Source organism: Peromyscus eremicus, chromosome 9 (assembly GCF_949786415.1).
Source record: "Peromyscus eremicus chromosome 9, PerEre_H2_v1, whole genome shotgun sequence".
NCBI lineage: Eukaryota > Metazoa > Chordata > Mammalia > Rodentia > Cricetidae > Peromyscus > Peromyscus eremicus.
This window is the reverse complement of record NC_081425.1, coordinates 3,323,770-3,395,858: the sequence shown is the minus strand read 5'-3', so window position 1 is coordinate 3,395,858 and position 72,089 is coordinate 3,323,770. Positions and strand designations below refer to the sequence as shown.

Sequence of the window (72,089 nt, the reverse complement as noted above, 5' to 3'; positions counted from 1 at the left end):
GAACCACCATAATGTAATGTTTCCGAGGCCTTCATTCTAAACATTGGCCTGAAGCACAGTGAAGAGAAAGATCAAGGAATTGGTCAACATCCCAGGAATCATTGAGGAAAAGGGATTCTGGATGTAAAAATACATTGTCATGGTCCATTTTCGGTGTGAGGTGTACTTAGAATTCATCGAAGAGTCACAGACAAGCAGGAGATGTCAGGGCCCTCTCCCCCGCTTAGCTGGGGGCTGGTACCCACTTGTCTAAGAGTTAGAGAATTACAGGCTGTGATGCTGCCCCAGGATGTTTATCTGATAAGGCTTGGCATCCTGATCTCATGGGACAGGGAATTGGGAAGGGGCTATGCTGGAAGAGTGTGAGGATTGTAACTCTCTGGAGTACCAGCCTATGGGGAAAGAAGAGCAGGGGTTTCCCGAGATCAGGATGTTAAAAGCCAGTCTGGAGCCAAGGTGTGGCACCAGCCCTCCACCTTTCCTCCCTGCTGGAGTCCTAGTGTGCAGAATCTTAGATTAAGAACTATTGGCCTTTGCTAGTCTCATGAATCTGATATTACAGAGTGAGGGTCTTGTTTCTCATATAAAATGGGAAAAATAACATCTGAGCCATATAGTGCGTAGCAGTAATCCGGGCATTTGTGAAATGGAGGTATATGAAACACAGGACTAAGAGTTCAAGGTCATACTTGGCTACTTAAGTGAGTTTGGGGCCAGACCCGGCTGTAATGATATCCTGTCTCCAAACAAAAACAAAGTATCTATTACTGGAGAGTGAAAAACTGGAACTTGTTAGCTGGCCGTGGCCTGGCATGAGTGTTTCTCACAGCAGCTGACTTCTTTGCTCTGATCTTGTACTAACTCTGCAATCCTGACCCCAGCCTGTTCCTTCGAGGAAGTGCTCTCCTGTTGACATGTTAAGATGAAGCTTTTACTATAAATGAGTAAAGGAACTTTTTGGCTGTTGTTGAGACCCGACCATGAGAAAGGTCTATTCACCCTTGAATCTGAGTTATTGGAACCTTAGCATGAAGTGTTCTGAAAGCACAGCCAGAGGCCTCTGGCAAGCTCCGTGACAACAAGAGAGGAGTCTCTCAGAGACAAGCTCTTACCAGGTTTTCAGTGTGAAGGGGTCTGTCTGTGGATGCAGATGTGCACAGCAGTCATGCTCCCTAAAGCCTCGTCCAATCCGCAGCCGATGGCTGCATCGACGCAAAGGTGATAAAGACCTTCTGGCTGACGAACCATCTTTTCTCTCTCCTCAGCGGAAGGATTTTTGTCTCGTCAGTCCAACCAAGGACTTCTGGCTGTTCATTAAGGAAGACAGTAAAGTAATAAGGAACCTTGTAAGAGACAAGAGGGCCTTTGAAACGATTATTATGTGTGTATAGGATGTGTGTAGGGTGCATGCAAGCTGTGTGGATGTGAATGGGGAGGCCAGAGGATTACTTTGTGGGACTAGCTCCCTCCTCAGTCTTTTCATGGGATGGCCTCACGCTGTCAGGCACACACAGCAAACACTTTCCTGCTGAGTCATCTTGCCAGGCTGGAAGGACCTTTTGAACCATGGATGTGGGCCAGGACACATGAATTTGAACAAATCAATAAACACAAGACTGTTTTCCTGCCAGGTGTGATGATGTGCACCATTAATCCCAGCACCTGGCAGGTACAGGCGGGTGGATCTCTATATTCAATACCAGCCTTGACCCTGTCTTTAAAAAAAAAAAAAAGATTGAAGGAGTCTCTCAAAAGCAGAGTATCTTGAGCAATAGTCAAGGTCAAAATTGCTCCCTGGTCACAGGATGTAAGGAGGCGTGTTTGCTCTCCCAGAGTCCCACAGAGCAGCGTCTTTAACCCCTGTGCTCTAAGCGTGCCCTCACCCCAGCCCCTCCTGCAGTGGTTTGGACCTTCTTCCAAATGCTTGAAATCAGCTTCTGCAGCTGCTGCAGACTTGACTCCAGTGTGCCAGATTTTGCCTTTGTTTGGAACACAGTGGCTGCTCAGATCTTGGTCCAATTCTTCACTCTGGATCCTTGCCTTGGTTTAACCACATCCAGACTTGCCTGGATTAAACAGCTTAAATGGATTTGAAGTTTCCACCAGTGGAATTGGCTGGCACCCCTTCGATGAGTGTTCATCCACTAGATCCTGTCCCCTTCACCATCAGCACAGCCAGAGGAGAAGCCAGAGCTGGTGTGTGAAGAACATGCCATGATGGTGGGTGGTGAGATGCATCATGGGAGCACTGTGGAGGACATTCCATGATGGTGGGTAGTGACATGCATCATGGGAACACCATGGAGGACATTCCATGATGGTGGGTGGTGAGATGCATCATGGGGGCCCCATTTTAGTTTTTGGATCTCATATAGCAACCAGAAAAGTTGCTTACTCAAAATGTGCCCTCACATAGGGTCAGAATGTTCACAATACTGAGATTACAGCCCTGCATCTGAACATTGCTCAGAGGATGCTGCTGTTGAAGCAGCTAGGTTGCCAGGAACTAATGCTGCCCAAAGGGCCAGCCTACAGGCAGCACCAGGGTATGCAAAAAAAAAAAAAAAAAAAAAAAAAAAATCCACGAATACTGCAAGGTGCAAGGACTTTTCTATCTGAGGGTAAATAAGGAAACACTTTCTGATGATAACTTTCTCTTTCCTACTGGGCGGTGGTGATGCACGCCTTTAATCGGGAGGCAGAGCCAGGTGGATCTCTGTGAGTTTGAGGCCAGCCTGGGCTACAGAGTAAGATCCAGGACAGGCTCCAAAGTTACACACAGAAACCTTGTCTCGAAAAAACAAAAAAAAAACAAAAAAAAAAAAAACAAAAAAAAACCTCTTTCCGAAAATCTCTGTCTCCACACAGCTACATATCTCTCTTTACATACACACACCTCTCTCCGGCATAGACACATATCTCTGTACACAGTTACATCTCTTTTTTTATATAGCTTCACATCTCTCTCTACATACATCTTTCTTCTACATATCTCTTCTTACACACCTTTACACAGCTACTGCTCCATCTTTCTACATAGCTCTCTGCACACATCTCCTTCAACAGCTGCATCTCTTCTCTCCACATATCTTTCTTTACCCACATCTCTCCTACACACACACCTCTACCCTACGCACACACACCTCTACCCTACGCACACACACACCTCTCCCTTACATACACACATCTCTTTCCTACATACACATCTTTCTTCTATATCTCTGTTCTATATAGCTACACGAGCTCTCTCCTCTACATAGCTACTCATCTCTCTCCACAGCTCTCTCTGCATGCACGCACACACACACACACACACACACACACACACACCCCTTCTACACATAGCTCTATACAGCTCTTTACATAGCTCTCTACATAGCTCTTTCTATACACATCTCCTTCAACAGCCAAACTCTGGACAATGATGAGTTACATACACAGGGTCCAATCCATTCTAATAACACATGATAAGTCACAGTTTCTCTCAGGCTAGGGAGGTCAGCTTACCAGGCATGGCAAATAAAGCAGGCATGTAGCTCTGATTGGTTAGCATTCCCAGACAGAGAATGACATTGACATTCAGGACTTAAACAATAGTTGGCTGAAACTTGAGGTTAGGAGTATGTGCAGAAAGTCAACTGCTGCAGGGAGCTTATGTCTTAATGCTGTCCGCCTGACTGGTTCAACAGACAGACAGCTGGGAGCTCACCCTTGTATAATTCATCTCCAAGGGCAACTACTCTATTTTTGGATTTGCTCTAAAGTCTAAAATTAGTTGAATGTGTAAAAATCTATCTTTCTAACTGAGAATACTGTTACTTTCCTATGTCAGTCTAAGTAATAAAAAAAATCCTAGTATATTTCTGCTCATCAAAATGATACAGCTTAAGCAGAAATCATCCTCCTGACCATCCACAGCTATATATGTGTCCAGTAGATGGAATATATTCACCAGATAAACACATAAGCAGTGGGGAAAATACCCATATCTGTTTTTAGGGAAGAAATGTAGTAGCACAAGAGAAAATTACAGACAGAAGCAACTGGTTGTCAGAGTCTGTGGTCCCATAAGCCTTGTTTAACAAGATTCCTCTATCAGAGAGTTATTCACTGGTGGGTCGACACCTGAACTGTCAATTGCCACCTGCTCTATATGCTTAATGGCCATCAGCAAGGAACCTGAGCTTTCTGAGTTCTCTAGGTGGTTCCTCTAGACTTGAAGGATGAGACAGATCATAAAAAAGGACTGTACGGGCAGTGGTGGTGCATGTCTTTAATCCCAGCATTCAGGAGGCAGAGACAGGAGGATCTCTGTGAGTTCCAGGCTATCCTGGTCTACAGAGTGAGTTCCAGCACAGCCAGGGCTACACAGAGAAACCCTGCCTCAAGAAACAAAAAACAAAAAACAAACAAAAAAAGAACTATGTGGAGCTGTGTGCTCATGGTGTCAAAGCACAGCAAAGACTTGTGCCAGATATAGTGGGATTGTTGAAGGATTTGACTATTGAAGGATTTTCCTTAAATTACTGTTTTCACTATTGCTACTTTAGAAAAGAACGCGTGTGTCCAAGTGTATAGTCAGACATGCACATTTTGTTTTATATGTGCCTGTGTGTGGGCACTGCAAGCCACAGGAAAACGTAATGGAATCCAGCTACTTGGAAAAGTCAGGAACTTTTCTGAAGGTCAAGCCATGGCTTAAGAAGTCTTGGTGATATTTTAGCTTTTGTATACATATTAGCCGATTCCTGCAATGATTTTCTTGTAATGCTATGTGTGCCTCCAAGAACTCATAAGAGTGTATTTTATCTGAAATACCTATCAAGCATCCAAGGCCAAACGATCTCCTGAATTAAGGTAAATTAAGCTCAGACCCTCCTTTATTATACAGCCTTAGTGGTATTTATACTAACATTATAGACTCCTCCCATTTTACCTAACCATTCCCTATGAATGTAGTCTGAGCACATAAATTCCCTTTTTCTGATATATTAACCGATTTTAGCTCTTAGTTGACCTCCTCTTTAACCACTCCTCTTTTAGGTTGTAAAAGAAAGTCTGACGGTCACTGCCTGAGGAAAACTCTTGTCTGCCTTTATGATCCTGTAAGAATTCAAGCCTGGTGACCTTGCTTTAGCTAGAGCACTGCTATTGCATAGGTATATAACTGTAAACCTCAGAGACTGAGGAAGGATTTTGACTGGAGAACTAGATGGAGAGCTAGAATGAGATGAAAGATGAGGAAGAGCCAGATGGGGAAGAACGAGATGAGAAAGACCAAGATGGGACAGAACTAAGACAAGAGAAATAAGACAGAACTTAGAGGGGACAGCAGATAAATGTAGAGAGAAATCAGGCAAGAAAGGAGCTAGACATGAGAGCAGAATAGAAGCTGTGTAGATAGAATTTTATTTATCCCAGAGGAATAAAGTAGACGGACGAAAGAGCTCAGTGTACTTAGATTCATTTCCCAAAAATAATTTGCGCTGTTCATAGCTCCTCTTCTGGGCCCCGGGAAGAAGATTATTAAGGCTGGTCCATTATAATTTTTGAGATGTGAGTGCACATGAACATATGTTATGTATGCCAGTATATATCTGGATACATGTGTGTGCATGTCAGGTGGTGCATGTGCACATGTGTGCATGTATGTGCATTGTATATGCATGTGTGTATACTTGCATGTGTGCAGATGTGTGTAGGTAGGTGTGTGTGTGTAACCAGAGGACAACCTAAAGTGTCATCCTTAGGAACACCATCCACGTCTTTGAAACAGCATTTTTCATTGGTCTCAAGCTCACCTTACTAGGCTGACCTGGCTGACCAGTAAGCCCCAAGGATCCTCCTACTCCTGACTCCCCCACACTGGAATTACAGGCATGCGCTACCACACCCAGATGTTCACGGGTGCCGGGGATTGAACTCTGGACCTCATGCTTGCGGGACAAGCACTTGACTGAGTTATCTCTCCAGCTCCACTATTACTGCGTTTACCTTGACTAATAAAAAGTTGTAGTTTTGTAATTGAAAACAGAGTAAGTGAAGAATCAAAACAAAATATAAAATCAATAATAAAAAACCACACAAATAGGGCTGGAGGGGGATGCTCATCAGTTAAGAGCACTCTTGCAGAGGACCCAGGTTCATTCCGTTCCCAGCATCCACATGGCAGCTTCAGCCATAAGTAAATCTAGGTTCTTGGGATCTGGCACCCTCTTCTGGCTTCTATGGGCACTAGGCAGGCATGCAATGTACACACATGCACACACATGCAGGCAAAACACAGATGCACACACGCGTGCGTGCACACGGGACATACACACATGCACGCACACATGGAAGGAAGAAGAATTGAGTGGAGAGCATGGAAATAGGACACAGGTGGGCGCCTCTGTGGCCCAGATGAGACATGAAGACAGGACGTCTGCAGTGGAGACATCACACAAGGGACCGTCCTACACAGATGAGGAAACTTGGATTCTGTGCTAGCTCTGGATCAGTAACTGGTAACTTGTGGTAAATGTTCAGCCTCAGAGTGGTGTGAAATCTGTGCTGATGTTACTGGGCACTTAACACATGACTACCGTGTTCTTAGTGTTTCACAAACCTTCAGAGACAGCCCCTTTCATCATCCCACTTGTCCAGATGAGGAAATTGAGAAACTGGGGGGTTAAGCAATTTGTCCAAGGACATTGGGCTAGGAAGTGGCAGAGCCTCTAAGTATGAAGGGGTGTGGCATCGCACAGTCCCCAGGCCAGGAAGCAAAACTTTCCTCTCTTTCCTTTTCCTTCCCTCCTTCCCTCCCTCCCTCCCTCCCTCCCTCCCTCCCTCCCTCCCTCCCTCCCTTCTTTAGAAACCTGAGAACAATTATATTAGCACCTGAGAAGAAAACACAGGCCAGGCTGGCTGAAAATGCAGGAGGCTGCCAGGAGCAGGGAGATGGAGAAGAGAGAGACAGTCGGCCTTTGAAGTTAGGGAGGTATTAGGAGAAACCTTGAGAAAGCCCAGTGTGTCAGAGAAAGCATGCTTAGGCTTTCCTTCTGCTGATACTAGGAAAAGAGATAGAAAGAAAGAGAAAGGGCCAGCAGGAAGTAATGATTCAGCAGGTAATGAATGGTTCTTGCCATCCTGCCTGATGTGGGGCTTTGAACAAGAATGTCCCCCATAGGCTCCCATATTTGAACACTTGGTCCTCAGCTTGTTTGTGGAGGTTAAGGAGGCGTGGTCCTGTTGGAGGAAGTAGGCCCTGGAGGCGGACTTTGTGAGTCTGAAGACTAGACCAGTTTCCACTTGCTCTTCCTGCTTCATGCTGTGACTCGGATGTGATCCCTCAGCCTGCCACTCCAGCTGCTGTCCCCTCCCATGAGAGACTTTTATCCTCCAGGAACTGTAAGCCCAAATATACTTTCTTCTATAAATTGCCTTGGTCATGGTGTTTGATCACAGTAACAGAAAAGTAACTAAGACACCCGAGGACCTGAGTTTGGTTCCCAGAGCCCACGTGGTAGGAGGAGAGAAACTGACCCAAGCTGTCCCCTGCTGTCCACATGTGCAGCGTGGCATGGGTACACCCACATACACATGTACACGGTAAATAAATGTAAGAACATAAAAGAAAAGTTATGCTTTTTGAATCAGAACTCAGAAAAAGTGGGCTAGCTTAGCAGCAAAGATCTATAAGCAATGGGCTGGTATGTGAGCGCGCTCTATTTTTGGGACAGGGTCTCGTATAGCTAGGCTGACCTCAACCTATGTAGCTAAGGATGACCTTAAACTTCTGATCTTCCTGCTTCCACCTCTGAGTGCCGGGATGTGCGCTCCACTGTGCTGGAGATCGAACCCTGGGCATTGTGCATGTGGGACAAGCCACACTCTGCCGACGAAGCTACAACCCCAGCCCTGTGCTTTTCTTTTTAAAGTGTCACATGATCCCTTTGGTAGAAAGGATCCCAAAGGGTCCCTCTCTGAGATCAGCATAGCAGTGAGGTGGATTCTGAAGTGGCTCATTTGGGAGAATACTGTTCTTACTGGGACAAGTGTTTTCACAGGGAAGGAAGGCTAGTAGGGACCAGCGTGCTCTCATGATATGTCTGCCATGTGACTCAGGTGCCATCTGACCGTTGAACTCCATGCTACCTTCAGAAACAGAACTAGGGTTTGGTTATCAAGGAATCTGGTTCGGATCCCGTCTCTGCTACCTGCTGGCTGAAGGATGCTGGCAACTCATTGAACTACTGGGTCTCGGCTGCTATGAAGAGTTCCAGGGTCTTTTTAAAGCCTTCTAGGTGGTTCTGATGTGTAACCGGTGTGGAGAAATGTCTGTGATGGGTTTCTCCATGCTTTTTGCTCTAGCCCATAAAATGGGGTGATTATTCTTGATCAAAATTTATTTTCCAGGTATTTACTTGGCATTTTTCTCATTTCACTATCAGAAAAATCCCATGAATCCAGCACTACCTAAACCCTAGGGTCAGTGGAAGAACCGAGATGCAAAGTCTCCTGTTAGGCCTCAGGTTATTGCATCAACAGATATTTCTGACGTGGTATTTCTGAGGATCAACCAGGCAATGCCTGGCACATGAGCCAAATAGATAAAAGCAACTAGAGGAAAAATTTATTCTGACAACTTTCCAGGTAATCTGAAGTTCTGTATGTAGACATACATACATATTCATACATATTACAGGATGCATGAAATTCAATAGCAAAGCCTTACCTCCAGCTCTGCATTCCCTGGATCAACTTTGCACAGGCCCCGGCAGTGAGGTCTGTGGCTTTCCTGCTCGGGTGTGTGCTCAGCTATGGCAGGATACCTTGGAGTTTGAGTCTGATTGCCTCTGCCTTCTTAGGGAAGGTGTGTAAGAGCAGCATATGCCAGAAAAGCCTCCTTGAAGTCCTGACCTCTTCCCTTGTCAGTACTGAAATCACCTGGGGACTTGTTGAGGCACAGATTGGGAAGGCCTCACAGGTGGGTCTCTCAGAGGCTGTAGCCCAGGGACCATGCTTTCTAAGCACCAGACAAGCAAATGTCGTTGTCCCCTGAGCCTTGTGAAGCTGACTCTTGGGTGTCCTGTGAGGAATGCCATCACTTTGGTCACCTTGAGGGACTGAGACCCATGGGGAATGGTAGGAAGAAGTATGCTTCCATAGATGAGGGCTAAGAATTGAGGAACGCCAACCAGTGGGGCCAGGTAGTACCACAGGCTGGACAGAACTGATCTAGGAATGGCAGTTTAGGAGTGAATCCAAGTCCAGTGAGAAAGGCAAGGCTCCAATCATGAGGATCCCAGGGCTGGGGACATAGCTCAGGGCCAGGGAGCCTGTCTACTATGCCGGAAGCTCTGTGTCCAATCCCCACAGAAAGAAAGAGCCACTGACAGCTGGTCTTAGAGAACAAGGCTTATGAGAAGGGATGCCGCCAGCACCAGAGTGCACTTAGGCCAAACTTAACAGACCGATGCTCTTCATTTCATATCCCAAGCTCTAGGAGAGTCCCTAAAGCCAAACAGAGGGAAACCAAGTCCTAGGATGTCCTGTGAAGATCTCAGTGAGCCATGGAAAACTAAAACTCACCGTGGATGATGCTTGCTGATGTATGAGGTCATTCTTGAGAAACTGTTGGGGTGGGAAACAGTCCCGTTCGAAAGCTTTGCACTGTGAACAGCACCCAAGTTTCTGGCTGGTGTCAGGCAACTATGGCACTGTATCTGCTGCTCCTATTTCTACTCTGGAAGTGGTAGAAGAGGCACTCACACTCTTGAGTGTGTGCACGTGTGCGTGTGTGAACGTGCACACCTGTGGGTATCATTTCTCAGGTGGTTTCTTTCTTTCTTTTTTTCTGAGTCTCACAGGCCTGGGGTCACAGATCAGGTTCAGCTGGCCATGAGAGACAGCACCAGGGATCCATCTGTCTGCTCAGTTGTGGTGATTACAAACAGGCTACTTATTCATAGCTTTAAAAGAATATTCCTGGGTATTAAACACATGTGCACTTTACCAGCTCAGCTGTCTCTCCAGCATGGGTTTGTGGTTTTGTTTGTTTGTTTGGGTTTTTTAAGAGTCTCACAATGTGGCTCAGGCTGGCCTCAAACTTGCACAGGCTTCCTGCCTCAGCACCCACCCCACCCCCACCTCCGAGTTCTGGGATTAGAGGTGTGAGCCAATTGGAAATGGCACCATGTTCTTTTGCACTGTGCTGAAGAGCCATCAGGAAGACAGAGCTGGGGTCAGGCACAGTTAGCCATTTTCCCTGCAGGACACTGTGACAGCCGGGCTCAGCTCCAAGCCTCCCCATACTTTCCCATTAATCATTCAGATTCTCTTGAACCGTTTGGAGGCACAGTTTTAAATAAGAAGGAAATATGACCTAGCCTGGGAAGCCTTATTATTTACTTTTTTATTTAAATAAAAAAACTACCCTGACTCTTTGTAATAAAAGATCATTTCAGTGAACTGCTCTTCAGCTGGTAAATGGTCCTTCCTGGAGTGTCTTTGTTTCATTAGGCCACTGAGTGTGCTGGGAGATTTCCTGGCATGCGGGTCAAGGGGGGTGATTTTTCCTTTCTCGGAGCCTCTAATGAAGAGAATGCCATGCTCTATATGTCTCACAGCCTCCATTAGTGAGCACACCGCGGCTCTGTCTTGCATGAGTTTTCTCCCTGATGGAGTTTTAATTGCACCGAAGCTCCCATATGTTAGACTAGGGTTCAGGATTCGATGGGAAGGAGAGAGGTGAGTAAGCACAAAGTAGAACAGGAAGTGAAGAGTCTTGGATGTGACAGCTGACAGATGAACATGAGTAAGGCTGGGGAAACCTTCAACATTATAAGTCAACGAAGAGGGGCCGGGAGATAATGGAAACAATAAGGGACTTAGATAACGCACAGCACACCTCATCGGAGGCTTTCTAAAGCATTCTTGCTGTCTTCAAAAGGTCCTAAAATGAAATCCAGTTGCTCGGGTTGAATGTCATCTGGGTAAAAAGCCCACAGGAGTGCGTTCACCAGCCAACGGGACAGCTTCACATCCACTGTTGGCATATTTCTCTCCTTGGTTCAAAGTTGGGAGAGAAAAGAACCTGAGGAGTTGTTGGTTATCCATCTAGTTCTGGCCGTTAGAGGGGGAATCTCTCAGCTTTCTGGGCTGGTTGCTGAATTCCCACAAGTAACAGCCGACTACCTCAGGAGCTCTGGTCTCATAGATGCTCTACCAGCTTTCAGACTCCTGGCTCTGATCTTACTACTTCAAGTGTCTGTAAGAAATGACCAGACTGGAGACGACCAATACCCAGCTGAAGAACAAGTGTGAAAGAGGCTTCTTGTCCCATTACCAAATTAAAAGGGAACAAGGACAGACAGGCAGAGTCTGGCCTGAGTTCACTCGCTTTGGGTGGACTCTGTCCCTGTATGTTGGTGACCTTGCTGCAGAATGCACGACCCATGAGTATTCCAGAAGACCTCTCTCCAGGTCCCCACTACTTACCTGTTCTTCCTTGGGGTGGCTTCTTCCTTCTCCACCTTTCTTCAGTCAGTTTCTGTTTCTAGAGACCTGAGCTCAGACATGAAGCCTTGGTGAGGGATGCACGAAGCAAGTGATGGAGGTGGGACTGAGCTCACAGCACCTTTTCTGTGACTCGGTCTCTAAAGAGGAAGCCTGCAGAAGGTGATGGAGTTTCCATTCAGGAGCATTCTGGGCTTGTGACTCAGGGAACATCCTGGGCAGGATAGAAGGAAATCTCACAGGAATATTTGGTGTTCTGTGAAGTGTGGTGTGGTGTCTCAAGGCTTTCCAGGTGACAGGACAATAGACCTCACGGGTCTGATGCCACCCAGAATGGCACAGTTCTCAGGAATTTTTCCATCTGCCTGGCTTTATAGGTTGGAGATGAAAGCAAGCATGTGGGCCAGCTACAGTCGTCCTTGGTCGCTTAGAAAGCTCTCTGTTCTTGTGGACTTCAACGTGTTTTCATGCTCATAGGTCATGTTTTGTCCTCAGTAGAAAGTCCCCAGTGGAGATATCTGTGGCTGGGGACCTGGAAGCTACAGGGTGATGGATCTATGTGCTCAGCATCTTCCACCTCAGCCTCGACATGAATTCATGCACACACTGCCTTTCAGCTATCATGGGAAATAAGATCAAAGACGGGGAGGTGGAGTCTGGTGGATCCCTGGGTCTCACTAGCTAGCCAGCCTGGTTGAATCAGTTCTAGGCCAGCAAGAGATGCTGTCTAAAAGGATTATGTCTGAGGAACAATACCGTACAGTGTCGTTCTTTGACTGACACAGGCACCTGTTCATACATGAGCAAGCTCGTTTTAGGGTAACCATTGCTGTGATGAAGCACCATGTCTGAAAGCAATATGGGGAGGAAAGGGTACCCTATCACAGTTTATCATCAAAAGAGGTCAGGGCAGGAACTCTGACAAGGTAGGACCCTGGAGGCAGGAACTGATGCAGCCATGAGAGGTGCTGCTTACTGGCTTGCTCGTCATAGCTCTCTCAGCCTGCTTCCTTAAATCACCAGGACCACCAGTCCAGGGGTAGCATTGCCCACAGTGTCCTGGGACCTCCCATATCAATCGCTAATTAAGAAAATGTCCTACAGCCTTGCCTACAGCCAGATCATATGGAGGCATTTTCTCAGATGACTCCAACTTGTGATGAGTTGACATATGATCTAGCCATCACAAACCTCATGCATGGAAGTGTGTGTGCGTGTATGTGAGAGAAAGGACAGACTACTCCCAAGTCAGAAAAACCTTTCTATGCTCAGGATAGAGAGACACACATTGTGATTGGTGAGCGGATAAGCTCCTCTAAACTAGAACGTGCTGAGCACAGGAACAACTGGTCTGAGGAGGAGCCTGTCACAACCAGGCAGGCTTCCCTGTGTGGACGCAGGCTCCTCTCTTCCCAGAAACTGCAGACCAGGTTGGCAGGGCTTGTGGATGATTCCACTGTAAAGAGGTGGCTCCGGAGTCTAAGAAGAAACACTTTTGAGTTGTAACGTTGGTGAGTGTCTTATTTAACCACCAGAAGAATGCATGTGTGTTTGGGAAGAGAAAGACCTCTGTCTTTCTCTTGCCCTCTGACCTGAAGTGATCCGTCTGAGTGCTGAGATTGGGAATCCTCCCTTCCTTTCAATCAGAGGAATTATACTTATTATTGTTGTTGTTACTTTATTAGTGTGTGTGTGTGTGTGTGTGTGTGTGTGTGTACACCATGGTGCACATGTGGACGTCAGAGGACAACACTTGGTCGGGAGTCAGCTCTCTTCCCCCGTGTGGATCCTGGGGATTGAACTCAGGTCCTCAGGCTTGCTGGCCGGTGCCTTTACCTCCTGAGCCATCGTGTCAGCTCCTTCGCTTCTTGGTTTTGTTGTTGTTTCCCTCTCATTTGCCCTGACTGGAGCCTCCGGAGGCCTCTGGTGTTCAGATGAAAATCTGTCAGAGCGGCAAGCCTGGTGTGGCTGTTACTGGGGAAAGAGAGTGAGTGAGCTTCCCCTTCAAATGACCTTGTTCCATGTCTATAGCCCAGGATTCTCATCCTACCACAGTAGCTTTCCGGCTAAGATGGGGATGGTCTGCAGACTTTTGTCTGCCTCTGCCCACAGAACCTTAGTGCACTCCTCCACGGCTGGTCCTGACTCACCAGAGTAGGTTGCTAAAATGGAAAACAAGAGCAACCCCAAATGTCAGGTGGTGTGACTCAGAGCAGCAGAGTGCTGGGCAGTCTGGGAGCAGCCCTGCTCTCCAGGGTGACATTCAGCAGAGAACAGGAGGCTGCAGGAGGGGCGAAGTGCTGAGTGTAGATGTTCTCGCCTGGAAGCCCAGCCCAGCCCTCTGCTAAGGTATTCCTAGAAGCCTGTGCCATTCCAAAACCATTTAAAAGGATCTTTTGTTTTGTTTTGTTTTGTTTTGTTTTGTTTTGTTTTGTTTTTCAAGACAGGGTTTCTCTGTGTAGCTGTGCGCCTTTCTTGGAACTCACTCTGTAGCCCAGGCTGGCCTCGAACTCACAGAGATCCGCCTGGCTCTGCCTCCCAAGTGCTGGGATTAAAGGCGTGCGCCGCCACTGCTGCCGCCGCCGCCGCCGCCGCCGCCACCACCGCCGCCGCCGCCGCCGCCGCCGCCGCCGCCGCCGCCGCCGCCACCGCCACCACCACCACCACCACCACCACCACCACCACCACCACCCTGTTTAAAAGGATCTTAAAATGGCCATGTTGGTGCACACCTTTAATTCCAGAACTCCACTGGCAGAGGCAGGTGGGTCTCTGTGAATCTGAAGCCATCCTGGTCCACACAGAAAGCTTTAGCCCTGCCAGGGTTACATAGTGAGACTCAGTCTCAGAAGAGAGAGAGAGAGAGAGAGAGAGAGAGAGAGAGAGAGAGAGAGAGAGAGAGGCAAACAAAAAGAATCAATTGACTGTAAGTTATACCCCTCTATCTGGGTGTGAAACATGACAACTCATGATTATAATCCCAGCATTTGGGAGGTGGAGGTGGGAAGACAGGCTAGCCTGGGCTACATGAGTCCCTGCCTCATAAAAGGAGTATAGGCTGGGGAGATCTCTCTACATGAGCACTTGAGTTTGATCCCAGCACCCATATAAAATCCTGAGCATGGTGGTATGTACTTGTAATCGCAGGGTCAGGAAGACAGACACAGGATGATCCCAGGGCTTTGCTGGCTAGTCGGTGCAGCCTGATCAGTGAGTCCCGTGTCCCAGTGAAAGATCTGTATCTGAAAAAAAAAAAAAAAAGCTGACGGCCCTGATGAACGACACTTGAGGTTGCTTTCCAGTCTCTACTTGCAAGTGGGATACACAGTAGCTGGAGTTTTCTCTCTGGGTCCCACCAAGCCCCGGCAGTCCGATAGCCCACTTATAAAATAAACACACAGACATATTACAAACTGTATGGCCGTGGCAGGCTTCTTGCTAACTGTTCTTATATCTAAAATTAATCTATTTCTATAAATCTATACCTTACCACGTGGCTCGTGGCTTACCGGGATCTTCACATGCTGCTTGTCATGGCGGTGGCTGGCAGTGTCTCCCTCTCTCAGCCTTCTGCTTCCCAGAATTCTCCTCTCTCCTTGTTCCACCTATACTTCCTGCCTGGCCACTAGCCAATCAGTGTTTTATTTATACAGAACGATATCCACAGCAATACACAAGTGCACCCACACACATGCACACACACACACACACACACACACACACACACACACACACACACAGAAAGAGAGAGGGAGAACAAAGAACAGTCAAACCCCTGTCCCTTACTGGTCACTGCAGATGTCTTTGAGGCTTCCCATGACTAAATATCAACAGGACCACAATCTACGGAACATTCATTCAGACACGCATTGCATCATTCCTCTAATGGAAACTTACTAGTGGCCAGCTCTCTATGGGGCTGACGTAGGACAGACTGTACCTCTGTGGCCTTGCAGTGAGGACTGAATGTCAGGTGTGAATCTAGGAGTCCAAAGGATTCAGACCTCCTCCAAAGGATTCAGATGTCACCCGGGGAGGTCTGAATCCTGTTACATGCCCCCATCCCTCCCCCACCCCCACCCCCCCCACCCCCGCCCCACGGTCTTCCTGCAAACATCCAGTAACAGAGAAACCACAGGGCTGCCCGGCATGACCTTGGTGATTGGCCTGTGAGTCAGCCTCGCAGTCAGGCTTGCCTTGGGACACTCAGGCAGTCGACTGCCTTATCCCTGTGGGCATCCTGACTTCATGCACGTACGTTACCATGAACTATGAGTGTAGTGACAGCAGTTATTCAGATAAGGAACACTGTGCAGACTTATCGTATCTAACTGTAGTTCAAACATCAGCAGATAGTCCACAAGGTGTAATGAAAGCACTTGAGAATGTGTTCTGTAGCCAAGACCCGTGTGGTCTTGATTCTTGAAGTTTGTCAATGACCTGGCATCCTCACTGGTTATCATATCTTTTAGTTCAGGAGCTAAAGAATGTGTGTGTGTGTGTGTGTGTGTGTGTGTGTGTGTGTGTGTGTGTGTGTGTTGATCTTGCTAGGTAATCAGGCTGGCCTCCACCCTACTTTATAGTCTTGTGCTGGCCTTGAACTCACTATGTAGCCTAGGCTGGCTTTCAACTCATAATCCTTCTGCCTTAGCTTTTTGAGTGCTAGGATTACAGATGTGCTCTATATCTGGACACATCTGTATTTTTGTCACTTGACACTGGAAAAGAAGAGAATTCTCTCTCTCTCTCTCTCTCTCTCTCTCTCTCTCTCTCTCTCTCTCTCTCTCAGAACAAGGACATTTTTCTTAACTATAGCAGAAGTTAGAGAATTTTATAATAATGATGGTATGCTGTTACCTAACTAATTTTCCATTGATGGCATTTATAATTGTTTTCCCCTTGATTCAGAATCTGCTCTTTATTTAGCTGACATGTCTTTTTATTTTCCCTTAATTAGGACCGGTTTATCAGCCTGGTTTTTCTTTCTCCTTTAATGCTACTGGCATTTTTGCAGAATATAGGCCGTTGCTTTGTCAAGTGTCTCCCCATCTCAGCTCTACCTCTCATGATTGCAGTCTGCTTGCTTCTGGATCAGAACTGGGTTGCTCACTTGGGGCATGATTTCTGCCTAAATGATACCACTCCCTTAGCAGGGCCTGACATCAGGAGGCTAGAGGACTGTCCCACCACTGCTGATTGCTCAGTTAATCTGGTGCCCCCAGGGTCTCCCCACTACAGAGTTCTCTTTTCTCTTCATTCAATTAATACGTTGCCAGGAGGACTTTAAGAATCCATCAGGGGAATGAGAGAGCAAGTGAGGAAATACAAGAGTGAGAGAGGGTGTGGGAACCTGAGTTTGAAGTTAATCTACATTGGGATGTAGCTCAATGTTGGAGGGTTTTCTTAGCATGCAAAAGGCCCTGGGTTCAAGTCCTATCATCACAAAGAGGTGCTAAGTAATAAAAAGAACACAACCAGTAATTCTTGGGTTGTTTGTTTTTTGGGTTTTTTTGTTTGTTTGTTTGTTTGCTTTTTTGGTGTTTCGAGACAAGATTTCTCTGTGTAACAGCCCTGGCTATTCTGGAACTCACTCTGTAGACCAGGTTAGTCTCAGATTCACAGAGATCCACGTGCCTCTGCCTCCCAAGTGCTGGGATTAAAGGTGTGCACCACCACCACCTAGCACTAGCAATTCTTAAGCTAATGTGTTGGTATATGTCTGTAATCTCAGGAGGCTGAGGCAGGAGGATTGCCATGAGACAGAGACAGGTTTTATAGTAAGATCATATCTCAAAAAAAGAAAAAAGCTGAGTATGTGTCTTAGTCATTGTTCTATTGCTATGAAGAGATAGTGTGGTGGTTTGAATGAAAATGCCCCCCCCCCCAGACCTATAAGAAGTGGCACTATTAGGAGGTGTGGCCTTGCTGGAGGAGGTGTGACCTTGTTGAAGTAAGTGTGTCACTGAGGTGGACTCTGAGGTCTCAGATGCTCAAGCCATGCCCAGTGTGGCAGTCTCTTACTGCTACCCATGGATCCAGATGTAGAACTCTCAGATACCTCTCCAGGACCTCTGCCTGCTTGCCACCATGCTTACTGCCATGACAATAATGGAGTATACCTCTGCACTGTAAGCCAGCCCCAATTAAGTGTTTTCCTTTATAAGAGTTACTGTGGCGGGTGTGGAGATGCACCTTGGGAACAGGATGTAATGGAACACAGGTAAAGCCACGAGACACGTGGCGATACACAGATTAATGGAAATGAGTTAATTTAAGATGTAATTTAATCCCAGCACTTGGGAGACAGAGGCAGGTGGATCTCTGTGAGTTCAAGCCAGCCTGTTCTATAAAGTGAATTCTAGGACAGCTAAAAAAACCACAGAGAAAACATGCCTCAAAAAACGAAAACAACAACAACAAAAGAGTTGCCATGGTCATGGTGTCTCTTCACAGCAATAGAAACCCTAAGACAGACACCATAACCAAGGCAACTCATACCAGAAGAAAGCATTTAATTGGGGATTTGTTTACAGTTTCAGAAGTTTAGTCCATTATCAGCATAGTGGGAAGCACGGTGGCATGCAGGCAGTTGCTGCAGCCATAACTGAGAGCTACATCCTGATCCGTAGGTAGAGAAAGAGGGACACTGGGCTTGGCATGGGCCTTTGTGGCCTCAAAGCCCACCCCCAGTGATACACTCCCCCCAGTAAGGCCACTCCTCCTTATCCTTTCCAAATACTGCCACTCCCTGGTGACCAAGCATTTAAATCTATGAGCCTATGGGGTCCATTCTCATTCAAACCACCACAGCATGGTTGCTCACATCAGGAAGATTGCCACAAGTCTGAGGCCAGCCTGGGCTACCATGTAAAAGCTAGTCTCAAACAAGCAAACAAAAAATTAATTTAGTCTGGGAGTAGAATTCTTTTCCTTGGGAGATTCCTGTCCCAAGGCTTCCAACTCTCTGGATGAACACCACCACCACCACCACCACCCTCACACACATACACACCCATCCCATGAAGATATGCTTTAAGCTACACCAATTTAAAGGTTAATCTTGAGGGACATCAAATTAACCATCATATCTGTTAAGCTTTCACCAATGTCTTAGCAACTGTTGATCATTTTAGCCTCTTTCTGTCTGTCCTGATAGCTCGGAATGGGAAGGATTCTGACTCTGTGAATCATCGTTCTGTTAACTTTCTCTGGCATTTCAGGGATGGGAAGATGGCTCGGTGGTTAAAGTGTGTGCCTTTAACCCCCAGGACCTCTGGAAAAGCTGGGTGGAAGGCTTAAATAGTGGTGATTTGAATGAGAAATGTGCCCCAGAGGTTCAGGCATTTGAACACTTTGTCCAGTTGGTGGCGCTGTCTGGGGACATCACGGGGAGGTGCAGCCCTGTTGGGGCCGTATTTGAGAGTTGAAACGCTTGCATCGCTTCCAGCTTGCTTTCTTCATTGTGTTTGCATGTGGAGATGTAAGCACACATAGTCCTCCCGCCAGGCCTGGGGGTGGCTGCTGTGTCCCTCTGCCGTGACGGACTCTTATCCTTCGTGAACCACAAGCCCAAATAAACTTCCACTTCTGTAAGTTGCTTCTGGTCGTGGTGTGTTGTCACAGCAACAGAAGAGTGAGTAACACACAGGGGATTTCAGAGCAAGCTAGCAAGCAAGACTAGCCATATCAGTGAGCTCTGGGTTTGATTGAGAGACCCTGCCTCTGTGAATAAAGTGGACCAGTGATTGAGGAAGATTCCTGACATGCACCTTGGGCCTTCCATGAGCACACACACGCACACACACATTCATGTACACATGTGAACCCACACTCACAGGTGCCCAGAAACATGTGAAACATACATACACATACACATGAACAGCACACATACACATAAAAATGGAAAAAGGAAAAAGAATGAGAACATTTTATATCGAGCTAATGACGACTTTGATGTGTATAATTTCACATTGCTTCATTTTTCAAAATATTTAAATCTTTACTTCATTTGGAACTCATTCTAAGTAACATTTGAATCCAATTTAATTTTTCTGCATAGAATTGCTCTATTTTCCTACCACCATTTGTTGGAAAGTCTATCAGTCCACGTTTTGTCCCATTGATTTGAGATGACAGCTTTATTACACTTTAAATGCCCATATAACTAGGGCCTCCTCCCCCTCCCTCTGGCCCAGGAAGATCTCACTATGTAACCCAGGTTGTCCTTAAACCGAACACCCTCAGCCTCCACAGTGCTGTGATCACAGGCATGCACCGCCATGCCTGGCCTCACATGAGTCTGTTTTGACATCTGCTGTCTTTGGGTCTCACTCACATGTGTGTGCTGTGGGATGTCTTTCTGTACACTGTGAATATGTGTTGCTACTATTGGTTAATAAAGAAGCTGTTTTGGCATATGGCAACACAGGATACAGCCAGGCAGGAAATCCAAGAGAGATACAGGGAGAAGAAAGGTGGAGTGGGGGAGATGCTGAAAGCCATCAGGGGAACAGGATGTAATGGAATACAGTTAAAGCCACGAGACACGTGGCGATACACAGATTAATGGAAATGAGTTAATTTAAGATGTAATAGCAAGCTAGCAATTAGTCTGAGCCATAGACCAAACAGTTTGTAATTAATATTAAGCCTCTGAGTGATTATTTTATAAAAACAGCTGCTGCCCAAGTGGGGCCAGGTGGGACAAAGAAACTTCAGTCTACACATGTACACAGTTGGTGAGCTGAAAGTGTCTGCATTTCAGACTATTTTTGAGGAAGATACTGCAAACAGCCTTGGAGACAGAGGTAGTGTCTCCTGCTGCCATGAGCTGGCATGTACGTGTTCATTAAGGAAGATCTGGGTTCCTGACCTCAGGTCTCTGTCTGTTAATGCAGCCCCCCGCCCTCACCATGGCATCTGAAGTGTCTTCCACCAGCATTGTGAAATTGGGACTGGCTAACCTAGCCCCCAAGTGTAGATGTAACCAACCGTCTTATTAAATAAGAAACACAGAACCAATGCAAAGAAGAAAGCCAAGAGATCAGAGCTAAGAGCCTTACCCGTTTGCTGCAGCTAGCCTCTTCAGCCAAGAGAGACCTACTTCCTGTGTGTTTGTCTTTATATAGACTTTCTGTTCTGCCTTCTCATTGGTTGTAAACCCAACCACATGACCGCCTCGTCACTGCCTGTCTATACAGACCTCCAGGTCTTCTATGGTTGGTATTGAGATTAAAGGTGTGTGTCTCCAATGCTGGCTGTATCCTTGACCACACAGAGATCTACCTAGCTCTGCCTACCAAGTGCTGGGATTAAAGGCGTGCGCCACGAACGCCCAGCTCTGCTATGGCTTACTATTAGCTCTGACCTCCAGGCAACTTTATTTATTAACATACAAATAAAGTCACATTTCAGTACAAATAAAGTATCACCATACCCAAGGGGGATAAAAATCCCAATTCCTCGTGACCCTTGACCTTACAGAATATAGTCTTTCCTTGGTCCTTTTCTTTTTTATTGTAAAAAGATTTATTATTATTTTTTAAAAATAATGTGTAGGAACCAGGCATGGTGGATCATGCCTTTAGTCCCAGCACTCTGGAGGCAGAAGCAGGTGGATCGCTATGAGTTCTAGGCCAGCCTGGTCTACGTTGTGAGCTCCAGGATATATAGGACTATATATAGTCCTCAGTTTACCAGAAATCAGCTATTTGTTTTACTGTAAGGTATTTTTTCTAATTCTCAGTCTCATTTTAATACTAAACATCTTGTGGTTTAGGCCATATGCAATAAAGTGTTTCAATGATCATTATGCTAGCCTTTATTTTTAGTATTTTATATATTTGTGCATGTGTACGTGTGTATGTGTGTGTATGTATTATATGTGGAGGTCAGAGGACAACTTCTGGGAATCACTTCTCTGTGGGAGTTCTAGGGGTCAGGTTCAGGTTGTCAAGTTCAATGGCAAGCACTCCTACCCCCGAGCCATCTCACTGGATCACTTTTATCTATCTATCTATCTATCTATCTATCTATCTATCTATCTATCTATCATCTATCTATCTATCTATCTATCTATCTATCTATCTACCTATCTATCTATCAATCATCTATCTCCCTCCCTTCTTATCTATTGATTGATTGGGACAAGGTCTTGCTGTGTAGTCCAGGCTAGCCTGGGACTCAACAATCCTCCCACTACAGCCCCTGGAATGCTGGGATTGCAGAAGTGTGTCACCATCCACAGGTCTGTTTGTTTTCAAAGCCTACATCCAAGTCACAGAAAGAGATCTGTGATGTTAAGAAGCCACTTGGCAGGGTAACCAGAGACAAGAGCAAAGACCATGCCTGGTCCCCATGGGCCTCACAGAGAAGCCATGGTCTCCTGACCTAAATTGAACTCCTCTCTCAGGTCAAACCATCCAAAGAAAAGTTTCTATTGAGGCAGGCGGACCTCTGTAAATTTGAGACCAGTCTGGTCTACATGGTGAGTTTCAGGATAGCCAGACCTACATAGTGAGACCCTGTCTCAAAACAACAACAACATTGTTCTAAGGGGACATAAGTGTAATACCTTCCTGCATTCTACTTGCTTTATATTCACGCCTCTCACCCCTCATCAAAGAAGTCTCAATTTGCAGTAGACAGACAATTACAGAAAGCCAGAACTGGTCAAAATGTAGAAAATGACTGATCATGTATCCAGCCCCAAAGGTTCCATCTACAATGCAACTCCTATCTACACTCAGGGAACGTGGGGGGAGGGACAGAAACACTTTAGGAGCCAGAGTCTGCTGTGAGATTGTGCCTTCTAGAAATGACGGGGAAGCTTCACTCATGATGTGTCAACAACATGGCTGCCTAAAGCAGATGTGACAAGGACAACACTAATAAGCATGCATGACAGAGGGAGAATTAGTCTTCCCCCGGGGTGAGCCCTCTATGTGGTTATCCAATATCAAGTGGGCGGTTCTGAAATCACCTATGTATAAGCAACAGTAAACGGATGCAGTAGGTTGTATTTACATATTTATGCATATATGTAATAATAATGAAAAAGGTCATAGGTTTTAGAATAAGTAAAGGGGGTCTGACGTGGTTTGAAGAAGGATGTCCCCCATAGCCCCAGTTAAATGCTTTCCTTTATGAGAGTTGCTGTGGCCATGGAGTGTCTTCACAGCAAAAGAACACTGACTAAGACGGAGGTATTGGGGGGGGGGTGATTAAAGGGAATGGGAGAGGACCCTGGAGGGGTTGGAGGGAGGGAAGGGAAGGGGAGAAATGATATAATTGTATTCTAATTAAAATAAAACATTATTATAAGAGAAAAGAAAGATAATTGTTCTAAGCCAGAAACCAAGAGCTAGCTAACAGCTGCTTAGCAGGATAAGAAACCTGGGTTCTCTGGAAGGAAGTGGTCCTAGGACAGTGTGTGATCTGAGGCCCTGGGGAGACAGACAGCACCAGCTGCTGCCCTGTCCATCAAGGCCATATCCATGGTGATGCCATGGCCCTCACTTCTCAGCATTGCCCTCAACACTTTGCTCTCATTATCTCTACACCCTTGTGGCCTTTTGGAGAATCAGAAACTGTGATGCTGAGGTGAACTTTGCTCCAGGAGACAAGTAGCTATATGGCTAGGACCTGTATTCCTCCAGCACTGATTGGCTCTCCAGGCTCCTCCAGCGCTGATTGGCTCTCTCGGGCCCCTTCCAGCGCTGATTGGCTCTCCAGGCCCCTCCAGCGCTGATTGGCTCTCCAGGCCCCTCTAGCGCTCATTGGCTCTCTCAGGCCCCTTCCCTTTCTGCAGCATTCTGAGTCTTCCTGGTTGTTAAGCAGACTGTGGCAATGCCACAGTCCCTGCCGGTGCCTGGCTCTGTACTTCCCATGGCCTTTCTAGGTCCACCTGCCCGGCTCCAGCTGGCTGGCTTCTGTCCCAGGAGACTGGTCTGCCTGGCTGACCAAGGAGCTCCTTGTTCTCTTGGCCTTCTGCTGACTTCAGCCAATGGGATATAGAAGCCCCTCAGAGGTGGGTGCCCATCCATTTGCCTCCACTAAAGACATCACCTACAGTATCAGTTGTTCTCTGTGACCACGCCTAACTCCATATGTATTAGTCAGGGTTCAAGAGAGAAACAACAGAACTAATAGGGATTTATTAGAGTGACTCAAAGGCTGTGGTTCCAGCTAGTCCCATGACGGCTCTCTCCTGACAGAAAGTCCAAGAATCCAATAGTTATTTGGTCCATGAGGCTGGATGTCTCAGCTGGTCTTTAATATATACTGGAATCCCAAAGAAGTAGGCTCTAATGCCAGTCAAGGAATGGACTTGCCAGTGACAGAGAGGGCAAACAGGCAAAGAGCGAGAACATTCTTCTTTCATGTCGTTTATATAGACGTTCACCAGAAACTGTGGCCCAGACTAAAGGTGGATCTTCCCACTTTAAATGATCCAATCAAGAAAAATCCCTCATAGATGTACCCAGCAGTTTGGGCTTTAGTTAATTTCGAATGTAATCAAGTTGACAACCAAGAGCAGCCATCACGCCGTACCTACACTGTGCATGGGAGAGCCTTCCTAAGGCTCGGGTGCTCCCACAATGCCAGCAGCACCTTTCAAGTTCTGCAAGGAAAAGCTCATCCCTGCACATCCCCTAAGGGAGATGTGAGTCAGGACCTAGAGCTGATGACTGGGCTCTTGGCTTTGACTCCTAAACAGCAGGCACACAAAGGCCTCAGACATTTGGTGAAATGTTTGTTTGGAAAATATACTAGGAACAAGCACATCAGAAAAGATATAAAAAGTCAGTTTGGAGAAAACAATCTATACAGGAAGAAAGATGTAAAAAATAGTATCTGTTATAAGATGTGCAATCATGAAAAATTGCCAGGTATTGTAACAAATAGCAATTCAAATTAATTCATTTATTGTGTGTGAGTTTTTTCTCTTCCTTTCCTTTCTTTCTTTCTTTCTTTCTTTCTTTCTTTCTTTCTTTCTTTCTTTTTTTCTTTTTTTGAGACAGAATCCTGATATATCACCCTAGATGGTCTGGAAATCACTTTGTAGCCTAGACTGGCCTTGACCTTGAGATCTTCCTGCCTCTGTCTCCCAAATACCTAAATTATCTATTCCTACCTGTTTGCCTGTCTATTGGTCTATCTATCTATTTCTTTGCCTGTCCATCTCTCTATTTATCTAGGGTTTTATAGGCCAGGCTAGCCTCAAACTAGATATATAGATGAAGATGGCATTGAGGCTCTGACCTCTTGCCACCACCTTGCAAGGCTGGCATTATGGGTGAGCACCACCATACCTGGCTTTCAAGTCAGAATGGAAAAGACCCTTTAAAGACATGATGGCAGAAATAAACATCTGTGAGAAAGCCTGAAACACAGTTGAGGCAATCTCAGCAAAATGAAGCACAGGAACTAGAAGACAAGATGTAGGGTGTCAGAGGCTGGTCAGGGAGAGCTAACGCTGAAATAAGATTTCTATAGCAAGCAGCGGAATGGAAGGGAGGAAATTAAAACTAAAATCCATCACAATTTCTTATACTCGAAGGACATGTGTTCTCCATTTGCACGTCTCCGCGAACGTCCAGCACAATGGATAAAAATGACACATCACCATGAAATTTCAAATTATAGGTTGAGTGTCCCTAATCCAAAACCTCAACTCTAAAATGCTTAAATATCTGAAAATTCTTGGCTGGTGGTACAAGGCTGCAAGTGGAAAATTCCACACCTGACTTCATGTGGCAGGTAGCAGTCAAAATGCAAATGTATAAAATACTATGTATCAACTTTCAGAGACTGGAGATGGCTATCTATGGAGCTGGGCATGATGATGTACACCTTTGATCTCCTCACTCAAGAGGCAGAGACCGGTGGATCTCTGTGAGCTCCAGGCTAGCCTGGTCTATATAGTGAGACCCCAATCTCAAAAATAAATAAATATGTATTTTAAAATTACTTTCAGATTGTGTGCATAAGTTGTATAGGAAACATAAAGGAATTCCCAACCCAAGATACCTCATTTTATATACACAAATTCTCCATATTGATAAAAAGTAGTCCTCAAATCTAAACAGTCTGTTTCTAATTTAAATAAAACAGATTATTATAATCTTAAGCATTGGGACTGGAGAGATGGCTCAGTGGTTGAGAGCACTGGCTGCTCTTCCAGAGGACCTGGGTTCAATTCCCAGCACCCACACAGCAGCTCACAACTGTCTGTAACTCCAGTTCCAGGGGGTCTGACACCCTTACACAGACACATGTGCAGGCAAAACACCAATGTATGTAAAATTAAAAAATTAAAAAAAAGAATCTCCATCATTTTGGATAAAGGATAAACAACCTGTAATAGATCCAAAGGATGCCCTTACATGTTTCTACGGAGAAAATGGCTCCCATATGCAATGATTAATCTTCACTGCTAACATACTTCTGAGTGTGTCCAAGAGAGTGTTTCCAGAAACAGTTAACCGGGGAAGAACCTACCAGGATGTTGGCGCCGTCCCTTGAGCTAGAGTCCTGCACTGAATAAAAAGGAAAAAGCCACCTGAACATCAGAGTTTATCCCTCACGGCTTCCTGACTGTGGACACAATGTGAGCAGCCGCCTAAGATTCCTGCTGCCCTGCCTTCCCATCATGGTGGACGGTTCTTTCAGACTGTGAGCCAAAAGCAAACCTTTCTTCACATGTGTTGCCTTTTGTCAGGTATTTTGTTGAAGCAATGGGTAACATAAAATACTAAATACTGAGACTGGCATGGGCTTTTAATAGCGCTATCAGAAGCTGAAAGACAAGGAAGGATGCTCTCAAAATTCTCAAGAGAGAACCACCTCCAGCTGGAATTCTGTACTCAGTCCCAAGTGTCAATCAAACAGAAGAGGAATCTGAACACATTTTCAGACTTGAAAATGTCCAAAAAGGACAAAAGGTAAAGATAGGATTCAGACCAGAAAAGCAAAGGAAATACCAAGGTCATTTCTAAAGGACTTCTCTGGAACAATGAAATATGTTCCTAGATTGGCATCTTGTAGAAGGTTCTGGAAAAAACTTCAAGATATTGAAACCAACAAAACTTTTTTTGGTAGATAATGTATAATATTTATAATAGTATAATAGTGGTCCTTCACTATTCTCTGACTTCTTGCTTGGCTTACTTTTGTTAGCATTTATCAATAACCACCACTGTTTCTGCGTTTGCTAGTTCACCGGGCCTACATCAATGCCTGGAATACAGCAATATCTGTTGAATGAAAATGAATGGGTAAGACATTAGTGAAATGATGCAGAACCCGACATGTGGGAAATGCTTTACAATTGAGAGTCTCTTTGCTGAGTATCCCCCATTCAGTAAATGCCATTGGTGTCCTGTGTCCCTTGGTGCCATCCTGAGGAAGAGTAATGCTACCCTTGCTGGAATCCCTGGACTAGCCAAGTAGACTTCCACCAATCTCAAGATCAAAACTTCTGGAATATAAATCCTTAGTGTCTAACAAGGCCTTCTGATGTGTAAGCATGAAAAGTTCCTGATAGGTCTGACATTTACCAAAAAAAAAAGGTTGTTACTGTTAACCACAGTGTACTCTCCTGCCATCTTGTGGCCATGATGGGACACTCCCAGACTAACGTTTCACCTCCATCAAAACTTAGGGGCAACTGGAGTTGCTCAGGTCATTGCCCAGTCCCTGGGGCTGCCCAGCCTCTTAAACTCCCATTATACAGAAATTGGAAGCCATCTAGATGACTGTTTTGTTTGATTGCGTCTGTAGAGGACAGATGGAAAAAATGCCTAAGACCACCTAAGGCACCCAGCCATACGGTCCCCACTATTCACTCAACCGTGGTCGAACCCCAAGGAGTTGGTCTGAGTGCTCATCAAATGCCTTAAAATCTATCAAAGCAAGCAAGGTGCATCCACTTTGCACCCCCATGTACTAAACCACATTTAGTATATGGTAAGTATACTAAGTATATAAAATGCTAAGTATTTGTTGGTGAAGAAATAGACCAGTGATGAGCTTGTATGAGTACCTACTATGTGCAAAACCGATGCACTTTCTACACTCAGCTTCATTTCATTCAAGCAATCAGCTCATCTCCAGCCAGGGAACCTCTCAGTCCTGGACGAATGGGGAGGGTTGGTCCTTGTAATTTAAAATTTTGCAACATCTCTCTGAGGGCAACACTTCCAGGTAACCCATATTTCTGACGAGAACCCTGGGTAATCACTCTCCTCGTTGCTACGAGCTGACAAGCCGAGCTTCAGGGGGTTAGGGCTCACGGTGCTGGCGTACAGTCGCCATGGGGGATGTCACAACTCATAAGAAGCAAATGGACCTTAAGTTGAATCCCTGGCTTCTGCAATGTCAGCTGTGGCCACTCTTCTATGCTGTCCCTGGAGCTCAAATGTGGAGTCTCATAGACATGTCTCTTTCTGGCTGAAGGTCTTGTAGGTTCTCTGATCCCATGACTGTGAAGGTACAAAGAGAACCAGAAGTGTCTTCTAGTCCTTTCTGAAGAAACTTGTTAAGCAAATAACTGAATAATTGTGGAGAAAGAAGAAGGAAAGGGAGGGGGAAGGGTAGAGAGGGAGGGGAGAGGGGAGGAGAGGAGAGAGGGAGTGGGGGGAGAAGGAAGACAGAACATCTCTCTGTAGGGCAAACATGCTCCCTCACACAATGCTTAACTGCCACATGCCTCAGCCTTCTCAGGGGCAGCCAGGGGGTGCTGATTACTTCCTTTGACAGCAGCTCTGTGTATGAAAACACTTGAGCCCTTAGAAGGCCAACCTGAAAGTCCTAATGTCCGTCTCTTGACTCCCATACCTAGTCCATCAGAGACTGGATATCCAGTCCATAATCCTTTGGCCTTATTCACCTCCAAAGTGTCCCCAGCAGCCCCTACTCACCACCTCGCTGGTCTGAATCGCCCTTCTGTCTGTCATGAGGGATCCTGATTCAATGCTTGACCTCTGTCTGCTGGTTCTTCAGCTGGAGGGATCCCACCTCAGCACTGGCCAGTGTGTGGGACACTTCCATGAGAAGGTAGTGTCTTCACCATGACATATAAGGCTGTGACTGAATACACGGTCCCTTCTGTCCGCACCCTTAACCACTTCCCTTGCCCTCAACCCTGTGTGATGGCCTCCTGCTACTTCTCAAAGACCCTAAACATGCCCTCTTTACGTATTCTAACAGTTGTGCCCTCTGTCCTGCTTTTCTGCCACACCCCCCATGATGGTGATAGCTTCTGTTGCTAAAACACCTTCCCTTGGGGAGAAGTAAACACCCCCACCTCCTCCTTCTACCGCCCATCGACAACCAAGAGGTGATTGCACCAAGGTTCATTCTGAGGAACCAGAGAGTTGACTAGTTCTCTTACAGAGCGGCGGGTTCAAGGTTACAGACAGGACCCCACAGGAGGTTCGCACCTGGCATGCCTATGACTCTCCAGTGCCTGTGTAGATGGGTCCTCCCCTAGTCCTCCCACCTACATCCTCTAGCCTTTCCCCGAGACCCAGAGGCCATGTGCATTAGGACAGCATTGCACACAACTGGTTGGGATACTCAGGCGCAGGTCTCATGACCCTCACCACGCCCTCCTTCCAGGAGGGACCATTAACAGCTCAGCTGTTGAAGTTTTCTGTCGAGCAGGCCCAGGGGAACTCCTGTAGATGGCAGTGGTTTGGCTCAGGGAATAGTCCTGTACAATGGCTTTCCTCACCCTGAGGGTGGCTTAGACGCTTTCCGACCATCCTTTCCTAAGTTGTCCTTCCACGTGTTCAGGCTGGTCTTAATGACTTGTGTAGCTGATGAGAGCTGAGATAAGCTGAACTCTTGACCCTGTCCTTCCACCTCCAAGTGCTGGGATCACAGGCTCGAGCCATCATGCACCGCTTTAATGTGAAGGGGGATCCAACGTTAGATCACAAACCTCTAACTGCTGTGCCCTCCTTCCCCTGACAAACCATCCACACCCGCTGCAGCCTCTCTTGTTGATAAGCACCTGCTGTGGCCTTGCGGGATCCCTCCCTCTCCCAGCTGCAAGGCCAGCCTCCCCCAGCCCCAGGCCCAAGACAAGCTTGAGTTACAACTTTTTTGTTTGCTTGTTTTTTTTGGTTTTTTGAGACAGGGTTTCTCTGTGTAGTCCTGGTGCCTGTCCTGGATCTCTCTCTGTAGACCAGGCTGGCCTCGAACTCACAGAGATCCGCCTGACTCTGCACAACTTTCTTTTATTTAGTGTCTTTGGGCCTGAAGACTCCTGGTACACAGGCTAAGTCACACGGTATGGAACTTCCACCACCAGCCCTTCTGGAAACAGAAACAGGGAATTCCTTTGCCCTTTGGAACTGCGGCTGTGTCCCTTTAGGACCCCATCATGACGGTTCCAACTATCCCAGCAGAAGTTCCCTTCCTGCCGACCAGCAACATCTTTCTTATTTATATGGAATCTAGTGTAGCAAGAATCTTAAATGGTCTTATTAATAAAAACAAACCTGGAGCCAGGTATTGGGGTGAATGCTGGAAGATCAGAGAAGCAGGACAAGCCACAGCTACCTCACCTCGACAGTTCCTCAGCTGATCCTGTTTCCTCAGACTGGAAGCTTCTGAGTCCTCATCCAAATGGATCTCAGCTGAACTGCTGCTCGAAAGCCTGAATGCTTAACCAGCCTAGTTCCTCGTCCTCATGCCTTAAATACCTTTCTGCTTCCTGCCATCACTTCCTGGGATTAAAGGCATGTGTCACCATGCCTGGCTGTTTCCAGTGTGGCTTTGAACTCAGAGATTCAGGGATCTCTGCCTCTGGAATGCTAGGATTAAAAGAGTGTGTGCCACCATTTTCTGGCCTCTATATCTAGCGGCTGTTCTTTTTTCTGACCCCAGATAAGTTTATTAGGGTGCACAATATTTTGGGGAACACAATATGACCACAACCTAGAGCTCCAAACTTGGCAGGCACACACTGCACAGCTGAGGCCTGCTCCATGTCTTTACATCCTCAGCACCTTCCCCAGTATCAAACCCTTGCCCAAGGTTTCCTTGTTGATTGTCTATGCTGCCACAGTGGCTTGGATCTTTTAATTATTTGATGTACCCAGAGTGTCTAGGCCGGGTTGGTTCAGGGTGGGTGATCAGTAGCCAACCGTTGAACAAACAGAACCAAGAATGAACTCAACTGGCCACCTCCCAGCAGCTCCGAGGGATACACGATGACATTGTCTCTTCATTCTGTGCAAGTGCACAGAGCTAACAAAAGATAAGGCAGATCTACACTTCTTACCCCCTGCCACAGCCTTTGGAGGGTAACTGCCCAGCCTTGGTACTTCTGTGTGTTGTGTGCAAGTGAGCGAGCGAGCGTGCGCGTGCGTGCGTGCGTGCGTGCGTGCGTGTGTGCTTCAAACCCACCGACAAGATATCCTTAAATTGGTTGTACTTTGGTCAGAGTATTCCACGTGGGGAAAGTCTCCTCCATGCTCTACGTGTGTCAGACGGTCCAGCTTTGCTCTGGGGGTGAATGGCCTCCAGGCTGTGCATACTTTCCTTTGGTTACCTAGAGCTTTACATTCTTATTTCATCTTTCTTGTGAGCTCTTTGGGGATAATGGACAATCGGACTCTTCCCTCCTCCCCCCACTCTGTTTACTCTCTGGCTGGCTATCAATCCACTCTCTCCTGGATACCTGCGTGGTTCTTAGTAAATAATTATTGAATACACGTGGGTTGTGGTTTTTAGACACCATGGGACCTATCGTGAATTCTGTCTAGGTTTATAAACTGTACTAAGAACCCAAGTAAAACTTTTAGTGGATTGCTGAAGTTTGGTCCACTGAAGGTCTGTGGTCCTATTAGGGGCTGCTGGACTTGGGAGTCACTTCTCGTCAGGCACAGTGACAGTGGCTCACACTAATCTCAGATGGCAGAGAGGCAGGAGCAGTGAGTTGGAGGCCAGATTGGTCTATCTAGTGAATTCCAGGCCAGCCAAAGCTATATAGTGAGACCCTGTCTCAAAAAAAACAAAAAGCAAAACCAACCCCAAAACAAGCTGGGGCAGTGGCAGTGCACACTTTCAATCCCAGCACTTGGGAGGCAGAGGCAGGAGAATCTACAGGTTCAAAGCCAGCCTGGTCTACAGCGCGATCCAGGACAGCCAAGGATACACAGAGAAACCCTGTCTCAAAAAACCAAAATAAAACAAAACAGCGAAAGAAGTTACTTCTGCTCACAGGCACAATGTGGGAAGGAGACTACTGGCTCCCTCTGCTGGTCATTGCGTAGTCCGTCCGCCCAGGTTCTGAGCCGCCTGGCCTTTCTGTGAACATGGAGACCAGGAGACCCCAAGCATTGGAACAGGGAGGAAGAATGCTCGGCTCAGTGCTAAGGATGGGCTGCCTCCCCAGCATACAGGCCTGTTTTTGGTTCCCACTAAGCAGACAGCTTTTAGGGTTCCCCTTCTTCCTCTCAGGACACTCAGCCCTAGGAAGTGTGGGGCTCTTGGTTCCAGGGTGCCAGGATGGCTGCCCGCCGCACTCAGTTCCTGTTCCGTTTGAGCCTTTAAGCTATGGAGCCAAGAAGTCTCATTAGACGAGCCAGAAATTAAGTCAAATGGAACCTTACGTGGCTCTGAGATGACCAGTACCTGAAGGATGCTTGAAGGCCGGATGAAAGTGCTTGGTCCCTGCTCACGGCAAATGGCGGTGGCAGTGGCCTCAGTGAAAACACCTGGGAGCCCTAGAGGCCCGGGCCTCTCATTAACTGCCTTTTACCAGGGTTGGGACAGAAGCCCTGACACCCAGGACTCTCTAGAAAGCTGCAGAGGTCCATATCACAGGGTACAGGTGAGCGGGAGTAGAAGCCAGTAGAGAACAGTGGCCTTTTTGTGTCTTCACTCTGGTGGCCTGGAAGAGGGGAAGTGGGGGCTAGTGTTCAGTGAACGCAGGGTTTCAGTTCTGCAGGGAAAAGTGTCTCAAAGACTCATGGAGGGGGTGGTTGCACAATAGTGTTGATGTGACTTATGTCATGGTTCTGTAACCTTAAAAATGATTAGTTTTACTTCCTGTGTATTTTACCACAATTTAAAAATTAAATAAATGCAATGTCCTGCTATCCTGCTGTCTGTGATGTCAGGCACGGGACCTGGCCACACTGGTTCTTCAGGACTGCCGCTGACCATTCTCCTCCTGTGGTCTCACTGGTTGAGTGTCCCATCTCCATGTCCCTGTGCCCCGCTCCACCGCCGCCTTCTGGTGAGGTCAGAGCTTACCTCCATGACCTCTCTTAGCAATGGCAGTGTCTCCCATCAGGCTTGTGGGGAGGAAGTACAAGTGTCTGCAGGACAGCTTCACAAGAGTCCCAGCCTCCTTCTGAGATGGTAAAGGTAACTGTTTCCTTGGCTTGTCCTTTGAGCCAGGGTTCCGGTCTCTCATCCCCACACATGGCCATCTAGGTGGCTATGGCTGTCCAGTCCAGGGTGCTGGTGAATACTGGTCTCTAGGGCCCTGTCACCCATACTGCCTTAACCATCATTATTACTGTGTTATATGACATACAATCTGTTATGTGCTATAGTCTCAAGGTCAGGCAGGTTGTGGTAAGTGGCAGATGCTGGACCCTCCTGGGAAAAGACTCAGTTATACGTGGGTTCAAATATTGGCTCACTCACTAGGCATATGGCTGAGACAAGTTATTAAAGTTTGCTCTTCCTCAGTTTAAAACAATGTTTTCCTTTTTTTTCTTTTTTAAGATTTATTTATTTTATTTCACCCGTGTGAGCATTTTGCCTGCATGTGCATATGTGTACCAGCCTTCAGAGGCCAGAAGATGGCATCAGATCACCTGGAACTGGAGTTATGGTTGATTGTGAGCTACCATGTGGGTGCTGGGAATCAAACCTGGGTCCTCTGCAAGAGCAGTAAATGATCTAAATGGCTAGCCTCTCTCCAGCCCTAGTCCTCAGGTTTATCTCCAACATGAAGGCTGTGAAACCTTTCCCATGGTTACTGTAAGGATTAAGATTGATGCACTCCTTATAGCAGATTAAACATGGTGGTGAGAGGTGGTGGATATGGGGCTGGCACTCTAGAGCCAGGCTGTGGGGATGGCCTTGAGTGGGTTACTTGCTTTTCCTTTGTCTTCTGTGAGCAGAATAATAGTAACCACACTACAGGATGGTTGGTGGATTGCACACTTGTAGGTAATCCAGAAGACCGCTGAGCTCACTGTCCGCACATGCGCAGTGTTCAGTGTATGTTCAGCCTTAGTTGGTTGTCACAAACTGTGAGAACATAATTTTTTTTTTGCAGAATGCATAATGGTTAAAATGGCCAACAATAATCAAACTTGTACATTTTGTCAAGTATTTTTAAAGTTTAAAACTGACTTAAAGATAAATACTTAGTACCTAGAGACAAATTTCATTTGCAAAATGAAAACAAACAAAACACACATATAGATCTTGTGGATCTATATCAGCAGCACAAGACCGAAGCAACTGAAAAAGACCCCATGCTGTGAAAATTACTGACAATATTCTGGGTGTTAGGGACAAGGTGTGAAGTTTGTTCTAGCGTTACCCTCCCCTTGTAGAACAGTACTTAAACAGTTGGATAGTGCACTGTTTTGGGGATAGCTGATCAGCATGGAATTTAGAGGAAGGCAGGAGGGATGAAGGCAGAGAGGCAGAGTTAGTGGCCCCTCAAGTCTAGGCTTTTACACTAGAGTTGTTAGGCACAATTGGAGTCCAAGGAAGAAGCCAATAAAGGACTAGGCCTGAGTAGTCAAATGCATTTACTTAGCAGGAGATCAGCACATGGTGGAAATTGGTGAACAAATGCTCCCAGAGCTGAGTAAGAAAGCTGGGAAGCTGAAGTCTGGGAACCCAGGGAGTGACGTGAAGTGAGGGAGGGGGCTGCAGTGCATGGCTGGGTTTTCTCTTTACTCTTTGAGGGCCCACCACCCATCTCCCAAATAAATCACAGTCTTATTCTTTTTTATGAATGCCCAGCCTTAGCTTGGCTTATTTCTAGCCAGCTTTTCTTAAATCATTCCATCTGGGCTTATTACATCTTTCTCTATTCTATATACCTTTATTTACTTCTTACTCTGTGGCTTGCTGTGTAGCTGGGTAGCTGGCTCCTGGAGTTCTCCTCTCCTTCTTTCCTCACTCCTCAATCATTTCTCCCAGATTTCTCCTCTATTTTTTCTCTCTGTCTGCCAGCCCCACCTACCCTTTCTCTTGCCTAGCCAGTGGCCATTCAGCTCTATTAGACCAATCAGGTGTTTTAGACAGGCAAAGTAGCACAGCTTCACAGAGTTACATAAATGCAATATAAAAGAATGTAACACATCTTTGCATCATTAAACAAATGTTCCACAGCATAAACAAATGTAACACATCTTCAACTAATATTCCACAACATTTCCCCCTTTTGTCTAAATAAAAATGAAAGGTTTTAATTTCAACATAGTAAAACTATGTACAACAAAAACAGTTATCAAGTAAGAATTACATTTACAATATTCAGTCATTAGAGAAAATACTCCTTTATCTATCTTATCTTAGTGATTCTAAAGTTTTATACCTAATTTACTTTATTATAACTAAGGAAAACTACAACTCTATTTAGTCTTTAACTCCATCAGAGACCCCAGAAGGGTGTAATATTACCTAACAACAGAGACATCTAGCTGCCTAGACAGTCACCCAAATTTCCTCTGTAACGTTGGGGCATTAATCTTCATCCTACAGGCCTAGCATATCTGGCAGACTCTTCTGTGAAGCAGGAATTTTGAAGGACTGTCCTGCCTTATCTTGGCAAAGTTCAGCAGTTGCTTTCCTGTGTGTCTTGTATGACATCTAAGAACTGTGGCCTCTCTATACAGGAATACCAACTAGGATCATCCTGGGCCTGGCATCAGGGATTATTAAATTATAGCTCCATTCTTTGTCAGTTGATGGAGTACTTGTCTACCACACAGGAAGCCCTGGGTTCTGTCCCCAGAATCAACTAAATTTGGGCATTGTGGCACATACCTGAATCCCAGAATTTGGGCAGTGGAGGCAGGAGGATCAGATGCTCAAGATCTTCAGCTCCACAGCAAGCTCAAGGCCACTTTGGATCCACAAGGCCCTCTCTCAAAACAAGCAACTGGGCTGAAGAGATAGCTCAGCCGGTTAGAGCACAGTCTGCTCATTCAGAGGACCAGCTCAGTTCCTAGCATCCATGTTATTCATTGGGTTATAACTGCCTGTGACTCCAGCTCCAGTGGATCTGACGCCCTCACTTGGCCCCTAAGGTTACTCATACACACATGGCACACACACACACACACACAGCAGATACAAAGACATATGTACACAGGACAGACAGACACACATACATGACAGACAGACAGACAGACAGACACACACACACACACACACACACGGCAGATACAAAGACATATATACACATGACAGACATACACACACACATGACAGACAGACACATGACAGACAGACAGACACACGGCTATTATGAGAAATCCACTTGAGTCTGTTTAAGGGGGTAACAAGGATTTACTAAAGTAATAAAGGGGAAGATATACTCCTGAACTCAGAACCAAATGAACAGCCGTCTGCTCTGCCCGGGAGTGAATGGATCCAACCATCTGAATCTACCTCAAGAAGGGGCACGACCCATCCCCCTCCTTTGAAGTGGTCACATAGGAGGATTAGAAGCCACGCCCTAAGGCTTATACCTCAAAACTAATTGGTGGAACTAATTCCCACTATACACAGCAGACGCACGTGCGTATACACACACACATCAATAAAAAAAAGACATACCCATAAAGAAAAGAGTGGAAGTTAAAAACAAGTAAGATGGGCAATGGTGGAGCACACCTTTAATTCTAGCACTCAGAAGGCAGAGGCAGGTGGATATCTGTGAGTTTGAGGCCAGTTTGGCCTACAGAGCGAGTTCCAGGACAGCCAGGGCTACACAGAGAAACCCTGTCTCAGAAAAAACAAAACAAAATACACACCAAATATCTGTAGGATGAATTAGGTAGTAAGTGTTTATGATATTTTAGAAGGAATCTCTACTTCGAGTAAAGAATATTCATCAATTCAAGAACAACACCATGAGATGTATACATTATGTGCACATAGAAAGATGTTACTAGTAAAAGATAGATTTTTTTTTTTTATTTCCCTGGGGAAAAACAGGACCAGGAAGAAATAAATTTTGGTGTTTCATGTTCCTGGGGTTTCCCCTATGTGAATATTGCTTTTGTTGATGCTTTTATTAGCTTCTGAAGACATCTGAAGGAGCATGTATGTAGTAGTATAACCAGACAGCATTGGGAAGGTTTCCCACCCTACCCAAAGACACACAAACACATGTTCTGAAGAAGAAGAGTTTATCTCACACCAGTCACTTCACAGCTCACGACTGGCCTTCACTGAATGGTCTTTTGAGTTACATATAATTTAAAAAGGTAGGGAGAAGAAAACTAGAAAAACAAATGAACAAACAAAAAACTCAAGGTCAAGTTATCAGCTTACACTAGCTGATACTCACTATATACTATTTAAAAAGTCCTCTGTAAATTCAACATTGTTTTCATAAAAGTGTTAGAAAAAAACAGTACAGTTACTTTTTCAAAATTAAATTAGTCTGAACTAAGTTCAGTTCTGTGGTGGGAATGCAAGATACGGCCCAGTGTTTAAAAAAAAAAAATGAAGTGTGTGCTTTAAATAAAGCTGGGTGTGGTGGGGCATGCCTTAATCCCAGCATTCTGGAGGCAGAGGCAGGTAGATCTCTGTGAGGCCAGCTTGATCTACAAAGTGAGTTCCAGGACAGCCAAGGCTACACAGAGAAACCCTGTCTTGAAACCCCCCAAAAAAACTCCCCCCCCCAAAAAAAAACAATTAAAAGGCTCCCACTAGAGTTTCAGATTCATAGCTGGCAGCTTAGAAAGCAGCTTTGTTGTTATTTTGGTTCACAGTCTGAAGTCTTTTCCATCAAGGGCTACACAGTGGTGTCCTGACCCTTGGGGCAGAGATCAGGGCGCGTGTCGGAATCTGGGGCTCCCCTTGCCTCCTGACCCTCACATATTTGTCTGTGAGACAGGTTCCAGTGCGGGATACAGGTTGTCCTTCCCTGCGCCCTTCTTCTTCTCATCCTCATCAAACTGTGCTTCAATCTCTGCTGGGTTGACATAGGTGTAGAATCCAGCCATGATGGCGAATATCACGCAGACAACCAGAAGCAGTGAGGCAAACAGAACGTACTCAGCCCACTTTGGAGGATCAGAGTTGAAGCAAGAAAACAAACAAACCAGCCACAGGTCACATTAACATAACACTGCACGCACATCTCCTTGCTGCTTCTAGGCAGAAGACACCTTGACGTGAAACTGCCAGGAAATGGGGGGCACCCCACAGAGACCCTAGATTTTCCCAGATGTTCAAGGAGCAGGTGACATTTTCCTATTAACATGGGGTGCAGAAACACAAGATCTTTGGGAAGATGACAGAAATTTTCTGAAAATTTTTTTTCTTTTTCTTTTTCTTTTTTTCTTTCTTTCTTTCTTTCTTTTTTTTTTTTTTTTTTTTTTTTTTTTTTTTTTTTTTTTGTGGTAGGGTTTCTCTTTATAGCCCTGACTGTTCTGGAACTCACTCTGTAGACCAGGCTGGCCTGAAACTTGCAGAGATCCACCTGCCTTTGCCTCCCCAGTGTTGGGATTAAAGGTGTCCACCACCACTGGCCAGGAATTTTCTGAAATTCTTAAGATTTATGGCTGGTGCCAGAAGGATGGGAAATGGCAAAGACCAAGCAGTAGCCTTGCAGGACAAAGAGTGTGCTGAACACGGCCAGAGAGATGGCTTCATAGCTCTGAGTATCTGCCAGAGGTCTCTGGTTGGGTTCCCAGCATACCCACAAACCCCAAAACTCCAGCCTAGGGGACCTAGTGCTCTTCTGGCCTCCATGGGCACCTGCAGGTACATGGTGCACATACATACACACATATGCATAGTTACACATATATGTTTCTTGACAGTACCTGGGCTCAAGGGCATGCAGCCCGATGGCCATTCCTGACACAGGAAACAACGTAACTGCTATGGTGACAGGAAACCATCAGGTAGACCTTGTGTGCAACAAGGCTGTGACTCAAATGGATACATCTTTATAGACAGCTGGGGAGGGTCCTGGTGATAACCAGGAAGGTTAGAAGTTCAAAGTCATCCTCAGCTACACAGCAAGTTTGAAGCCAGTCTGGGCTACATAAGACCCTGTCTCAAAATCTACAGAAAACACTATTAGGCATGTCCAACCTTCTTTCCCCTCGTACCTGTTTTTCGAAGTGGCCGGCCCCCGCCACAATGAGCACGATGATGTTGCCAACTGCCACGGTTAAAAGCCAGCCTGCTTGAAGCACCGACTTCATGTTAGAAGGGGCCTGAGGAAGCAAAGCAGAGTGGATCACAACCTGCTTCCTGTTGTGATCCCTGAAGTGCAGAGGAGAGGTCAGGTTTGCTCAGTGTGATCCCAGCACTTGGGAGGCTGAGGCACAAAGATCATGAGTTTGATCCCTTGGCTACAGAGCATGACCCTGCTCTACATATGAACATATAGATGAGTAAATTAAAAAAAGGTCAGGTTCATGTCAACATAAGGAGGGCACCATTTGTGTGAGGAGACACACAAACCCTCCTGATGCAGACTTGGACACACAGTGTTGTCTTAGTAACAGGGGCAGAGCTACAGGTGGATGGACTCTGCTCACAAGCTTCCAGGCACAGCCATCTGTGGCACGTTCTCCCCTGTGGGAGCCCGTTCTCGGTTCCTCGTGGCTTTGCCCAGCAGGTCCTCATAGAGGATGATTAGACCACGGGCCTGAGTGCAGGTGTCTGGGATGGTCTGCACTTGGCTGTGCTGGGGGAGGAGGTCTTTTGCTCCACCCCTTGGCGTCTCTATAAAAACCCTGGGGCAGAGACAGTCGGGGCTGTTGGAAAAGGTTCCAGGCCCTCTCGAGGCTATCCTTTATTTTCTATATGTTTATCTCCTCAATATTCTCCGCAATAAATCCTTCTATCTAATATTTCCTGCTGCTTGCACTCAAGAAAACTCTGGGGAACTGTGGGGGTGGTTGGGTAAACGCCCCACACTCCCCCAAGAGGAGCTACTGTCTGGGCTGCAAACTTTCCCTTCAGTAGCTTCCCTGCCATGTCCTTCCTCAAGCTCTCACTACTGATATCAGGCCCTGGCGTGTGTCAGACAGCGCGGTCATCACAGAAAGGGGTGACCCGCCCATGCTGACTATCACAAATACTGAAGGACAAGATGCCAGAGTGCAACACCTTTAACTGTGGTTTTGACAAATACTTAGACATTGAGCTCTAATTGGGGTACCAATAAAATTTGTCTAATTAGCTGTGGTAGTTTTGGCCCCCATAAGCTTATAGGGAGCGTCACAATTAGGAGGTGTGGCTTTGTTGGAGTAGGTGTGGCCTTGTTGGAGGAAGTGTGTCATCGTGGGGGTGGGTTTTGAGGTCTCCTATGCTCAAGTGATGCCTAATTTAGTTGACTTCCTGTTGCATTTGGATCAAGATGTAGAACTCTCAGCTCCTTCTCCAGCACCATATCTGCCTGCATGCTGCCATGATCCCCACCATAATGATAACGGACTAAACCTCTGAAACTATAAGTCACCACCTCAGTTAAATATTTTCCTTTATAAGAGTTGCCATGGTCATGGTGTCTCTTCACAGCAATGGAACTCTAAGTCATTAGCCAAATGTACTTAAAAGCAAAAAAAAAAAAAAAAAAAAAAAAAAAGGATTTTTCTGAGGTAGGGTGTTACACATCTCTGCTGACCTCAGACTTACTATGTAGCCAAGGATGATCTTGAACTTCTGATCTTCCTGCCACTCCCTCCCCAGGACAGGGATTACAGGCGTGCACCACCACACCTGGTTTCAGACAGTGCTGTGAATTGAACCCATGGCTTCAAGCACGTGAGACAAGTGATCTATCAACTGAGCTATATCTCCAGCCTTAAGAGTAAAGGGGCTATATTTGTTCTTAGCAGATGTGACTTGATGTGGTCACTGGGAGTGGCAGAGAGACATCAACCAGACCTTAAATGTAACCAGAACGCAGACCTATAGACAAGTACTTCTGTGCATAACTGGTGCCTTTTGGATATTACAAAATGCAGAGTCTGCTACTCGGACCCTGGCAGCGTCCTTAATATGCCGTTCTCCCTTTGGGACTCTAGTGTTAGTGTGATCTGGGAGTATAGTATATGTCTGTGGCCCCTCAAAATGAACAGTATAGTATTCCCACGGATATTAGGCCTTGCTCTGTGCAAGACACCTGTGGTTCTTTGGATGAGAAACATCCCACGTAAGATCAGGCATTTGTACACTTTGTTCCAAGTGGTTGTTGGTGTTTGGGAGAGGTGTGGCCTTGCTGGAGGTGGGCTTTGAGAGTTTAAAACCTTGTTCCACTCTCTGCTCATTCTCTCTGCTTTGTGCCTGTGATTCAAGATGCGAGCGCTCAGCTTCCTGTTCTGGCTACCATGTGCTGCCATGACGGACACTCATCATAACCACAGCCCACATACACCCTTCTTTCTGGAAGTTGCTTTTAGTCCTGGTGTCTCATCACAGCAGGAAAGAGTAACTGATACAGCGTAACACTTCCGCAGAAAGTAACTGATACAGCACCATAATGCTTTCTAGAATCAAAAAAAAATCTATCAACAAGCTATACGTGCTGGTGCATGCCTACCATTCCAGTACTTGAAAGCCTGAGGCAGGAGGATGGTGAATTGCAGGCTAGCCTGGGCTACAGACTAAGACCTGTCTTACACAACCAACAAACAAAAGAGGTTCTAAGCACAGGGATATCCCAGACTCAAACTGAGCGAGTTCCCTCCTCATTTTTCTGAGGGCAGCAGGTAGCAGAAGGGAGGAGGAAACAAGAGACCTGGGAATATGAGAACTCCAGTCCCGTGACAGAGAAGACCACTTCGCCACAGGTGAGAAGGAAGTACTGCGGGATCTGCAGGGCCATGTTCACTGTGTTGGGCGGGATGTCTTCAAATTCCTTCACTTCCAGGCAGCCATCACTCTAGACCGTTAAAGCGACAAGCAGGCAGTTGAGAGGGAGGCAGAGAGAACGTTTAGAATAACAATGTTCATAAAGACAAATTGAGTTGATCTTCTGAGGTTAAATCGGGGAACTTAGGACGTCAGTGCCCATTTTAAATGTAACTGTGCAATGTTGGGAGCCTGTCAGTTAAAACCTTGCCCCCTTTAAACATTAAATCCTCAAGTCAGCAGTCCATAAGGAAGCATCAAATACTGGTCAATAGGAACGTTTAACTACTGTGTGACTAAGTCTGCTGGGTTTTATTCTACAGTCAACTTAAGTCAACAGTAAGTTAGAGAATCTGTGGTGGGCCAGTGAGATGGCTCGGTGGGGAAAGGGGCTTGCCATCAAATTTACAACCTGAGTTTGAACCCTGCGATCCACACAGTGGAAAGAGAGAACAGACTCCTATAGGCTGTACACACACACACACACACACACACACACACACACACTTGCACAATTAAAAAAAAGATTAGTGGTGAGTTGAATTAGTCCTAAACCCATTTACAGATTCCAATTCCTCTAGTTAATCATGAGACTCCTGAGTGTCTGTGAGGGTTCATGCCAGCCGAAGTTGACCTGGCTGTCTTTTGTGGTAGAATGAACTACTAACCGCCCTTCTGATCACATAGGTATATGCACTGCCAAAGTCAAGGTTGGAAGATTTAAAAGCACGTGGACAGTCTGATGCAATCTCTGTGGAGTTTATTGTGAAGTCTTTTCTGTTAAAAGAAAGAACAACAGAGGTTATGGTTCTTGGTATTAAAATCTCCATTTTTTTTTAAAGGAAAAACACTAGACAACCTTGAATTTGGGAGCAAGTTGCCCAGAAGAGGTACTTACACTCCAGAAGGAAAAAACTGATAGTTGCTGGCGTTGTAACTGGTGATATTTTCGTACACTTTCCCACTCATTGTGATGGTGAGCATTTCATTAAGGGTGTTAACAAATCTGGAACAGAAAACCATCTATCTGTAACAAGAACTCGGTCACAGGTCTGGTATCCAGTGTTAGGTTATGTTCCTTTGTAAAGGAATTTAAGATGTAGACAGAGAATTCTTGGGTCCAGAGGCAGAAAGTTAGCTACCTCGAGGTTCTTCCTGTCCACCCACCCATTCATGAGAACATCCTTAAAAGAATTTACCTAACAGTATGTACGCATGCTAGCAACTGCTTAGCTTACCGATATTTAGGGGCATTCATTAACTAGGCATGGAAACAAGGACTGATTCCTTTTCTTTCTAGAAGGCAGCCAGACTTTGTGCTGCCTGCACGGAAAGTTTCAGAGTTCAACAGGTGAAGGACCAAAAAAAAAAAAAAATATATATATATATATATATATATATATATATATATATATATATAAAAGTTGCTGGACAACAGCCCCAGCCAAGGCTTCCTTTGGGAGAGGAGAGTCTGCCATTTCAGTTACCTCCAAGAGCATGGGGCACAGAGAGGACACAAGATCTGAGAGAAAGAAGTTGGCTAACCCAACACGAAGAGACTGTCCTAAGTGACTGCACTCAGGTGGGGAGACCCTGTGGCTCTGGCCAGCATCTGTTGGGACGCAGCGAGGAAGGGACACCTGAAAGCCTCAGCCTAAGTCCCAAGGCTTCTAGCCTTGACACGTCCCCTTGCTTAAACCCCAGGAGGAAGCAGGTGAGCTGCTTGCCTTCCAGCCTCCTTAGGACCGGACGGAATGTCACTTTGAGAACAGATGGTTACAGACGTTTCCTTAGAGGCTCTTTGCTATAGAAGACCCTGAGATTCTTAAACTGCTCTAGGGATGAGCACATTGCTGGCCCAAGGGAGATCAGTTGTTTGTTTTGTCCACCAAATAGGTAGGTGACAGATTATAGCAGATTGTTCAATATATAGAACAAGAAATAATAATGATGGATATATAAGTACTATAAAGAGCAACCTAACCATTGTATCCCTAAAACATATGGCCCAGTCTCATCAGCTTCATGGCATATATTTATCTGATAGATAGATAGTCTATATATACACAAATAATTTTTTTTCGGTTTTGAGACAGAGTTTCTCTGTATAGCCTTGGCTATCTTGGAAATCACTCTATAGACCAGGCTGGCCTTGAACTCAGAGAGATCTGCCTGCCTTTGCCTCCAGAGTGCTGGGACTAAAGGCATGTGTCACTACCATCTGGCCACAAATAATTTTTAAAAGATATCAACATTTAATGTGAGTGTGTGTGTGTGTGTGTGTGTGTGTGTGTGTGTGTGTGTGTTGCATGCAGGTACCCTCAGAGGCCAGAAGAGGACATCAGATGCCTTGGAATTGGAGTTATAGGCAGCTGTGACTTGCTAGCTTGGGGTCTAGTCACCAAAACGGGATTTCTGCAAGAGTGGCAGCTACTCTTAGCTGCTGAGCCATCTCTCCAGCCTCGTGGATGCCATATTCATATATAGCAGATACAGGTTCAAAATATTTTTTACTAAAAGTGATAAAAATTTAAGGACCACTTCCATAGAGAAAGAAATAGGTGAGAATACAGACTATGGTTGTGTTTTAAGAAACTAAGAATAAGCTAAATTTCCTTGAATAGAGATGGGTAGATAGATTATGGTGTATCTATGCAATGGAATCATGCTATCATGTGGTCAAGTGAACAGATAGGAGATACAGATATAAATATGGTCAAATATTAAAGTGATGTATATTATATAATATTGATAGCATTATTGTAGAACAATATATGCCTGTGACAATAACTTTATGTTATTCTATGTTTAAAACACACTAATCAACACATTGTTTATGGAAATGCAATATATAGCAATGTATAGTGTTAAAACGCAGGGGAAAGCAATATTCAATTTTCAACCTATTTCTTAAAAGACTTATTTTTATTTCCTGTTTTTACCTGTGTGTATGTTCTTTTGTGTGTGTGTATGGCACGTGTGTGTGGATGTCAGGAGAGGTCAGAGACGATGTCAGATCCCTGGAGCCGGAGCTACAGGAGGCTGTGAGCCACCTGCTGTGTGTTCCGGACTGAGCTCAGGTCCTGTGCAAGAGCAGGAAGAACGCTTGTGAACACCAGCGAGCCCTTTCTCCAGCCCCTCAACCAATTTTTGACTGAAGTCTTGCCAATTTATTTAAAAGATGACCATTTAAATCTTGCAACTTACTGATCGTGTAACATAAATTTCATTTGCTTGAAAATTTGTATTTCCTTCCTTTAATTTACACATTAGTCAGAAAGTCTGATGTCACGGAGGTTTTGAAGTTGTTCTGTTTATCAATCTTTTCTGGTTCTCTAGAACTTCCTCTTTAGCACTGGCTCCAAGCCACCACGGAAACAATGAAATCCTTTTGCTCTATCAAGGATTTGGTATTACTACTTACTAGAAAAGTGATTCTGATTTATCTACTACCATACGCATGGGTGGGTGGGGTCAACATCTTGCCAATGCTATGAATCTCTCTTCTTCAAGACTCCATCAAAGACTTTTTTAAATTTACAACCTCATCACGTAGATTACACAAACACATTTTAAAAATTAAGCTTTTAGGGGCTGAAGAGGTAGCTCAGTTAGTTAAGTCTCTGCCTCAAAAGCAGGAGGACCCGAGTTCAACTCTCCGTACAGGGGCAGAGAAGAGGCTGGGGGCTCACTGGTCAGCCAGCCTAGCCAGAGCATCCCAGTGCCAGTGAGACTCTGCTCAAAAAACAGTGTGGACACCCTGAGGAGCAACACACGAGGGCTGACTTCCAGTAAGTGCGTGCCCACACATGCACACAAGCTCTTAAACACCTCAGCTACACTAGTGAGCAGTTGTGGTAAGTGGGTGCGCGCGCGCGCACACACACACACACACACACACACACACACACACACACGCTTTTAAACACTCAGTTACACTAGTGAGCTGCCTCAGCAGTGAAGTTGCTTGCTGACAAGCCCTGCGTTTGCTCTCCGGTACCCACATGGTGTAAGATGGAGTCAGCTCCTGAAAGTTGTCCTCTAACCTTCACACCCACACGTGTCTACACAGAAATAAGTAATAAATAGCCTAAATACCATAATCTACATTGTCTAAGGTTTCCAGTGTTAGGGGACATTTCTAAGGAAATCAAAGCAATGGAAATGTTCTGAGGACAAAATGAAACCCTAGAGGTGCTTCCAGTGCAGAGCCAAATACAAAGCACAGAGCAGCTGTGTGTGTGTGTGTGTGTGTGTGTGTGTGTGTGTGTGTGTGTGTGTGTGTGTTCTGCAGGGCAAGACAGGTAATTACAAAGACCAAAGGCCATCTATGGACAGAGAGGTGTGCCCTTGAAACTCATCATGACACCTCAAAATGAGACATTCTTTGGAGAAAAGACATTTAAGGAGGCAAAAGGAAGCTGCTTGTGGCCTTAATCCAACATGGCCGATTGGATACAGACCGGCAGAGAGACAGAAGGTGTCTATCAACAGTCAACCAAGGAGGGAGGCCTCACAAGAAACCAGTCTTGACTGCACCTTGATCATGGACCTCCCGCCGGAGGAACACTGAAAACATGAGTTCCTGTTTAACACCAGGCTGTGGTACGTCATCCTGACAACATCAGCACAGACAGGCACCCGGAAAATGAGAGAGGGAGGGAACGAAAAACTGAACGACCTGGGCTGGCAAAATGAATCACACCAATTTAATTACCCTGGGGAGAAATCTGGGGTTGTCAAAATCAGAGAAGATACCAGAAGCTTGGTGAGAAACTATTATAAGTGAGTGCCTTTAAGTCAGAAGCCAGCAGAGAAGTCTCCAGAACCCTGGGAATGCACCATGTGTGAGAGGATGACTCGCTGCTCACTGAATAGCTTCCTTTGCTTAGCAAGGTGTGTGGGCAGAGGCTACAGCAAAATGAAAAAGGTGAGTGAGAAAGACAGCGTGGAGTCCTGGGAAGAAAGCGCTCACCTGGGCACAGTGGAGTCTCTGAGGACGCTGTCTGGAGGGGCTGCAGAGCATGTGCTCTGGTAGGTCACAGAGCACGTGGAGGAAAACCGGTTCCCAGAGAGGAGAGTTGACACCCTGAACACTAACTAAGAGGTAGAGACACTTCGTGACCAGGTAAAGGCTAACGTTCTGTGTGTGTGTCATGAATGAATCCTGAATTTTATCAGATTATTTTTCTACATCAGTTGATAAGATAATGTGGACTTTCTCTCTGGTTTATTAAGATGATGAATTATGTTGTCTGAACCAGCCTAGCATTCTCATGCAAACGTGACATTTTCATACCTTGTTACCACTAGACTTGATTAAGGGAACGTGTCAAGCTCTGTTAGAAGTGGAAAGAACCAGTTTCAGAAGAAATCTCCATACCTGATTCCATTTTCTCCTTTTTCTGGCTTCTGGTTAAGTCCATCTTTTACCTGAGAGAGAAAAAAAATATGAAATTATTTCCGAGCCAGTGAGATGGCTCAGTGTGAAGGCCTTGTGCGCAAGCCTGTCTCTCTGAGTTCAACCCCGGCAACCCATGTAAAGGTGGAAGGAGAGAACTCACTTCACAGGTGTCCTCTCAGCTCCATACACACACTGCAGCATGCGTGCCCTGCTCTTTTATGTACCTATCATGTGCACATGCACATGCACACACACATATAACACACACACACACACAAATGCACACACATACATATATACACACATATACACACAAATGCACACACATACATATATACACATATGCACACACATATACACACATACACATGCATACACACATGCACATATACACACATACACACATATATACACAAACACATATGTTGTGGAATAATCTTTTGTACACTGTGAAGATGTGTCACTCTGATTGGTTTAATAAAAAGCTGAACAGCCAATAGCTAGGCAGGATTTGGGTGGCAGAGAGAATCCAGGGAAGAGGAAAGGTGGGGACACAAGGAGATACAGAACAAGCAGGAGGTGTGAGATGGAAGAGAGGCCATACCAGGCGACAGAACATAGATTTGTATAAATGAGTTAATGTAAGTTCTGAGCTGGTTGAGACATATCTAAGCTAAAGGCTGAGCTTTCATAATTAATATAAGTCTCTGTGTCGTGATTTGGGAGCTGACTGGTGGGACAGAGAAAGACTCATTACACACATACAACACATACACACACATACACACCCACACATACTCACATAAATAAAATAATTTCCTGATATTTAGCTCATTGGAATCAACTCACACTAACACTTCAGACTTGGAGAGCATGATACTGGCCCTTGTCCCAGGAGATCAGGGTCCCTTCTTCATCCCTGCTCTCCCTCCAGGCTAGCACACACTTCTGCTGTTATTGATCTTGATTGTCAATGGTTCCAGAGTATGACTCTCCAGCAATTCAGATTGTCTGACCTTCGGACATTGCAACACTGTGTTGTCAATACAAAGTTCGTGTGGCCGGGCAGTGGTGGCGCACGCCTTTAATCCCAGCACTTGGGAGGCAGAGCCAGGCGGATCTCTGTGAGTTCGAGGCCAGCCTGGGCTACCAAGTGAGTTCCAGGAAAGGCACAAAGCTACACAGAGAAACCCTGTCTCAAAAAACAAAAAAACAAAAAAAAAAAACAAAGTTCGTGTGTAATGCCGGGTGGCGGTGGCGCACGCCTTTAATCCCAGCACTCAGGAGGCAGAGCCAGGCAAATCTCTGTGAGTTCGAGGCCGGCCTGGTCTACAGAGCGAGATCCAGGACAGGCACCAAAACTACACAGAGAAACTCTGTCTCCAAAAACCAAAACCAAAACAAACAAACAAACAAAGTTCATGTGTGAGAACCTCACGGATGAGTTAGGAAAATCACTGCAAAATAAAATCTCATAAGACTTTAACTAAGTACACTTGTGCTGGGGCATGCTCGGAGCTACTCTGGGGAACCACAGGCTGGACACTCCTGATAGAACAAGCCACTCAACAGCTTCCTAATTAAGCAAATGGCCAATAACATTAATTGCACATTGAGTTTTCTATATGTTCTTACTCAAATTCCCCTGACAGACTGACTGAAGTTCCTTTATTCAGTTCAACTACATGTTCACTCTCCATGTACCAAATGACACATCTGCATTTTGTCTACAAATATGTCATATGCATTTTATTCCTTGTATTTGATATACATACCATATTTTTGTAAGGCTACTACTCTAAGTGCACATTTAAAAATTAATACAAATAAAGATATGGTAATCAATTTATCTCAAAAAGGTCTCTAAGAATGTACATATGTATCCATGTGGTTTACACATGTACACGAGAGAGTGCATGTACACATAAGCATAGGCACACACTCATCACAACACAAACAGTTTTGTTTTTAGTTATTTGCCTTTCAATTTTTATTATTTTTGCTTTTTTGAGTCAGGATCCCACTGTGTTGCTCTGGCTGGCCTGGAACTCAAAGAGATCTTGCCGTGTCTGCTTCCTGAGTGCTGGGATTAGAGGTGTGTGACGCTATATGCCCATCTCAGAAGGGCCTTGCTAACAGTCCAGGGTGCATCTGCCTCCTGAGAGCTGGTAAAAAAGGTATAAAGCACCACATTTGGCTCCTAGCTTTCTTTTTAAATCATTATTGATAGTAATCCTTATTACCCACCAGCCAAACCTTGACTGAAAGTCCAATGACTTGTGTTCTTGAAGAAAGATGAACTTGAAGATTGCCTGATATAATACTCTATACAGATACAGCAATGTCACACCCATAAAAAGCTGTGCCTTGAGGCTGGAGAGATGGCTCAGTGGCTAAGGGCACTTGCTGCTCTTGCAGAGGTCCTGGGTTTGGTTCCCAGCACCTACATGGTGGTTTACAATTATCTATGACTCCTGTCCCAGGAGATCTGATGCTTTTTCTGACCTCCTCAGACACCAGGTACCCAAATGGTGTACAATGTGCATAACAGATAAAACATTCAAACAAAATAAACTCTAAAAAAATGTAAAAGCTGTGTCTCTAATATTGCAAGTAGCCAAGAGAAAGCTGTAAGTACCAACTACTTACCACGAGGTAATTACTGGGGGCCCATACTAGAAGGGTGTGACGATGGCCTGGCTCAAAGTCATGAGTTACGGCAGTTACTGGGGACCCAGAAGAAGACACGTTTATGCTTGTCAGCTTGTCTACGTCAAAAGTCAGGAATCTGTTTGTCTGGAGATATGGGGTGTGGGGAGGGAGGGCAGAGTCAGCACTGTGCATTTGAACACTGTAATGCCATGTTACATGGCATTCCATGTTCATCCAGCACCCTGTAGAGACTAAACACTGGGCCTCCCATCCCCAAGGACACTGCCACACAGTTCTTTCTGTATTGCCACAGGGATTATATTGTTCACTAAACTCTCTAATTTTGTTTTGCTCTGAGGAAACACGCTCTGTGAAGTCACTTATGGTCCTATGTAAAGAACAGTCCCAGGGACTGGGGCTGGAGACATGGCTCCACTGTTAAGTGGCTGTTCTTCTAGAGGAGCTAGGTTTGATTCCCAACATCCACACGGTGGATCACAACCACCTGTAATTCCATTTCCAAGGGATTCGACACCCGCTTCTGGCCTCTGAGGGCACCAGGCACACACATGTAAACAGGCACATATGCAGGCCAAAGACCCATACACATTAAAAAACAAAAACAAAAACAAAACAAACCACCAGAGGAAAAGCAACGTTTCTGGTGAGATCAGTATGGGCGCCCTGACGACCAGGAGTCAGACTTCTAACACCACTGCTCGAACGGTGGCGGGTCAGGGATGAGAGCAGATGAACCTGCGTCACTGGAGTCAGGACCTCAAGGTTCTCCATATGACCAGACTCAAGGACAATGACCTCTAGAGTAGGGTTTTCGGCATCGGCACTGTGTACACCAGGACAGACAATGCTTCGCTGTGGAGGCTCAGTGCCAGCAATTCTGGCTTCCATAGATGAAATGCCAGCTGCATACTCTTAGTTTATGACAACCAAGAACTGCCTATAGAGACTGTTCAACATCTGCTCAGGGATACTGTCGGCCCTGTTTGGGACCACGGACCTTCCCTGCTTTGGAGCGGTAGTTTCCTATGGCAGCAGCCTGTGGGAAGTTATAGAAATGCGGGATTTCTGGTCTACTGATCAAGTCTGCATTCTCCAGCATACCAGGGTGATGAGTACCCACATTCAAGTCAGAGGCCCATTGGGCTAGAGAGGAATATGAGGTGAACATGGACATGTATCAATCTTAGACTGGCTTTGGGGTTGCTACAAGGACCTGTAAGGAGAGCCCCTTTGAGCTGTGTCCTAAGTCAGCCGAGAAGATGAAGTAGGGGGTCCTGCTGCCTCTCACTTACTTGAGACATTTGTTCAAGTGTCACAGTATCTCCAGGAAGATACACAGTCATGTTATTGTTTCCGATATTCAAGACCTTGATTTGGACTTGATTTCCTCCAGGGAAGACTGGCAGAGTTTTCTGAGAAAAAGAAAGGAAATCAACAATGAGGACTCCTATGGATGATCACTGTGACCCTAGCTCAGGAGTCACTTTCCTGACAGACACCTGGACAAGCCTACTAGTTACATTGGGCATGGTAATGGAACCTTATTTAGCCTTAAAAACAAAGGGGATTTTTTTTATGTCCTCTAAGGTGGGTGAGCCTTAAGGGCATTATAAAAGAAGCCAACCACAAAAAGGATAAATGCTTCATGACTATGATCATGTGATCCCCGAAGCAGAATCCTAGAGACAGACCATAGAACTGTGCCTACTGGAGGCCTTGGAGAGACAAATCAGGAAATCAGCTCTGAGTGTCTCAGAGGTACCGTTTGGAATGATGGGAAATTTCTGGAAGTATGTGTGGTACGGGTTCCACAGTAAAGGGAAGTATATGGGGCTGCATGCTTAGGCATGATTAAGATGGGAAACTTCATTTATGTGTGTTCACTGCCATGAATTGTGTGTGTGTGTGTGTGTGTGTGTGTGTGTGTGTGTGTGTGTGTGTGTGTGAGAGAGAGAGAGAGAGAGAGAGAGAGAGAGAGAGAGAGAGAGAGAGAGTCTCTCTTCTATTTTTGTGGATCACATACTCCTTGCCTCTAGAACGGAAGTCTTATCTCCAGGAGGCAGCATTGGGCTGGTTTAGGAAAAGTGCACCCAACAGGTATTAGGATTGGTTTAGGAATTAGCCCTTAGTAGATATACTAGAATCCAAAATGTGTTTTTCCATAAAGAGGACAGTGTATATATTTCTGAAGTGCTTGTCTGTGAATGATAAGCTTCTTCTCACCGAAGAGTTCAGAACAATTCCATGGACTCATCTCCCATTATGGAAACTGTATTATATTGTATATATTCCATTGGTCTTTCCAACCAATGAAGTCCGCCCATCGGTTCCAGGACCTCCTGTGCCCTGCCTTGGTAGAACCCACAGTGCCCGCACCCCCAGCCTCCCATTGTCCTTTACTCCAGGAACTCCTACTGTTTATGGGGAGAGCCCCCTAGTCTCCTTTAGTCCTCCCAGCCCCAAAGGAAGCTCACAGAGAGCCCAGGAGAGCACTCACATCAATTTCCACTTGCACAATTGCAGCCGCCACGAAGGCCATGGAAGCCAGGAACATCCCAACTGTCATCTTCTTCAGGGAGCTGAAGAGGACAAGAGGGAAGTGAACATCAGCCCACCTCACCCAGATGAACCAAGAGTGAGCCCCAAAGGACAAGCTGAGGCGTCTCCCATCCCAGCTACTTCCTGGCAAAGACACTTCTGGGGTTGCCACTGTCTCAGGACTTTATTTTATTTATGCGTGTGCATTTGCCTATGTGAGTATATGTACAGATGCATGTGAGTGTGCTCTCAAGGCCAGAAGAAGATGTCAGATCCCCTGGAGCTGGAGTTACAGGCATTGTGAGCTGCTTCATGTGGATGCTCTGGTCCATGCGCTTGAGCAGCAAGCATTCTTAACTACTGAGCCATCTCTGAGTCCCTTTCTGTGGTTATTTGTGGCTAGAGCTAGTGAGAGCAAATAGAATCCTTATTTGCATTATTACATTTAGAAATCCTATGTTTACAACTAAGATCTCTGTCATGTATGTACATGATGAGAGCCTTGATTATCAGCTTTTTTCAGGCTTCTATTAATAGCATTTTTATTTATTTTAAAGAGCATTTTCATAAATAATGCATACAAACATCTCTTTTTAAAGCTGTGTGTGTTGTATGCAAGTGAGTATGGATATGTACAAGCCCATGTGTGCACATGAGGAAGCTATAGGATGTCAGGTGTCTTCCAACCCTGCCCACCTTATTTTCATGAGGCAGGATCTTTAGTGAATCTGTAGCTCGTCATGTATGGCTCCGGGGATCTGCCTGTTTCTGCCTCCTAGCTCTGATGGTAGGGGTGGCACTGCCGTGCCTGCCTTTTGGCGTGGGTTCTAGGGGTCTGAACGCAGATCTTCCACTTGCACAGAAAACGCTCTTACCCAGTGACACATCACTGCACCCCAAACAGCTCTTAAATTGATTTCTTTAAAGCCTTCTCCATCAGCCAGGCCTTGTAGCAGAGCCTATAGTCCCATCTCCTTGGGTGACTTGCAAGTTCAGAGCCTACCTGGGCTACACTGTGAGTTCAGGGCTAGCCTTGTCTCAAAATAGAAAGGAAAAAGAAGTCTGGACTTCTGCCTCAGTAGAAGAACATTTGTCTAGAATGTGTGAAATTCCTTGGTTCAATCCTGAGTACTGCAAAAATAAAATAAATAAATCCTCTAGGTCAGTGGTTCTCAACCTTCTAACACCGCCACCCTTTAATGCAGTTCCTCATGCTGTGAAACCCCCAACCATAAAATTATTTTCATTGCTACCTCATAACTGTCATATTGCTACTGTTATGAATCATAATAAGAATAGCTGTGTTTTCTGATGGCCTGTGGAAGGGTTGTTCGACCTCAAAGAGGTCGTGACCCATAAGTTGAGAAATGCTGATCTAGGCAGATGCTTCTGGAAGCAGAGCAAAACACTGAACCAACAGCACCTCAATCAACCCAAGTTAAGCAGCTACCTACGTGAAATTGAGACCACATTTTGCAATGAGAGGGTACACCACAGCATCCATAACGGGGACCATGATGACAATCAGGATGGCATTCACCGTCTGCAGAGGAAGTGGAGAGGGGCTGTTAGTGTTATCTCTATGAGCACTGGGGCTTGGAAAGTGACCTGAAGATCTTCCCCTACCTGCATCTGGTCTGGCTGAATTTCAATGGCTCCCTAAAAAAAAGGAGGCAAAATATTATTGGAAAAAAAAATGCCATGAAAGGGAAGGAGAAAGGGGACCAAGGGACAAAAGAAGAGGTGACCAGAAAGGACTATGATAGGTAAACTTACAATCTTCCCACTCATGGTTGTTGCTTGCAGTGTCCATCTGGAGCCCTGAAAAATGAACACATGGATTGTGTCATGGGGGCATGTGGCTATTTAATGTGATAATCCACCACTGAACCTTCTAAATCACGACTGAAATGTTATGGGATTTGAAGTTGTCATGAACATCCAGTTGGCCTCTTGGCTCCAGCACAATACTAGGAAGACAGAGACCAGTTGTACACCAACAGACCTAACTCTGTCCTGGGATGCATGAAGAACCTGGGACAGAGCTATCCACAGGGGACACATATGGTGATATTTTATTTGTACTGAAATGTGATTTTATTTGTATGTTAATAAATAAAGTTGCCTGGGGGTCAGAGCTAATAGCAAGCCATAGCAGAGCCGGACGTTGGTGGTGCATGCCTTTAATCCCAGCTCTTGGGAGGCAGAGCTAGGCGGATCTCTGTGTGTTCAAGGATACAGCCAGCATGGAGACACAGGCCTTTAATCTCAATACCAACCATAGAGACCTGGAGGTCTGTATAGACAGGCAGTGACGAGGAGGTCATGTGGTTGGATTTACAACCAATGAGAAGGCAGAACAGAAAGTCAGTAAAAAGACAGATACACAGGAAGTTGGTCTCTTTCTGAGGGGAAAGATGGCAGCGGCAGCGAAGGGTAAGAAGGTGGTTTTTAGTATCAGCTCTTAGCTACTGCTCTGACCTCTGGGGCTTTTAACTCTGCATTTGCTCTGTGTTTCTTATTTAATAAGACTGTTAATCTACAGACACAAAAGCACAAGGCTGCGTGAATACACGGTACCACCTCTCAGGGTGCGCTCATTGGGCCACTGTGTTCTATGTATGCTGGTATCAGTGTCTAGAACATTACAATAGTAAAGAACCATCTTTTGAAAGCTAGGGAGGGGGGTTAAATGCTTCTAACAAAGACAATGATGGCCTTAAATTTGGGCAGGCTAATTGCAGTTCATCTGTTTCTTATAGGATGGGATTTTTTTTTTTTTCGAGACACCGTTTCTCCGTGTAGCTTTGGAGCCGGTCCTGGATCTCTCTCTGTAGACCAGGCTGGCCTCGAACTCACAGAGATCTGCCTGGCTCTGCCTCCCGAGTGCTGGGATTAAAGGTGTGCACCACCACTGCCCAGCAGATGTGATGATTTTTATGGCCGACTAAACACTCAATGGATCAATGGAAATCCATCAGCTCCATGGGGAAGACAACATGGGAAGCGGTAGAGCTGTGCTGTTTGAGTTCTTAGTACACACCAGTCACTGAGGACCTTGTATGTAATGTCTAATTTGGGCCTCACAGCAGAGGTGGGTGGTCAGGGCAAACACGTTAGAAAGGGTTCTGAGTTCTGAGTCTAAGTCACCCAGCTGCCAGCGATGCCTGCATTTCTAGTGCAAGTCTGATCCCAGTTAGCCTCTCACCCAACAATCAAGGTGGTTCCTTTGTCCTACCAGGGTGCTCTCTACTTCATGCTACAGAAGGAGATGCGTGCATGCTTGAATGTTCTCCAGGGGTCCCCACCCTTCCACTAGTCCTGTCTGTTCAGTGTCACATATCTGTTCACAGGCTCTTGAAGAAACAGTGTCTCCTTGTTTGACTAGTGAGTATTGTGCACTGGGTTTTCTGACATGATTGTGTAGGCCCCAATGTGTGTCCTACACATGGCCTCATATCCCATCTCTGTGCATATGGGAAACATGAACTGGAACCAGGCTATCATCACAACAGTAAAGGAGAACATGGAGTTGAGAGGGATGTGGGGTGGGGGCAGGTGGAAGGAGGTAATGGTGTATGTATATGATCAAAGTACATTGTGTGAGTGTATGACTGTTTCAACAATGAAAAAGAACAAAGCCACAAGTCTAGTCTGGTCAGGCACCTGCTGTAGGTAGGAGGACTTGAGTCTAGTCATTTACAACCCTGTATTCTGGTTCAGTATTCTATATTAAAGTAGGAGATTTGTACCAAGCCCCTTTAAGTAGAACATTCCACAAATCTCCTCAGAGGCAATACCTTTCCATCATACTGGGTCAGTAGAACAGACTCTGCCCTGGGTTCTGATTGGCAGGGGTCCCAGATGCTCTGAGGACATTTCCCCAGGGTTACTCTAGGTAAACAAACCTTATTTTCTTCATTGACTCACAGTAGACACGTGAACCTTTTAGGATATGTTTTAACCAGTAAACTAAATATGATGCAACAATTAAATCAGCAAAATACGAAAAAGAAACTGGAATAGAATGTTTTTAGGAGCTGAACACGCAATGTGGCCTGGTGAGTGGTAGTACTCACCACCTACTGATGAAACAAGAGACATTACCTGCTGATCAAACAAGGCCCAGAACATGGGGAGTGGAATATACAGGGTCATCACCTTCATGACCATCTTAATTTGTGAGATGAGCCGCTCCTGCGGGTGGACAAATCAGCCAGATTGTCAGCAGAGTCAACAGCAATTGTAGCCCTGTTGCAAAGCTGGGACATTTGTATCCAGGGACAAGCTGGGAAGTGGTTGTTTAGTCTAAAGAACACACCACAGGTTTAGCTAGGAAACCCGAACATTCTGAACAACCGGCTCCCAGAGCTTACTCCATGCCAATCTCAAGGTTACCACCACCCCAGCTCTTCTTTGTTCAAAGCAATGGAAGACGACCCAAGTGAACAGCCATGACAGGCGCCTGTTGGTCCACGATCAACAATAACCATTGTTTTAAGGTCTTTTTAAAGCAACGGTGCATAGTTGTACTCCACGTGCCGGCAAGTGCTGGCGGACGCGGTTGAGGGTGTCGCCCATGAAGCTAACACTCTGCACTGTGGCTTCTTTTCACGCCCGCCGTCTGGGGCAACCGGGGCCACTGTGACAGGAATGGTACTTACGTCGTACTTCTCTTTTGCCCAGTCCAGCCAGTGCTCCCTCTTGGGAAATGTCTTACTTCGGTGCCTAAATCTGTTTTTGATGGCAAACTGAAGGGAGGAAGGAAAATTAAATTTTAAAGAGAATCAACTATACCAGAAAAACTACATTTCAGTGAATTCTCTTTTAATGGGAGAAAAGAAGGCTCATTTTAACTCGTAGATACTAGGCACATTGGCCAAAACATACAACAAGGGTCTCTTTCTAATCCAGACGCCTGTGTTGGGGTCCCATTGTCAGTATTTTACTCCCCAGCCCGTCTAGAAAAGCATGTTCAATAGAAATAAAATACACGTACACATTTGTATTAAGTTTTCTAATAGCCAATTAACAAGTAAAAACAAAATACATAAAAGTGCCCCCTTCCCCCCCCCCCCCACAGGGTTTCTCTGTGCAACCCTGGCTGTCCTGGAACATGCTCTGTAGACCAGGCTGGCCTCGAACTCAGACATACGCCTGCCTCTGCCTTCTTCATGATCCTTCATGCCTCTGCTGGGATTAAAGGTGTGCACCACCAACACCTGGCTCTGTTTGGTAAGTTGTATAAAGACTCCCAAGTACCCTAAAAAATCATCTTAAAGGGAAAATCAAAACTTTGTTGAGCTTTTCTTCTCTTTTAGAATTGAACTTTGATTTAAAGGAGAAGGAAGGCAGACGAAAGTTCTGAGTGACTTAATGAGGGGGAGGGGGAGGGGAGGGGAGGGGGAAGAAGGGAGGGGAGGGGAAAGAGGGGAGGGGAGGGGAGGGGAGGAGGGCACTTACACCGATGCATTTGGCCACTTTGCTCATGATGTTGCCCTGGGGCTGGACCTTCTTGTACATCCTACTGCCAAGGACAAACACAACTGCACAGGGCAGGGGAAGAGGTGTCACTGCCAGAGCTCCCGGCGGTCTGAAAGGTGCTCATTTGTCTGCATCATCCCCTTGTCCGGAAGCATGGGATTGTGTATAGAACTGTTTCCCTGCTTCACAGGTGAAGAACTGTTGCTGATTATAGCAACCACCAGAGCCTCTGGGGAGCAGGATGCTGTGCTGCCATATACAAATGCCACAGCCTAATGCTGTCTGTCCATCCCACCCCCAAAGGAGACTCCCAGCCACTCAGAATAGCTATTTGAACACAAGTCCTAGTTATTTTAAGGAGACCAAGGGCGCAGGAGCTTTTGCATGCCATGGGAATACCTTATTCTACAAAGACAATAAATACAGCGCTAATATTTTTGGCTGCAATAGCAGGAGGGATTTTTTCCTGCTCTTAATATTCAGGAGAAAGGGATTTAATCTGTTGAAAGGTTTACTTAATCATCAATGGCAGAATCCCCACCCCACCCTCAGTTACCGTACAGAAGCAGGGCTATAATTAATTGCCTCTGCAGCTGCTTTGATAAAAATGAGAGAACCTTTTCAATGAGGCTATTACTCTTTTGTGGAGCTTGTGAACAACAGGCATCTTGTGAAAATGGCCCCCCTACACAGCATTTCTGCAGGAGATCCTACATTAGGCTTCCAGATCGCCCAATGCCACAACTTGATAACTGAAGAGCATTAATGGATCACTCGCTTCTCCTTGTTAAGGCCTGAGGTGTTGACAGCCACTGGCCCTTGGGTCTCACCAGGTTCATGACTGTTCCGTAGATGTCCTGCATGGCCAGCTGACTGATACTGACTCGTGCTCATGCCCAATGCCCTTACAAACACGAGTGATGAAGGTTCCCAGCAGGCTGAGGCAGCATTTCCCTTTGCCAGTCACCATTTTAACCTTTCAACTTTTTGACAAACTGAAGCCTAACTCAAGCCTGGAACTTCCTAAAAGAGCTGTAGATGCCTGTCGTCTTAATTCTTTCATACGAAGACATAGAATCTTTTTCTTAAGAATGACTTATACAGACTAGATGAGAATTTACCTGAAGTGCCTTTTTCTACTCAGCATGGAGAGAGAAGCATGCATTAGTCCTTTAGAAGACTACAACCATCTTTGAAGAATTATGGGAGAAAAGAGATGTTGAAAAGGGGCAAGGACAGTGCTTACACAATGGAAAAAACACAGTAAAACTATTTCAATATGAGAAAAAGAGATGGAAAAAAAGGTTCTATTTGATACCAGTAAGACCTGAAAACAAAACCCGGAGAAAGGCGAAGAAGCCATGGAAGCTTGAGGGGACCATTGGCAGGGTTTTCTCATACTAACTTTCAACTCAGAACATCCCAAGTTTCCTCTTTGTATTTCTTAAGAAAAAAAACTGCTCAAAACTAATGCACATATGCAAAATCTAGATTCTACCTGTCTACCTATCTACCTGTCTACCTCTCATCTACCTATCATCTACCTGTCTGCCATCATCTACCTGTCTACTTATCATCTACCTGTCTGTCTATCTACATGTCTCTACCTATCTACCTACCTACCTATCTATCCATCCATCCATCATCCATCCATCCATCATCCATCCATCCATCATCCATCCATCCATCATCCATCCATCCATCCATCCATCCATCCTCCATCCATCCATCATCCATCCATCCTCCATCCATCCATCATCCATCCATCCATCATCCATCCATCATCCATCCATCATCCATTCATCCATCATCCATCCATCATTCATCCATCCATCATCCATCCATCCATCCATCCATCATCCATCCATCCATCCATCCATCCATCCATCCATCTAGGGAGCAGCAAGAAGGATGAGGAAGGACTGGAATAGGTAATGGGGATGTGAACATGAAAAAGATACGAAGATACAATGATAGCTATGTATGAAAATGTCATAATGAAATTTGCCATTCTGCATACTAGCTAAAAGTAATCTAAAAAAGAAATACAGCCACTGGTATAAAACACACATGTGCAAATAAATATAACTGCTATAAACATGCATTCCTTCTAGCAGGAAAGGGGTCTAGTAGAAACCTTTGGGATAATGTATAATGGGAACTTAGACCCTAGCAGAAGTAGTCAATGGCCGTTGAACCAGATTTCTTTACTCAAGCTGCAGCTGACTCACATTGGTAACAATAGACACGTTCAATCCTGAGCTAACCAAGCTAGCAGACTCCATCACCTCCCCTCATCTGCTTAGATGGCCTCAAATCTAACGTCCAGATCAGCTGGTGCCTCTCCTCCTAAGCCCTTTTAGGACCCTATTTCCCTCAGAATATGGCCACTCCACTTCCTCCTCTCCTAGAGGGAGAACATGCCAAACATCCAATGCAGGTCTTCACAATACATTTCGTTACAACTTGGCACATGGACTTAAAAAAATTAGCCATGATAATATGGATCCTGCCCTGGGCATGGGCTTGTGTCAGTTCAACTGACTTCTACTCACTTAGGGAAACAGCCATGAGAGCCGCCGGAACCCCAAAGGCCAGTGGGTAACAAGCTTGTTGACTGTGGATTCCACATTGTTGAACTGAGGAGAAATAATGATTAAAAGGCATCAAGTTTTTTCCTAATGCGTATATTGTTCCCATTTCTAAAAACCCTCCCTGATTACACCATGTTGTTTTGCTAATGTTCTGGACTTAGCTGTTTGCCTCAACGATGTCATTGCCAGCTGAACAAACTGTCTCCATAGCTTGTTCTATGGATTTTATTTTTAAATTTTGCTATTGATTCATTTATTCTATCTGTCTGTCTGTCTCTCTGTCTCCCTCTGTCTGTCTCTGTTTCTGTCTCTGTCTCTCTCTTTGTGTGTGTGTGTGTGTGTGTGTGTGTGTGTGATGGAGTGTATCTAGAGTTCAAAAGACAACTTGCAGGATTCCATTCTCTTCTTCCACTGTGTGGGTCTAGGAATCAAACTCAGGTTGTCAAGACTCACAGCCAGCACCTTTACCTGCTTAGCTACCTCACCGGCCCCTTGTCTGTGAATTTTATAACTAGTGGAGATCAACGTGGCCTGGACGTTCTAACTTGAATATGTGGGACTCACTGAATTAAGGCAAATGCACTACCATTCAGTATTGCGGGTGTCCTGTCAGTGTGGCAGCTACGAGCTGGGAGGGACCAGACAGTGACTGTTTGGGGCTTTAGGATCCACTTAGCTTTGGTCACAACTCCTCAACTCTACCTCCACAGGGGACGCAGTCAGAGCTAAATGACGGCTGTATCCAGGTTCCTGGATAAGACCCATAGTTTGCCACCTCTGACTGAGGGCAGAGATCGGAGACCCTCAGACTGGTAAGGAAAAGCATTAAGGCTTTGTAAAGGCAACAGAGGATTCCCACAAACACTTTCAGTGGGATGTTGGAGCCTTCTGGAAGGACTGGATCCAACAGGAATTCAGGTCTTAAAGTATATGTTTCAAAATCCTGTAGTGGGAAGTGGCGGTTGGGTAAATGTTCCTGCTCATGACTGTACACCTGGTCCCGTTCCTGACAACACAGAGGCCCTGTCCCTCAAGGAATGTCTGAGGGTTGTGGTTCCCCAGATCTTCACTAATGAAGTGATAGGAACCTTGTCACATGTTAAGTTTATTATGTGTGTGCAGTCATGGTTTTACTTTAAGAAGTTACACTGTCGACACATTCTATAATTCAAACGTATATTGTACATTCTTCCAAAGAACAAGGAAGTGGGAGAGGAGGCGAGGGGACATAATTCATGAATAAAAACCAAATTCGGAAGGGGCTTAAGCTTCTGGCATCTTCAAACCATGTCCCCAATTTCACAATTTAATCAGATTCAGCCGAAGATGCTGCAGCTTTGTTAGTCTGTCCAAACAACGGAAAACCTTCCATTCCGCATGGAAACTTCACAAGCCCTCAGTGGAGTGTGAACAAACACAAGAGACTGGGTTGTGTTGAGAGTTATTGATACTCCTCTCTGGTGTGTCTCTGGTTTGGGGAATTTCTTTTTACATGCCCTGGTTCTGTGAGGCAGGGTCTCACTAACCTAGAGCCTAGGTTCGCCTCGAACTTGCAGCTTCCTGCTTCCACTTTTCAAGTGCTGGGATTAAAAGCATAAGCCACCACTCTTCTCACACTTCTGAGTATTTCTTTTGGAAACCAAAGGACAAACCTTGCCCATTAAGTTCTTCCCAACTCACAGAAACACCACCACAGGGGAGTGAAGAGCAAAGAGCCAAAAGTCAACTATAGCCTGCTCTGTGTCTTCTCAAACATTGCTGTGGACATATCCCATGTAATATGTCTAATATTAGAAAATCGATGGTGTGAGAAGGGGGTGACTTGGAGTCTCCAGTGGTCCTCAATAAGGAAGTCAAGAGAGACTAGAAGGGGGTAAAGTGTAGAAGAAAGTTTACAGTTTAGATTTTGATAAATATCCCAGCATGTGTGGCAGCTTGGCCATTAGAGGAAAAAGGGACAAAATAAAACCAACAAGACAAGAACTTAACCTTTGTTTTGAGACAGAGTCTCACTCTGGCTGGGCCAGAACTCCCTGTATAGACCAGATTAGCCTCCAACTCACAGGGATCTACCTGCTTCTGCCTCCCCAGTGTTATGATTAAAAGTGTGTGCCACCACACCTGGAAGACTTGGCCTTTTTAACCTGACTTTCTTATAATTAAGAAAAAACCCAAGTTCTTTCTAGATGGTTCTTACCCCTAAGAATGGGAGTGATAATCGTGGAGAGCAGGCTTCCAGCATTGATGGCCAAATAAAAGATGGAAAAGAATCGGTTTCTCTGTTTTTCCTGTCATAGAACAAAGTTAGGTTATGACATTTGTCTGGGAATCATGGGAGATGATGGAGCTGGGAGCTGAGCTCATCTCTGACTTAGTTTGGTTAGCATCTTACTTTCAAGTATCCTGGAAAAGAGTGGAACAGAGATCGGACTCGTTCCAGCCATGTGGTCACTAGGGGACTGTCAGTCATGAATGGGGCTCCTGAAGAGTTCACGTTCTTACCTGGCCCTCTTCAAACTGATCGCCACCAAATGCAGACACACAGGGCTTGATTCCTCCTGTACCAAAGGCTATCAGGACCAGGCCGATCATGGACAGTGCTCTGGGAAAGGAGCAGTTTAAGGGCAAGGTGGCAGGTCCTCAGAGGAAGGAGCCTCCCCCATAGTCTCCCTACAAGGACCAGGTGCAGCAGCAATCACATTGAGGTTCAGCCTCAATGAGAAGGGAATGCACAAGAACACAGGCTGTGAGCATTGAATGAAAACGATACCATCTTTGTCTATTTATCACCCATGAAATTGAAAATAAGCTTAAAATCTGAACAAAGATTTATATATGGACTTTAGGGTAGCCTTATCATTTTTAATAAAAGAATGAGTGCATAAAATATTAGTTAAGGGGCTGAGGGCATAGCTCAGTGGTAGAGTAAATGCTTAGTATACACAGTTTAGTTCTCAGTACACATGCCTACGCAAATTCCAATCAAACAAGCCTAAGTCTTGTGTCAATCAAAATGGAGTCATAATAGTCATTTAATGACATTGGCGACATGATTTAATTGCAAAGCAGAACATCTGGCTAGGAACTATGAGCTTCTCTGTTTGCTTACAGTGGAAAGGCTGGAAAGAACAGAACAAACGACATATTGTTATGGCTCGGTTGTGGGACTAAGGACTACTTATTTTAATTTTATTTTTGTTATTTTCCATGTTATCTGTAAGCATTTTCCCTCCTGAATTAAAAAAATCACGGGGCAGCAGGCAGAATTAAGAGAAAGTATAATAGCATATGCATGAAAATGCCATCACAATGCTCATTACTTTGTATGCTGACCTAAAAATTGTCTGAAAAGGGAAAACCCATAGCATTTATGATTTTAGAGTTTTGCTAGGAGTGAGGCACGATAAACCTCAAGTTTTGTAAAAAATATTTTCTTGGCTGCCAATGTTGCTTAAACTATTTAAAAATTAGATGGATGAGGTCTCTCTTTGATCTGGGGTTCTTCATTTTGGCTATATTGGCTGGCCAGTAAGCCCCCAGGGTCTGTCTGTCTCTGCTCCCCCAGGGTTGGGGTTACAGATGCATGCTGCCATGCCCACTTTTTTGGGCATGGGGATCTGAGCTCAGGTTCTCAAGCTTGCATGGCAAACACTTTACCTACTGAGCCATCTCTCCATGTTCTGGAGAAGACAGCTTCTCCAGGGTGACCTCCTGTTTTGTGGGAGAGCCTGGCTCAGAGCTGGTAGTCTGTGCTGCCCACTCACCTACACTGCTCTTTCTGGGCCCAAGCATCAGGCACGGATGACTGTCCTCTGGGTGCAAATGTGTTCAACAGGAAAGTCAGAGACGTGGGCATTAGAGCTACTAATTTAAATTTCAGTCGTCTTTACAACCCACGAGATGGCTTACTCCTACACTAGGGAGCTAAAGTACAACTGGAACAAATCAGTCTTTAAACTTTTAAAAAGATTTTGGGTTCTAAAAAGACTTTGGACTTGAAAAGGAAGTTTGGATATTTTAAAGAGACTTTGAACTTTTTTTTGAGGCAAGATCTCACGATGTAGCTCTGGCTGTCCTGGAACTCATTATGTAGGCCAGGCTGGCCTCGAACTCACAGAGCTCTGCCCACCTCTGCTGCTGAGTGCTGAGATTAGAGGTGTGCACCACCACACCTGGCTAGAGACTGAACTTTTAAGAGTTTACATTTTTAAAGACTGAGGAACTTTGAAATTTTGGAATATTTTATATTGTAATGTTCATATGAATGTGTGATCTTGGGGATGAATAAGGAAGGGAAGGTTGTGACTTAACAGTGATGTGTTTCTGTGTCAAGTTCACAAGCGGTCAGCTGTGTTACATAGTTTTATGTCAACTTGACACAAGCTGGAGTCATCAGGCAGGAGGGAGCCTCAATTGAGGCAATGGCTCTATAAGATCAGGTGTAGGCAAGCCTGAAGGGCATTTCCTCAATTAGTGATTGATGGGGGAAGGCCCAGCCCACTGTGGGTGGTGCTATCCCTGGGCAGGTAGTCCTGAAGTATATATGAAAGCAGACTGAGTGAGCCATGGGAGCAAGCTGTAGGTAGGACTCCTCCATGGCTTCTGCATCAGATCCTGCCTCCAGGTTCCTGCCTTGTTTGAGTTCCTCCCCTGACTTCCTTCTGTGATGACAGTGATGTGGAAATGTAAGCTGAATAAACCCTTTCCTCCCCAAGTTGCTTTGGTCGTGATGTTTCATCAGCAATGGAAACCCTAAGAGAATAGTGATGCACACATATAATCCAGCAAACAGGAGGCTGATGCTGTGTTAAAAAACAGAAAGTAGGGCGGTGGTGGCGCACGCCTTTAATCCCGGCACTCGGGAGGCAGAGCCAGGCAGATCTCTGTGAGTTCGAGGCCAGCCTGGTCTCCAAAGCGAGTTCCAGGAAAGGCGCAAAGCTACACAGAGAAACCCTGTCTCGAAAAACAAAAAAACAAAAAACAGAAAGTAAACAAGCAACCTTTGTAATTAGTCTACCGAGCCAGATTGCAGGGAAGGAGACTAACTCCAACAAGAATAAACCTTGCTGTCAAGAGTTCAGAACAGATGGCTAGTACAATATCTGTTATCGAAGTACTCAGAAATAACCTATGTGGTTACAGGGAGAAACTAAAGGTCTTGGATAGTGAGGAAAGCTGGTGGTGTTGAGGGCCAAGGTCTATGGGAGCTATGTCCCTCTAAGAAAGACAAGATGAGCATGATCATACACCATGACCATACACCAAATGGGATGTCTCAACTCACGTCAAAGCGAGCAGACATTAGGGTGGTGGCATCCTGAGGACTCAACTCTCAGTCCATTGAACTGCCTTTTGTGCATTACTGACTAGGGAGGCGAAACCTCTCTGCTTTCTTGGGGACATTCAAGGAACAAGGTAAATCATCAGAGCATCAGATAAACAAGCAGCAAGGGAGCGGGGCATCAGAGGGGCGGGGCATCAGAGGGGCGGGGCATCATCAGAAGGGCGGGGCAGCAGTGGCCAAGGACTCACACATGCACGGGAAGGATGTCAGGAGTGCCATCATGGTTGTGATCCGTGAGGTCATTAATTGAGCTCACTGAGATGACCGCCTGTCCAATAGTGTAGACGATGGATAATGAAATAATTGTCCTGTGTTTAGAAAGGATAAGAAAGTCCTAGTTAATTGCACAGTAGCTGTCCATTTTCATTTTTTTTCCTGCAAAACTTCGAAGGGATCCACCCGTTTTTTCAAAACTGGGTAAAAATATGGACTCTCAGGAGGGGAGAGAATAGGGGCATAGAGTGAAATTTTGGTTAGAGCCCAGAAGGGGAAGCCCCACCTCTAATTTCCCTCCACTTCAACCTCTGCTACCACAGAAATTAGTATTTATAGCTTTGGACAATACGACTTACTAATCCTGGCAGCACTGAGTGGACTCAGGGGTTAAAAGAACCAAACATGGCATCGGGAAGGAATAAGTGGTGGGATAAGAGAGGAATTGGATGGAAAGAATTCAGGGTGAACTTGATCAAAAAACATTACATACATCTATGGAATTTTCCAACAATTACAAAAAGAGTTTCTAGTCTTGTGTCTGGTAAGAAGAAAAGACCAACTTGACACACTTCTTTAAAGAGAATGACTGTTTTTGCTCCTGCCTATGGAGAACATCTTCCTTCTCTATAAAGTCCCACGAGATGTCCTCTGCTGTGGGATGTTCTGTATGGCAAATGTGTTGCTAATTAGTCAATAAATAAAACACTGATTGGCCATTGGCTAGGCAGGAAGTGTAGGCAGGACAAGGAGGAGAATAAAGCTGGGAAGTGGAAGGCTGAGTCAGAGAGACACTGCCAGCCGCCATGATGAGAAACAGCATGTGAAGATGCCAGTAAGCCACGAGCCATGTGGCAAGGTATAGATTAATGGAAATGGATTAATTTAAGCTGTAACAACAGTTAGCAAGAAGCCTGCCACGGTCATACAGTTTGTAACCAATATGTCTCTGTGTTTACTTGGTCGGGTTTGAGCGGCTGTGGGACTGGCAGGTGACAGAGATTTGTCCTGACTGTGGGCCAGGCAGGAAAACTCTAGCTACAGTCCTCTGGTTAGGTGAATGCTCACAGTGGTTTCCCATCCACCAAGCCACATGAGCCTGCAGCAGCAAGGCCTGAGCATCAGGCAGTCTGTTTTCCCAGCTCTGAACACCAAGTCTCACCAGTGATAGGCAGGGTCTTTGCCACTATTTCAAAATGATAAAGTTTGGTTGTGGCTGGGCACAACCAAAATTAAACAATGACAAATCTACAACCTTCTTGATTCCTAGTGCTGTGTTAAGAATATGATATTAAGCAGAAATAAGACCGCAGTTGTCCTATAAGTTTCTTTCCTTGAGTCTTCCTCCTGCCTAGCCTATCATCCCAAATCACAAAGCTCACAAATTGTGTGATGAGAAAGTCCCGATCACTCACTTGAACTTCCCCAGCCAGGAGTCTGCGATCAGAGCTCCGAGAATTGGAGTCAGGTAGCACAGGGCAGCGAATGTGTGGTAGATGGCCGTGGACAGATCATCATCCCAGCCAATGAAGTTTCTGAAGTACAGAACCAGGAGTGCTTTCCGCGGGGGCAGGTGGAAGAGAGAAACCGAGTTAGGGCTGGCTAAGGGAACACACACTTTTACAGAAGGGCGAGGTGAGCCCAAAACTTACCTCGCATCCCATAGTAGGAGAATCTCTCACAGAATTCATTGACCACGATGAAGAAGATGCTCAAGGGGTAACCAAAGCAGCTCTGACAAAAAGAAAAATAACGTCCAGACGTGCTCACACACCAGCACTGGAGGCTGGGCAGAGATCCACTGCACACTTAATTCTTAGTTCTATTTTGACCCAGAATCTTGAATTTTGTGATTTTTATAGCCTATGTTAGTCATTCCCACACAGAGACTGCAATGAAATAAATTAACTAGCATGAGCAGGAAATAAACATTTCCTAAGGCGAGGGCCTCTTATACCGAACTCAGGACCATCCCATATGCCCTAAGCAAAGCATGTGTCGAGTGAATAAAGCACATTTGTGGCCACTGAGGAACAAAACATTGTATAACTTCCATGACCGAGACACAGGAGAAGGACAAAGGATACTCACCCGTGACTTGGATGTCCCTAAAAGAAAAACAAATCACCAATGTTAAATTCGTATCCGACTCAGCTCCCCTGGCTTCTCATAACAATTAGCTTTGGCGTTCTTTGGGATCCCAAGCCTCGACTTTCACATTTCATCTGCAGTGAGGACTGAGCTCCTCAGGCAATGCTTGTGAGCATTCAGGAGTGAGAACCAGCGCTCAGAAAATCATGCCCAAACCATTTCCTCCTCAAACACTTCAAAGGCTACCTCTTATAAAATCCAGACATTCCAGTGTTCTTCACTACCTCACCAGGGCATCAGGGTCCTCTGGGGGTTAAACCACTGAGGTGTACATGCTTTGGGGTGCCTAATTCAGAGTGAGGATTCAACCATTCCTTCCTGCTCCTAACCCTGCCTTCCCTCCAGCCCTCCTCCGTGCAAAGACCCGGTGATATCCAGCTGTTTGTTCACTGCATAGGTTGTGTGCTCTCTCAGTTCATGACATGGGAGATGGCAGTCTGTTGCTGGGTACCCTGCCTCCTTTCATGTATACCTCTCCACTCGAGTTTTAGCATTGGTGTTGACACACAGTATGGTGTAATGATGGGTCATTCATACATATTCTTGCCTCCCCTCTAGACTGAGTCTCTCAATGGAAGAAACATGCTACACATCTTAATATCCCTATCTCTTTTACAGTACGGACAGTGAGCCAGGCTATTGTTAGAAGTCGGTGAAAATGAAACAAAGCATGAGAACCCAAACCTAAGATCTGAGGAGCACCCTTCAGCCCCATGACCTCAGAAGCAGAGACCTCTGCTCCTCTGCCTCCCTCCTCTGAGGGAGTTCTACACCCTTGTCTCTTGTCTTCACTAAATCTTCTCTGCTCCCTATACCTACACATTGCTCCATACTTATCACTACCTGTCACCACTGTGTCCCTTTTTAGGGGGGGAAACCCACCCTCTTCCTGTTTCCCAGCCCCCACTGGTCTCATCTTAGAGTTCTCTGCTGCTAGGGCTCCTGAGGCATTCCTGCCTCTGTTAGGAGTCAATGGCTCAGCAGTGGTGAGTTACAAGCCCAGCGGTTCCTGAGACTCTCCAGGGGGCTTGTGAGACCAGACTGCTGTGCTGTTCAGAGCTGCTGACTCGGTAGGTCTGGCAGACACACGTGACTGCATTTTCTAACCAGTCGCCAGTGGTTGGTTGCATGCTTTGAAAACTGCTGCACTGGAGGATTATAAGTAATCCTTGAGCCCCAGTTATGGCCCCTGTGCTCTGTCCTGCAGCAGAGCGAACTCTAGGAGAGAGCTCGGCTAGAACCCACATTGGTCACTATGCCTTATATTAAGATTTAGGGAGAATCTGGCTTTCAAACAAGCTCCCATGGTCACGTGGATGCAGTCTGGAGACCTTACACTTTGAGAAGCACGTGTAAGCTGTGGTCCTGTTGACTGATAGATATCCATATGTAAAGATTATCATTTCTCTGGCCCTGAGAACCAGGAAGACCAGCTAGCTATCCAGAGCAGAAACCAAAGGCAGAAGCTGGGCAGGTATTGGTCCACCGCTGCTCCTGCCTCAGTCTCTCCATTCACAACTCTTCCCCTCAGGATTCCCACCATGTACTGTCAGTCTGTGTAACTCCCAGATCCACCCCACAATAAGCAAAACCCGAGTTCTGTGGGAGGAACTCTTTTCTTGACCTAGATCATGTGGCTCCCCCCAAACCAGCCCCCACTCACCTCCCTGACAGGCACATCCCTTCCTGTCCGCTGAGCTGGGGGCCCTTTCCACTTGCCCAGCTCAGCCATGACCCCAGGCACCACACCAGATGGTCTTGTGTTTTGCCCACTTCAGAGTCTGTTTGATGATATTTTAGTCCTTGATCTGAGGAGGGAAACCACACCATCCTGACCTCCTAGGACTCCAGTTCTTAATTCTTCTTGCTGTTGAAGCTGGAGCCAGAGCTTCCACACCCTAACCAAACTGGGTTTTTCCTCGTTAAGAGTTCTTTGGAGGAAGGGGTTACTTCAAAGTGCCATGTACAGAAAGAGAGCCAAGGGGTCAGACCTGAGATTGAACCTCAGTTCTGCCAGCTGGCATCTGGGGTCCTGGGCAAGCCTGGATAACTGGACGGTTGAAATGAAGGTAAAGAGTGCCACCTGCTTCGTAAAGCTACTGTAAGAGCTCATGAGGGGCCAACAAGATGGAAGGCACAGACAGGAAGGGCACTGATGCCAAGGCTGAAGGCTTGGGTTCAATTTACAGAATCTACACGTTAGGAGAACAGACTCTTACAAAGTTTCCTCTGACTGATACAAACATGCCCACAGACAGTGTAAAAAAAAAGTTTATGTGAAGGTTTCTCTCCCAGCTTAATGTATTAGTAAATTGGAGACACTACCATCTATTGTGGAATATTATTTTAAGGTGTGTTACATTTGTTTATGCTGTGGGACATTTGTTTAATGATGTAAAGATGTGTTGCATTCTTTTATGTTTCATTTGTTTAACTCTGTGAAGCTTTGTTACTGTGCCTGTCTAAAACGTCTGATGGTCTAATAAAGAACTGAACAGCCCATAGAGAAGCAGGAGAAAGGATAGGCAGGGCTCCCAGGCAGCGAGAATAAATAGAGGAGAAGTCTGGGAGGAAGGAGAAGGAGCAAGAGAACAAGGAAATGAGGACGCTAGGGCCAGCCACCCAGCCAGTCATGGAATAAATATGAAAGTAACATACATAGAAGTAAGAAAAGGAAAAAGCCCAGAGGCAAAAGGTAGATGGGATAATTTAAAGTTAAGAAAAGTTGGCAAGAAACAAGCCAAGCTAAGGCTGGGCATTTATAATTGAGAATAAGCCTCCATGTATAATTTATTTGGGAGCTAGGTGGCAGGCCTCCCCAAAGAGCAAAAACCAACAACAACCATCCTAGAATCTCAGTCTTGAATGGTACTCTGCTGAATGACAATTCAGTGTTCTCTAAAAAAGGTCTCCAAAGAATCGATTGTCTCAGTCTTCAAGCACAGTTCAGATCCTGACCTGAAACTTGACCTATGTGGTGTTTAATCTTAACTTCTGTCTTGGTTAGATCTATGTCACTTGGCAACACATCCCTGGGCATGCTAAGAGGATATTTCCAGAGAGGTTGAACTGAGGAGGAGGGAAGACCTGTCCTGAGTGTGAACCACACCCTTGGGCTGGTCCTGCATTGAACAAGGGGAAGCTGAGCTGAGCACCAGATGTCATCTCTCTCTACTTTCTGTCTGTGGAGGTCACGTGACTATGCTTTTGCCGCAGTGGCGGACTTTCCTGCTGTGATGGTCTGTACACTCAGATAGCCCGAATAAACCTTCCCTTCCTCAGATTTCCTTTTCCATGTATTTTGTCAGAGCAGTGAGAAAAGTAACTACCCTGTACCCCCACCCCCACTCCCCATCCTCCACCCCAACTCCACATTCCTTGGCTGAGCATTCTCTTCTGTTCATCCGAGGACCTGACAACTTCTGCTGTGCTTGGCCTATGAGGAGCCCTCAGTAGATGAGAGGGAGGGGAAGTTTTCCCGAAGCCATGCCATGGGATCACTCCGGTTTAGCTGGAGGCTTGGGCGACAGTCACTGCTTCTTAGAGGCCAGCCCTCTCCACCCCTCTGTCACTCTCTTGAGTTTTGGTGTCTTTTCCCCCCTCACACTCGATGTTTGAGCATTCCCAAGGGTACCTGCTCCATGGTTTCTCATCCTCCGCCCTTGCCTAGTCTTTGGGGTACATAACCTCTTCTTGATAGAACACGGTAATACAGTATACTAGCTACAGACAGTCCCTACAGCCACTGTTCAACGATAATACAGTATACTAGCTACAGACAGTCCCTACAGCCACCGTTCATTCCCACACAAGGAACAGTCTTAGTGCCCAGGGAACAGGACAGAGGAGGCAAACCAGGCTTTGGGTGTTCTTCAGTGCCCTGATTTATTGCAGGGTGGCTTGTGTTCTTGAAGGTTCAGCAGTGCCCCCAATGCTCCATCTACTTAAACCTCACAGAATATGACCTCCCGTGGCCTTCTAAGGACAGAACAAGGAGTGAGACTGACAGAGTCCGCAGAGCCAGGGTGAGTTTCACCACATGGGTGCCTTTCTCATGTCCCCAGTGCTCTGGCTCACAAGGGAG

The 72,089-nt window shown here is 45.7% G+C and overlaps 1 protein-coding gene across 1 annotated transcript; it reads right to left on the bottom strand.

Annotated features, from left to right (window-relative positions):
* Window positions 1–37,392: 37,392 nt before the first annotated feature.
* Window positions 37,393–69,737, bottom strand: Slc15a1 (solute carrier family 15 member 1). The gene is made up of 22 exons (XM_059274282.1): window positions 69,669–69,737; window positions 67,507–67,588; window positions 67,270–67,411; window positions 65,830–65,949; window positions 62,800–62,899; window positions 62,495–62,585; window positions 60,259–60,342; window positions 57,683–57,765; window positions 56,884–56,970; window positions 56,327–56,416; window positions 53,996–54,040; window positions 53,846–53,878; window positions 53,674–53,762; window positions 52,179–52,260; window positions 50,974–51,093; window positions 49,658–49,804; window positions 46,988–47,037; window positions 42,503–42,610; window positions 42,273–42,381; window positions 41,492–41,635; window positions 38,850–38,957; window positions 37,393–37,793 (listed from the first exon to the last, which is right to left on the bottom strand). Exons 1-22 carry the CDS (start codon window positions 69,735–69,737, stop codon window positions 37,602–37,604), a joined length of 2,175 nt encoding a protein of 724 aa, XP_059130265.1. The 3' UTR covers window positions 37,393–37,601.
* Window positions 69,738–72,089: the final 2,352 nt, after the last annotated feature.

Bases quoted from the DNA above. Each gene is read 5' to 3' on its own strand.
- Slc15a1 (XM_059274282.1), bottom strand. From the start codon at position 69,737: ATGGCTGAGCTGGGCAAGTGGAAAGGGCCCCCAGCTCAGCGGACAGGA. The intron at 56,971-57,682 runs GTAAGTGCCCTC...TCCTCCCTTCAG, and splicing joins AAGTGGCCAAATGCATCGGT to TTTGCCATCAAAAACAGATT. The intron at 51,094-52,178 runs GTGAGTGCTCTC...TCTTTTTCTCAG, and splicing joins TTGTGCAAGTGGAAATTGAT to AAAACTCTGCCAGTCTTCCC.